This window comes from Propithecus coquereli, unplaced genomic scaffold (genome assembly GCF_000956105.1).
Source record: "Propithecus coquereli isolate 6110/MARCELLA unplaced genomic scaffold, Pcoq_1.0 Scaffold246, whole genome shotgun sequence".
Lineage (NCBI taxonomy): Eukaryota > Metazoa > Chordata > Mammalia > Primates > Indriidae > Propithecus > Propithecus coquereli.
The window spans coordinates 2514512-2571404 of NW_012148019.1; the positions used below are offsets into that span (position 1 = coordinate 2514512).

The 56893-nt window shown below is 39.6% G+C and overlaps 2 protein-coding genes across 3 annotated transcripts in view; one reads left to right on the forward strand and one right to left on the reverse strand.

The window, feature by feature from the left end:
• The window catches only part of LOC105812152 (torsin-1A-interacting protein 2-like), a 26470-nt gene extending 18638 nt beyond the window's left edge, over nt 1-7832 (reverse strand). The window contains exon 1 of the mRNA XM_012646536.1: nt 7770-7832. The gene's annotated coding sequence lies outside the window, so the exon portion shown is untranslated. The remainder of the gene's footprint in view (nt 1-7769) is intronic.
• A 4726-nt stretch (nt 7833-12558) lies between these two features.
• On the forward strand, nt 12559-39345 carry TOR1AIP1 (torsin A interacting protein 1). Of its 2 annotated transcripts, XM_012646539.1 has the most exons (12): nt 12559-13450; nt 15099-15176; nt 20232-20291; nt 21476-21520; nt 27212-27253; nt 28091-28177; nt 29776-29832; nt 31173-31214; nt 32090-32158; nt 34227-34271; nt 34642-34698; nt 38393-39345. In XM_012646539.1, exons 1-12 carry the CDS (start codon nt 12979-12981, stop codon nt 39181-39183), a joined length of 1845 nt encoding a protein of 614 aa, XP_012501993.1. In that variant the 5' UTR covers nt 12559-12978; the 3' UTR covers nt 39184-39345. The 2 variants fall into 2 exon arrangements, with proteins under 2 accessions (XP_012501993.1, XP_012501994.1); XM_012646540.1 differs by lacking the exon at nt 34227-34271.
• Nucleotides 39346-56893: the final 17548 nt, after the last annotated feature.

A 56893-nucleotide genomic window follows, 5' to 3' on the forward strand; every position in this document is an offset into this window, starting at 1 on the left:
CCCAGGCTGGAGTGCAGTGGCACAATCACAGCTCACTGCAGCCTCAAAATCTTGGGCTCAAGCAATCCTCCTGCCTCAGCCTCCTGAGTAGCTAGGACTACAGGAGCACACTACCACACCTGGATAATTTTTAAATTTTTTGTACAGATGGTGGTCTCACTATGTTGCCCAGGCTGGTCTTAAACTTTGGCCTCAAGAGGTCTTCCCAAAGTGCTGGGATAACAGGCGTGAGCCACCGTGCCTGGCCAATGCACACATTCTTAAACTTGCCACTTACATAATGTTTCAAAAGCATGTAAAATTAATATATTGTTTAGGGATAAATATGCAATAAAGCTAGAAAGAAAAGAAGGATAAGCCCAAAACTCAAGATAATTATTACCTATGATGGGAGAGGAAAGTGGATGGGATGGGGAGAGCAACCAAAGAACTTCAAAGATACTTGTAATTTTTTTTTCTTTAACTGAGTGGAGGTACGAGAATGCTCACTGTATCATAAATCCTAACAGCTTACAGCATCTCTCTTCAGTACTTTATAATTAAAAAAAAAAGTAGAGTGGAAACAGCAACGGGATAGAAGAGATTAATAAGCCAAATCAAACTTTCACACTGTGGACAAGAGTAGCAGCAGTTAATTTGCTCAGAGGCAAAGCAGGTGACTGATATATTGGGATAAAGAGAAGCCCTATAGAAGAACGTGGCTCTTTGTTTTTCTCATAAAATGGTAAGCAACCATCTCTTCATAGAAATAAGGCAAAACAGGCCTACCTAATGCAGGTATGAAAAGAGAGTTTATCTTGGCATTCTCCTTGAAGGCATGAATCTCTGTGTAGGGAAGTTGCTACTTCATGGCGCCTTTGTGCAGACTGGAAAAAGGCACCCTTGCTACAGGCAGCCCAGAGAACCTCACCTGGCCAGGTATTCAGCAACACACAGTAACCTTCTGTCTGTTAGACAACAATACTTAACGAGCTAACATTTAAGGAATGCGTTTTCTATTCTAAATACCTTATGTGTATTAACTCATTTATTCTTTATGAGAATCCAACAAGGGATCATTATCTCTATTTTATAGTTAACAAAACAGAGTGAAGCAATTTGCCCAATATCATATAGGCAGTTGTAGAGAAGCCAGATTTGAATTCAGGCAGATTGGTCCAGAGCCTGTACTCTTAACCACTATGAAGAGACCGCCTTTCTGAAGCAGTGACAGTTAAGCTTTAGAAAGCCCTTTCATAAGCTGTTTGCAAAGCCACAGGATATTCTTAAACTGTGTGTATATACTGGGGGTGGGGGTGGAGGAAATCACCCCTCAATTTTCTACTTCCGCACAAAAAAAATACAAGGTAAGTTTCAAAGAAGTCCTGAATCCCTGGAAACATATAAAAATCTTTAGGAACATATGTGCATTTTTCCCAGAAAGACAGTACACACTCCTAGACTCTCAAAGGAATGTGAAGTGATTCAGGACCATTAGGCATCAATGATTCCTAATCATTTTACTATCAAAGACAACTTTATTCCTAGCACCTCCTTGCATCTCATTTTGAAAGATGACTGACAATTGCACTCTTGTAATAATTTCATTTTTATTAATCAGACATGTAGATCAACCAGTCAGAACTTCTAATAAACCAAAAAACTAGTGTTACTAGCCTTGGTTTATAAACTTTCAATATTTTAAATTAGAGATACTGTTCTGCGTGCCTACAACACAAAGCTGGAAAGACGCACGTATTCTGAAATTTGCTTCCATCCTCAACTTCATTAGCTTAAGTCAAAAGCAGCTGATTTAAGGTAAATATATGACTATCATTAGGCTTTCGGAAATGCAAAACACCCTGAGAACTACCATTACTCTGATTATTAAACATAATTGTTTAAGTTATCTGAGGAAACTACCCAACGTCAAGTACTATGGATACAGAGAGAACAATCTTTCAGGACTTCTAGATGTCTAGGGAGTTGAGATTGAACCAGTGATTTAGGTGAAATCTAAGGGCTTTTAGATGGATATAAAAAAGATCACCTGTAGACATATTGGGCAAATGGTGAGATCCCATCGCTACAAAAAATTTAAAAATTATCCAGGTGTGGTGGTGCGCCTGTAGTCCTAGCTACTCAGGAGGCTGAGGTAGGATCGCCTGAGTCCAGGACTTCGAGACTGCAGGGAGCTATGACTGCGCCCCTGCACTCCAGCCCAGGCAAAACAACAACATCCTGTCTTAAAGGGGGGGAAAGAAAAGAGAAAAAAGATCACCTGTAAGAGAGATCACAGGAAATTTAGGAAGGCCCACAGAAGAAGCTGGAATGCCTATATATTTTTTTTAATTTAGTTTTTTTTTTTTTCCCCAGAGACAGGGTCCCAGACTAGACTTGAACTCCTGCCTTAGCCTCCTGAGTAGCTGGGATTATAGGTGCATGCCACCTGTATTTTCAAACAAACCTTTGGCCAAAAACAGTGGGCAAAAACCAAAGTTTTAAGAGTTTCACTACCACACAAATGCTATACAAAAGAAGACACAAATGCAACACAATCAGAACTTTTGTTTCTGAGAACTAAAGTAAATTTAAGATTCTTCTATTTTATTAGAAGAAAATCTAGAAAACAGCACTTTCACACCAAAACAGAAAATGCAGTTCTATTTAATTCACTGAAATTTATTACATCCACTAACCATGATGGCTTTATACATGTTAAATAATTACCTTCTCTAAACATTGTGATTCTATTTCATTCTTTCCTGAATGGATGTAAGTAAGTAAACTCAAATTTGCCTTTGATAAACAAAAATTCTCTTGTTCTTTTTAGTGGTAGCACAACAGTAAGTTTCAGACTATGTCAGAATTTGGGTGACTTTTCCAGGCAATATATCCTTTAGACTTCAGCCACAACCAACTCTTGATATCATACATAAAATAAAAGAGAAGCACATAGAAAAAAACATAACTGCTTTAAATCCTCTTGCATTCCCATTTTAAATATTTCATACACAATGTGAAATCTTAAGAGCTTCCTATTTCATAACTAGTTCTGAATTTAGATGATGGGACATTAGGGAGTATGAAAACAAAAGGAATTGCTCTTTTTGAATTCACTAATCTAAAATAATTTGTTGAAAATACATTATAAAAAATGCTCCTGGAAAGTCTTCAATTCATTTTGTAAAAACTACTTTTAATTTGGCAAAGTCTTGAGATCACTGAGAGAAGGCATACGGATGACAATATTCAGTACTATTTAGCACACACACAGTTCTCTTAAGAACAGATAAGCCAAGTGAAAAATGTGATCCTAGGTTAGAAAATAGCTGCAGAATGTTCCCTCTCACCCCAAGAACTAACAAACAAAACAGGTATGTAGATGCATTGCTAGCATACTTTGGTGGGGGGGGAATGGAGATTGTCCATAAAGGAGAACAAATGGTTTAGAAATTTGCCCGTACATTTCTGTGTTGTCCTAATGGACCCAAAGTCCATGGTTCAAATTCTACAGTTTAACTTTAAAATACCAGCAGCCAAACCTTTAAGGTTAATACGCAGTTTTTGACAGTCCGACCCTGTGCCAAGCTTAGGTATTTCTATTACGTGTATTAGCTACTTGTGTCTGTGTTTAAAACTAAATTTCTAAGTCTTGCCCACTCCTCTGCACCATATGCACTATCATAATATCCACCCAGCATTACGATTTTCACAATTTATACACTCATTTCCCAGTATTTTCACTAACTGGTAACTTACTCCAGATTTTTAAAAGGAAGTTTGAAAAAGTACTAAACTAGGAACAAAAAGCACTCCAATTACTTCCTTAGGGAACTGTTTTTTTACATAAGGACTGAATACCCAGCACGGTTCAGATACTACACATATCTTCTTGAGTAGATACGTATAGTACCCTTCTTCCTATTACCTTCCAATCCCTTTGACTTCTATCTCTGGTTTAGGCTGACCACGCACAGGCATTAAGCAATGCACAAAGGATCTAAGAGTTTGCTAAGATTTCCAATGCTGGGTGGCATAACCAACTCCCAGCTGTAGTTCAACTCCCCTGACCACTTTTAGTAGCTACTTCAAGTGAACACATTTTTATATGTTTTATTTTAAACTTTTACTTTGAACTAATTTCAGACTTACAGAAAAGTTGCAAAAATAGTGCAGAGTTCCTTTATATCCTTCTTCTAGCATCTTATATAATTAAAGTACAATTATCGAAATCAAGAAATTAACATTGGTACAAGTCAGCTAACTACAGGCCATGTTCAAATTTCACCAGTTTTCCCACCAATGTCCCTTTTCACTTCTGGGGTCCAATCCACATTGCATTGCATTTAGTTGCTATTTCTCCTCAGTCTTTGTCTTTTATGACGTTTCCTTGTCTTTGTGACCTTGACACTTTTGAATAATACTGGTTATTTTGTAGAATGTTTCCCCAGTGAGTTTTTATAATATTATATCATGATTAGAAAGAAAAAGAGATTATGCATTTGGGGCAAGAAGAATCAACGTCACATAAATGGTGTTGTAGCGTTCTCACTGCATCTTATCACTGGGTTCATGATGTCCTTGTTTTATTACTGGTCATGTTAACCTTGATCACTTGGTTAATATCATACTTCCAGCGTCAAGTTACTATTTTTCCTTTGTAGTCAATGATTATCCTGGGGGAGATACTTTGAGACCACGTAAATATCCTGATTTTCCTCAGTCTTTCGCCCACTATCATCATAAATGGATTTTGTCTTCAATACCTACTATGCTGCTGTTTGCCTAATGGTGGTTTTCTATTTCCTTCGTTCTTTCTATGTTTACTAATTGGAATTCTTCTGTAAGAGTTGTACCTTCTCCCCTATTTATCTATTTATTCAGCTATATCAATATGGACTCAAATACTTATTTTGAGCATTTCCTTCATTTCAAGCACAGGGCTCATCTTGTATTTTCCCTGCCCAGCCCTGAAATCAACCACTTCTCTAAAAAGTCGTGGTTCCTGTAACAAGTAAGATCTGAGTGCTACTGGGGTATAACTGTCAAGTCAACAATGTGGACAACTACCACTAATATTTGTTTCCTTATTATATTAAACTCATTAGCTGGGAATCATTAGCATCACCTGGAGCTTGCTAGAAATACAAATTCTTGGACCCCAAGCTAGATCCACTAGATCAGAATCTTTGAGGGTCTCTTGCAGGAATTCATGTTTTAAGAAATTTGCCAAATGACTTCGGTGTTCACTGTAAAGTTTAAGGAGCACTGCTTTAAACAAAAGTTAGTCTTCCTTCATTATAAACCCCATGTTCATCCCTTAAGAAACAAAAAGGGCAAGTTTAGACCTAATAATTTGCCTTGCGTATAAATCATATTTTTACTACCGCAACTAATAAAACTATAGGTGAAAGGCCTCACCCATTAAAGAAGTAAACACTTTCCTATTCTTCATTTTCCTATAAAAGTCGTTAAAAGTCTGGTGGTCTAAGTAGGTATAAAGAAAAAAAGTAGTTATAAAATATCTTTATACAGTAGTTTAAAAAATACTATAAATAATATTACTTTTATACCAAGAAGTTGTAAGTCAGCCTCCAGGATCAACTCCTGCCTACATATATGACCTAACATCCATACAGTGAATTTACAAATATAGAACCCAATACAGCACTGTCCTTTAAAGTCAGCCTGCCTAGGCCTGAATGACTGCTCCAGCCTCTGACTTGGTGAACTCTATGTGCCTTTGGTTTTTTTAGTCACAAAATGGAATACTACTACCTAGATGAAGAGGTAGTGGGAGAGTTAAATGAGATAATGTGCAACACTTACAACTATGGGGGCACAAGAGAAGTCCTCAAAAACCGTTAACTATTACCATATGAAAATTAAATAAAAGTACATACAACTGCAGGTTTTATTTTTTGGAATGGGGAAAGCAAGTGGAAACTGCACTAAAGGAAAGTTCTCCTGCTGTTTCACAAGTAGATCTGAAAAAAAGGCAGAACCAGACAGCTTATTTATATAATTAAAACAAAACCCTCAGAAGTTAACAAACCCATGTTTTAAATTTGACTTCTTGTAAAAATGTTATTACATTTACATTATGTATAACTATGGTCTAGGCCTGAGGGAAAATATATAAAAATCAAAACAATTTGGTTTGTTGAAGTAGTGTAATTACAGGTGAATTTTCTTCCTTTCTATTATGATTACCAAATCATGTGTACAGTTTGTATGTGAGTCACAAAAAAATCATTTGCCACCTCCTCTAATATCAGTAAAGAGGAAAGTAGCCCAAAAAGTAATAACAGTTCCTGTTTACCGAGTCCTTAAAACTATCCCATTTAATACTTTCCATAACACCCCTCGTTATTCCCAAATGCTTGATTTCTGTGCAAAATTTATGATTTAAAGTACAATTGCCACAATGAACTATCTCTTGTGGGACACAATTTAATAGGCAGTTCACAGGATGTAGAAATATTAATGAAACTTAATTAAAATTCTAAATGCAAAACAAAGACAGTCATTTCTTTATTCTTTAAAATTTTTTGGAGGTTGTTGAACCTTCAAGTTTATGTGCTTTCGCATTTGGCTTAGTGTACCACCTGAAAGTGAAAAAGCAGACAAGCCTGCTCCAAGAAAACTTTCTTCAGGAAATTCAAGTATCACTTCAAAGAAATGTGGACTTCCATGACTTCGTAAGCAAAAATAAGTTATATACAAGACATAATGCATTATTAAAAATAACCAGTAACCCTCAAATAAGTGGCTAAAGTCTGACATTAATTTCTGAATTATCAAAGCTCTCAGGCTAGTACTACTCCTACCTTAGGAAGGAAACTAGGTAAAATACCGCTTAAATGAGTCATTCAAGATTACACAATAAACCTGCAGCAAAACTGGTATCAAGTTGTGGACTCTGCACTGATCATAATATTCCGGGAGAAAAGCTCTCATTTAAAGTTTTCATAGCAAATTTTAGTTTTTCTAACTGTTCTAATCCAAACAAACGCTTCCAAGAACATCTGTAGTTACTCTACCATTAAGTTCCTTTTCTCATTAAATGAGTTTCCACCGACCATTTATATATTAATCATGTGATTAGAAAACAAAACTGATAAATACGGAGAGCTGCCACGGCACACAAGAAAAGGATCTCTTACATAGATCCGAAATAAAATGTTTTGAAGACCTAAAGACAGGTAAAAGAAACAAAACCAGTATGTTTAATCTGCGTAAGATAACTCGGGTCTGGATCTGTGTAACAGTATAAATCTTAACAATTAAGCACTACTGACAGAGCTATAAATTTTGGAAGAAGGAGGAAGGGTAAACGTTTCCATCGGGAATAAAACGCTGAGAGCAGGATACATACATAATGTGTAAGCAAAATGGTAGGGGGTCTTGCTAAAACCTCAAACTTTGCTCTTCTCAGCACCTTTAAAGAAAGTGCTATCTTTTAAAGGATTAAGACGACGAATGTTAGGCACGGAGTAATCGCCGCCTGGTGTAAGCAGAGCTACACTTTACATTTCGAAACTTAAATTCTGCTTCGCATGTTAAAGTCTAAACCAAAAATTCACTCACACCTTAATCCGTTCAATATTTATAAGACTTTCTCTCTTTTTAACTCCAAAACAAAAATATACCCCCAACCTACCTCGTTTACTGTTCGCGCGGTAGGGAGGTGGGGGTGGGGAGGGATCGTTTCTGAACCTTTTGAAAGAAAAAGACATCAGTTCGGATACTGAAACATGAAAAAGTTGTACATGTTGTTTACTTACAAATTCTAGCGGGGTTTTAAGTCGTAGGCCCGTCAAGACCACGGGAGCCTTTCGGGTCTGCCCTCCGCTCACAACGCCAGGTTGCACTCTCGCTGCCGCGCGGCCGAACGTCGTGCTCGTCCTCGCCCACGTGACGACAACCTCCGCCGGAAGGCGCCCGCGGAATGCTGGGATTTGTAGTCCTCGTGCCCCGCCTCCTCCCTTTTCCTCCTGCAACTCTACACCGTTCGTCCTCCACGGCCAGGACGTCTGCCCGAGGGGCGCGGCGAGGGACGCGTCACGGAAACGCGGAGGTCTCCGAGTTCTCATGGGGACATCTGACAGGCCTGCAGGCATCTCCGCAAGACGTCTGATCACCCTGACCCTTATAATGACCTGACATTCACAGACTGGAAAGAATCTATAGGACCAACACAGTGAGAGGCAGTACTGAATGATGACGGGAAACACCAGCACTCGGAACCCAGCCTCTCCCATTACCGGGAACATGTTCTCAAACGAGCTGCTTAATCTAAACCTCAGTTTGCTCATGTGTCAAATGGGGACAAGGTTACTTACTTCATAAGGCTGTAAGTGAATGAGATAACATACGTTGCGCGTGTCTGCTAATAACAGTAAATGAATAAAAATAGCTATTGTTTTGACCGATCAATTTTATAAATGTGAAAATCTAGAGATGGTAAGCAATTTACCCAAAAACATATAACTGGTTAGGGGCAAAGTCAAGTAAGTCTAAAATTCCTGTTCCTGACCCACCAATTAACATAGAAGAAATCTACCCATGTAAATCTCCCTTCCCCATTCCTCATTTTTTTCCATAACACTTTTGACCAACACCCTACTTTGCTTTTTGTCTGACTCCTCTCGCAGACTAGAAACTCCAAGAAGGCAGGATGGTTTTTTTGTCTTTTAGTCTATTTTGTTCACTGCTTTATCCCAAGCACAGAGAAACAGGGACTGCCTACAACATAATAGTAGCTCAAATATTTACTAAACTAACCATGCAACATGATTTTGGGTGCTTTTACCTCTCAATCATCCTCTTTTGGCAGAAGTCACAGGATTTGGGAACACTTAGATGCTGTTCAATAATTGACTGCAATTTCTGATTCAACAAAGAATAATGGAAGAATCCTATATTCTACTCACTTTAGTTTTCTTAATTTCAGAATAAGATTTCCAGCAAGACATTTTCATTTGTATTAATTCTTTAAAATATCTTTTCTATATCTTGTGAGAATAGAGAATAAATGGAGCCAACTATGTCTTTAACTTACGTAATATTTTAATCCTTTCCTTATCAAAATTAACAACGTTGCCCCTTTCTGTTAATACAACTAAACTACAACCCCAAAGATATTTACTTCCCTATCCAACCAGAAATGTGATTATGCACAATGAACTGATAGAGGCTTTCTCTTTAAATAACTGGATTTCTGCTTACCCTAAACAAAAAAACTCCTGTACAAAAATTTATTATTTTAAAATAAGTTTTATTTAAAATAGCTGATTTAGAAACCCACTCTCAAGAGCACAGGTTTCTTAGACCAAGCCCTAATAGCTAAGTATGTAAATTAAATATCAGTCATTTAATCTGAATTCTAACTTTTTGTGTATCCATCTTTCCTAACAAATGGAAAATTCTGTAAAGGTAAAGCTACCTTCATCTTTGTTGGCATATAATACATGTGATGCAGGGCAAGGAACCCTCCTTCGGGGGGCACCCCCAACATGGAAATAAAAGAAAATCTTGCAGGGAAGTTCCTGGCATCTGGCCAGTCTTGAAAAGTGAAGGGCAGCTGGCCAGAGTGCAGAGTGGTGTTTACAACTAATCACAACCAGTTACAAATTCTTTTGTTCCTCTTCACCCCCACCGCTTTCACTTGACTAACCTTAAAAAAAAAAAAAAAAAAAAAGTGAACAGGCAAACTGATGAGAACAATGGCCCACCAAAAGAGCCAAAATCATCAAAATCATGAGGTGTTTTGTTTCCCTATGGAAACCAAAATATGACAACTTTTTTTTTTTTTTGAGTCAGAGTCTCATTTTGTTACCCTGGCTAGAGCATGATCATAACTCACAGCAACCTCAATCCTGGGCTCACGCAACCCTGCCTCAGCCTCCCAAGTAGCAGGAACTACAGGTGCACACCACCATGCCCAGCTAATTTTTTCTATTTTTAGCAGAGACGGGTCTCCCTTTAGTTCTGGCTAGTCTCGAACTCCTGACCTCAAGCAATCCTCCTGGAGTGCTAGGATTACAGGGGTGAGCCGCCACCACACCCGCTGTAGGTTCCTGAGTTGTTTTCCAGAAACCCCTACCAGATGGAAAATGCAGATAAGGAGGAACTGAGGGACTGAACTCTGACTCCCATTCTTTGTTCTAAATTTCCTGGAGGCACTGTCACACCCATCTTAACATCTCACTAGTCCAGGAATCTCTGAATCCACCTATTCCCACCCCCGCCCCACCCCTGCTTCAGAATATCCCACCCTTTGGGGCCAGGCCAATGTATAATTTCCATGTATTGATTTACAACTCTGCCTGCCTGAAATGGACCCTTGCCTCTAAAAACCCTGGCTTATAAACCATGGGGGAGTCCTGGTCTTAAACATTAGCTACTACTCGGTCTCCTTGCATGGTGCCCTGCAACTCTTGTCTTCAGTGCCTGGCTTCACTGTGCCCAGTGAGCGAGGGACTCCAGTTTGGTTTGGTAAAAAGACGATTAACAAATACATGAATTAATGAGTGTTTTATTACTATAATTTCTTCTCTTACCTGTCTTCTCTTTTGATTCACTGAATTCCTCCATATTTCTCAAATTTCCAAAGTAACTGTCTAACATCCAGAACTCAGGCATTCTTTCCTCTTGGTATTAGTGACCCAGCAAATCCCTTATATTTGCTATGAGTCTCCCGTCACTGTAATGACACCTCTTTTGGGTCACCCTTGTAGTTTGGAAAACATCTACAGCAGAATATCTGGTTTGACAAGAGTTTACGTTTGCCTCACAGTCAGCAATGAATATTTGGTATTTGCAAGGTTGCTGGGTGTGGGAGGCAGTCCTGGTAGCGCTAGGATATGTAATGTTATGCCCTAGACAAGAAAAGGAAAATCCCGAGCAAATGTATGTGTTAGCGTTAAAGTTACCATGCCTCTGATTGAGTCTCATTATTCATTTCTATGAAAAGTCGTAACTACGGCTTTATAAGCATTTTAATAACAAAACAACACATATGCTGATTATTCAATACGTAGAACCTTTCACCTTTTTCTTTTTTAATATGTCCCTCAAACCTGTTTTATTAATACAAGCCTGTATCCAAGTTTTACAAGCCAGTATCCAAGTTTCTACATAATCACCTGTCCTGGTAAATGTGTTAAAGAGGTTCTTAATATGTGCATTAATGTTCATAATATGAACTTAGTCTATTAATAAACAAACAAAACCCAAAACCATAAAATTTATATTTAATAATTATACCTATTAAGAAACTTTTACTATTATGTTATTAATGAGTAATGTAATAGCCACCTTACAGGGAAAGCATTACTTAAAACATAAATAAATAAAAACCAGGTCTTACCAAGTACTTTCCAGCATTTTGTCAAAAAAGAGTAAGTTTCACAAATTTTTTTGCCCCCCGAACCCCCCACAAATTTTCCAAATATACCATCTGGCCAAGGCTGACAAGAGGGAGTATCCTTTTTCATCTCTTCTTGTAAAAGACTGAAAAAAAAAAAAAAATTAGCAGTAGCAGCATCTCTTGTTACTGCTCCTCCAGGTTTTGGGTTTTGTTTGTTTTGCTGTATCATAAACGAAGCTAAACTAAACTCTTAACAGGCCAAAATCTGACTCTAAAGCATGTAATTTCTTGTATTTGTGGCCAAATTTATGAACTATTAGTGAAAACATAGTACACCTTAAAACTTTTAAGACTTAAGAAATTCATCCCAGGTTTGAGCAACAAATGAGTTGCTCAAAAACATTCTGAAGTGATTATTTGGACTAATGAACAAACATTTTCAAATTTTTCAGAATCATTCATTGTAACTGGTATCCGAGTTACAATTCTTTAAATCTATTCACTGAACTCAATCGATGAAAGTCCTCCAAGAAGACAAGTTGTATATCTGAAGGTAACATTAAGCCTTCTTTCAATAATTGTTTAGACTTTACACTAACTTAATCGGCCTTCTCTGAGCTTGTCTAGATTTGGTTAGACATTTGCAGATTATCTGCAACTATACAGAGTTGAAAAAAAAAAAAGCTTTTATCATGGTTTCTGATTCCGTAAACTAGAGCAGGAACCTTAAATTAAAATGTAGTATATCAAGTCATACCCAGAATCAAAGTAAAAATAGTGGCTCACAAGTTAAAATTACAATGCTGCCTTTAATCAAGATATTTCTTCCTTTATCAGTGTCCATAACGCAGCATTAATACGGTGTTCTGGACCAGGAAACAGGAAAGACCGGGAATACGGTTCAGTTGGCTATGGGTACGTTTTGCAAATGGAAATTCATCCAACGAGCGCGACAGTAGATACAATTTTGTACACCTGCAACAAGTGATTCACAATTTAAAACTGGGTAATCGCCTTCCTAAGGCGCTTGAAACTAGAATTTTTGCACGAAAAGATAACGTGCAAAAGTTATCTCTCTAACCATCGCTCGGGCTAGGTTCCAGGAAAACTGCGCAACAGCCTGGGGCCGAGAATTGAAACTCGGTCTTCTCCACCCTCGTCTCCCTCGTTCTTCCCCGGAGACTCGATACCGGGGGCCAGGACGGGCGTCTGCCGCTGCGGGCAGCACTCGTCGCCAGCGGCTGGACTTAGGACAGGGAATTCGCCCTGCCAACCTTCCGTCGCCCCCGCCCTCCCGCCGTCCCTCAAGGCCGAGGGCAGACACGTCCTCCTCCCCCTTCTCCTCCTCTTTGGAGCCTCCAGCCAGGAGGCGGGAGTGACCCACAGCAGCTGACCCAGCGCAGGCACTGCCTCCCCACAGCCCTCCAGACACACCATGGGCCCAGAGGCGGGTTTGGTGCACAGCAGCGACGACGCAGGCGGCGGCCCCGGCGACTCTCAACTGCCTCCCTGACCACCGTGACCACCGCCCAACACCCCCGAGGAGCCATCGTCACCACCATCTGGACAGCACAGGGGCCACAAAGCCATCTTTACGGCCGACTCCAGCTACGTCAACAACAATGGCGGGCGAGGGGCGGCGGGCGGAGCCGGTGTGGCAAGGATGGGGTGTGTACGTCACGCCCAGGGCCCCCCTCCGAGAGGGAAGGCCCCGGCTCGCCCCTCAAAATGGCGGCGGCAGTGGCGCGCCTGCGTACGGAAGTGCGTCGCGCCAGGGCCGGCGGGAAGTGAGGTTCTCCGAAGAGCCGCCAGAAGTGTACGGCGATTTCGAGCCCCGGGTGACCCAAGAAAGGTCCCCGGGAGGAAAACGAACCTCGCTAGAAGTGTTCCGGCCCGATTCTGCGAAAGAGGAAGTGAGAGGAAGCGCCTACTACCTTCGGTCTAGGCAGCGGAGACAGCCGCGACCCCAGGAGGCCGAGGAGATGAAGACTCGAAGGGCTGCCCGACTGCAGCCGCAGGACTCACAGCAGCCTCCGCTGCAGACGTCTCCGGTTACGACCAGGAGAGGGCTGCGGGACTCTCCTTCCTCTGAAGGTAGGCAGGGCTAAGTCTCAGCCGCCAGACGGGGAACGCGTGCCGCCGGCGTGCGCCGCCGCGGAGCTCATGCCCTCCCGGGTGTGAGTCCTCCGCGGTCCCCGCTGGACGTGCGCCCCCGCGCGGGGCCCGCCCAGACCCGCAGGCGGGCAGGGGGCGCCCGGGGCAGAGTAGCAAGATGGTGGTGCGAAGCCACCCGGGCAGAGCCGGGGCGCTTGGCCCATTCTTGGGCGTCAGTTTAGGGGAGTCAGGGTTGCCTCCTCCTGCAGGCTTTCGCGAGGGGACGGCCGGTGCCTCCGGGTTCAGTTTCATTTCGGACCCCTCTGTCTTGCGGATGTTTCTTTCTACGGAAGCCGCTTCCATTTCCTCTAAAGCTCAGAGGCCAGAAGTCCCCAGCTGGAGATGATGGCTCTAACCTAACCTTCCAGTCTTTTTCCGTCCCCACCCAGGTGGGGAGAGGGGAAGGGGAGATTTTTTGTGAGTGGGCATGTCGAGGGATAGCGGAATTGGCGCGAGACCCCACCCAGATACCCGAGTCGGAATGGGGTAACTCAGGTATCCTGAGCCGAAGCGCCTCAGTGTCTGATGAACCTGAGCTGATCGCTCTTGCTCCAGTGTGTTGGTCCCTACCAAAAATTCGCCACTCTGGTGGCCCTCACTGCAGCCTGACAAAAAAGGACTCTTAACTAGTTAGCAAGTTTTCATCTAGATGGGCCAAAAGGATGCTGACAAAATGAGCATATAGTGGTAGGTGAGTCATAGGCGAATCAGTTTTCTTAACCTGTCCTCTCCTACCCTGACCCCGCCCTGGGACCTAACGCTAAGTCACAGATGAAGTTTCATGTTAGTCCCGTGGGAGGCACTTAGGAGGTAGAAGGGGATTTGGGTCACAGTGGGATGACGTAGTGGTAGACCATTGATGGGTATGAAGAGGAGTGGATTTTCATCTGAGCACAGCGATAGGCTGCAAGTTCACCTGCTGGTTCTGACACATTTGAAGACTTGATTTTGGAAACTTGTTGTTAATGAAAGCTACTTTTGGGTGTCATAACTCAAGACAGTTTAGCCCATGTGTATGTTAGTTTTATTTCTTTTAAGATTATAAACTTTTTGAAGACAAGGATCTTATCATACGTATTTGATAATAACTTACGTACTTGTGTTAATTCTGTATTTCTTTGAGTACCTGGGAGAATGCTTTGCACAGGGTAGGCGGTGAACAGGTTACATTGTATTGATTTTCACAGATCCTCGTGCAGTTATATAGGCTTTTTTTAAAAGAGGAAGGAATTTGCTTCTGTTTTAGTAAGTCTTTAAGGATATAAACATTTTTCACTCTTCTGCTTTTTACCACATCGTTTGTGAAACCCTACCCCATCTTTTTAATTTTCTAAAGTAATATATTTTTATTGCAAAGCAATAATGGTGAATAGTTTATTTTTACATCCTGACGAATTAGTTATGTTCTGTCTTAAGAGGATTTCTGACTAGTTTAATTCTTAAATTTTGGTAAACGCAACTACATGTTTCTGAAGAAATGAATTACTTGCATTTTTGCTTATATATTGCTGTAAATATGAATAATCTGTACCATTATCTCCTGGGTCATATATTCTGAATTTTAACTCTTTTCACATCTGTTCTTTAGAGGATGAACCATCTTCCCAAACTGTTTTAAGCCAAACAGTCTCAAAGAAAACTTTCAGGAGAACACAAGAGGCTCCAGGTAAGAATAGTTAATTTTGTTTTTCTCTTTACCTGCCAACTTCTTTTATGTTCGTTGAATTAGGCAATACAGGTAGGTGTCAAGAAAAGACAGGGCAAACACTTGAGTACGTGCTTACAGTACCAGTCACTTTGTATATGTTAATCCATGTAGCCTTGCAAGGTTAGATATTATACCCATTTCATAGATGAGAAAACTAGAGTTCAGGGAAGCCGAGACTCCTCTCTAAGATCAAACATGTGATGGAGCCAACATTCAGACCCAGATTTGTCTTCTCTAAAGCCCTTTTATTTTCCTCCAAGTGCCTCACTATCACTCTCCCATGTAATAACTACCTATGCAGTAAAGTTTGTTAAATGTCAAATGAATGACTATCTTACTGCCCTCTACTTAAAATGGATTAAGTTTTCTGCATAGCAAAATCTTGACACAATATGATTGATCTTGTGAGTTTAACAACATGTCTTCTCAAATCTAAGAGGCCATCAGTTGTAAGATACACATCATTGTTTTATGTACCATCTGGAAGGAAAGCTGCTAATTTTTTGGTGATTCGTGATAATATGCCACAGATTATATGCTGCATTCCCAATTTCAGAGATGTTAAAGTATAAAAAAAAAAATTGTCTTAGAATCAATGTAACATGAAAGTAGGCTACATTTAATAGTTTACTTAAGTTTTAAAAACTGTTTAAAATATTTTGAAAAGCCGGGGAGATTATTAAATTCAGTTAAGTTATTAATGCTTTGGCTTTTAGTTCCATTTACTTTCAACTTTCTTTTTTGATATTAGGAAAGTCACACAGTAATAAATCACCATAGCTATTGAAACTGATCACCCCTGGTTTTTATTACCTAGATCCTGACTTATTTATCTATTGCTTTTAATAAGATTATGCTTTATAATTTGTACTATGCTATTCTCAATTTAAAATTAAGCATTTCTGGTTCAAGTTCAGTTTCAAATAAACACACCTTTATGCTTAATTCTTTGAATAGCTGATGTTACTAGGTTAAGATTATAAACTATCTGAGAAAAACACTTTGAGTAATGATGCTATAATCAGATTTTTCAGGCCATTTGAAAAAAAAACTATAATCTTGAATTTATTTACAATAGATTTAATTGTATGTGTCTTATACCTGAAAAAGCAAAAATATGTCAATTTTAAAATTTAAACTCATAAAAGATTTACCTATGAAGTTAAGTAAATTGGTATAATAAAGGCTGTTGAGTACCAGCTTATAGACTTATTATAAAACTGTTATAGAATGAACAGTCTTTTTGGAATTTATATTAGGCTCATATTTAAGAACTGCTAACAGGTACATGGCTGCATAATGTTGTGGAAAGAACACTGGACTTTGGTGAAGTTACCCACCTACCTTGATCCTTAGGCCTTTATCTATATTATTTGCCCTACATAACTCACAGGGCCACTGGAGGAATGAGATAGTGTATATGAAATCACTTTATACCCTGTAGAACACACAGGTAATGTTCCCCGCCCTCCCTGCTGCCCCCAGGCCCAGGGAACTTTACAAGAGATATGAAGTACGTAAAATGTTGCTTAAGCATGTCCTTTTTCTCAAGAAGGTTATACTGTAACTGGATATTTTAAAGAAAACATTTCCCAGTATAGTTGACATATTGAATGGAACCCATACGTAGATTACTTGGAACGTATTGATAGCACACTGTATACTCAGCATAACTAGAAATAAGAGTATGTCCATCTTTGGGAGATTTGAGACACTCAGGGTCCTCTTCCTCTAAAAGGTGCTTTTAAAAAATCATATCACATCTGATAGTTGGCATATTCCCTTCCCACGCCTCTTAATGAAAGGAGAAGGAGTTTGGAATTATTAAATAAATGCTTGTAAAGTCTAAGGGGAATTATTTAAATAGAAGTCCCTCTGTGTTGGAGTACTGCTTTAAGTATAAGTTTAAGGGTAGGCCCTTCCTCCTCATAGACAGGCTTTTAGTTTAACTTTGGTATTCAAAATAGTGCTGTAATTTTTTTTTTTTTTGAGACAGGGTCTCACTCTGTTGCCCAGGCTAGAGTACAGTGGTGTCGTCATAGTTCACTGCAACCTCAAACTGCCAGGCTCAAGCACATCCTCCTGCCTCAGCCTGCTGAGTAGCTGGGACTACAGGCACATGCCACCATGCCCAGCTAATTTTTCTGTTTTTTTTTTTGTTGTTGTTGAGACGGAGTCTCATTATGTTGCTAAGGCTGGTCTTGAACTCCTGGACTCAAGCAGTCAATCCTCCTGCCTCAGCCTCACAAAGTGCTAGGGTTACAGGTGTGAGCCACCATACCTGGCTGGTGCTGTAATTGTATATAAGGCCACTGGTGTGGTTTGAGAGAAATTTATGCAAAGATGTACTTAAGAACAAAGACCTAAACCAAGCAACTGTCTTCTAGAACAACCTAGTAAAAACATCTACATGATTTGTCATCCTGTTTTTGGAAGACTTGAAAAATGTTAATTATATTAGTTTTAGAATAGGGATATGATTTGAAATCTTCTCGTCATTTGAAATTCTAGAATTGAATTGTCTTCACATTTAAATGGCCATTAGGTTGTTTAATCAATTCAGTTCATATATACCTACATAAATGTTATTCCTCTATGGCCAGATTCATTCCTTTCTGGAAATCATGAAACTAATTTTATAGTCTAGAAAATATACTATTACCCATTTCATTTAATGTCCTAAAGTTAAGTAGGTATTTTTATTCTACCAGTTGTGGTTTCTAGCTAAGTAATCAAGGATAAATATTTTTAAATGCCTGCCGTTTTGTCATGAATATTCGATTCTTTAGCTGCTGTAGTTACAGCATTCGTTCATTGTCCGCATATTTATTGGGCACCTCGTGCCAGTCTCTGTGCTTGATGCTGAGGTGCAGTGCTGCGCGAAAGCAGACAAGTGAGGGAGGTTCCGACTGAAGAAGGGTACTTGATGCTGGGCACAGTGGCTCGTGCTGTAATCGCGGCACTTTGGGAGGCTGAGGCAGGAGGATTGCTTGAAGCCAGGAGTTTGAGACCAGCCTGGGCAACACAATGAGGGACACTCCACCCACCCAGCCCCCTAGTCTCTACAAAAAATAAAAAAAAAATTAGCTGGGATGGTGGTGCACGCTTGTAGTCCTAGGTACTCAGGAGGCTGAGATTGAAGGATTGCTTGAGCCTGGGAATTCAAGGTTGCAGTGGGCTATCATCATGCCACTGCACACCAGCCTGGTCAGCAAAGCGAGAGCCTGTGTCTTTTAAGTACTTTACGTAGGTCTATGTATACAGTAGAGCTTACAGGAAATGCTTCTCTTTTTTTTTTTTGAGACAGAGTCTCACTCTGTTGTCAGGGCCGGAGTGCCATGGCATCAGCCTAGCTCACAGCAACCTCAAACGACAGGGCTCAAGCAATCCTCCTGCCTCAGCCTCCTGAGAAGCTGGGACTACAGGCATGTGCCCCCACATCTGGCTAATTTTTTCTATTTTTAGTAGAGACCGGGTCTTGCTCTTGCTCAGGCTGGTGTCAAACTCCTGAGCTTAAGCAATCCTCCTGCCTCAGCCTCCCAGAGTGCTAGGATTACAGGCACGAGCCACCATACCTGGCCAGGAAATGCTTCTTAAATGAAAAGATGGGGAACTAGTAATTCATGTCTGTAGATTAAGTTTTTAAAAATATAGCTCAATAAAAGCAAACAAACAAAAACCAGATTTTGAGTTTTAGGTTTTAAGTAAATCTGAGAAGAGTGGAAGTACAGAGGAGAAAAAGAGGAAGGTAGTTGTAATACTGGGAGTAACAGAAACTAAAATTTGCCTTTATTATCACGTGTACAAAATTTATTTTTAAAGCTATTTATGTAAGTTCTAAATACCTGACATGTGAAATACTATACTAACAACTGAGATAGATATTACATAGAATCTTAGAGATGGAAGAGTTAAGGAAATCATTAAAGTTTCAGAATGTGGTATTTGCAAGTCATACAGAGCCAAAACATAAAGGTTTTCTATAGAGATGAATGAAACAAAACATAATATCCAAATTTAGATACATATTGGGTTTTAGAATATATTGTGTGAGGCTCTTTGAAAAAACATACCTTTATAATTGGTTTTCTAAGCTAAAATTAACATTTTATTTAATAGAATTGTCTTCTCCACTAACCCTATGCCATTGAACCATAGACTGTCTGAAATGAACCCTGACTAATATTAACATTTTAGTTAAAATTAGGAGTTTGTGTTTCCTCAACATGCACAAGGTTAAATAGTTGGAATGAGCGTATTAACTCTCAGGAAGTTAACCGTAAAATATGCCATAAGTAGTCCACAATGAGGGTAAATCACAAATGGAACAGACAATTGAGTTGGTACTATAGTACAGATTTTTGTTTTTGTTTTTTTTTTTGAGACAGAGTCTGGCTCTGTTGCGCGGGCTAGACTGCTGTGGTATCAGCCCAGCTCACAGCAACCTCAAACTCCTGGGCTCAAGCGATCTTCCTGCCTCAGCCTCCCGGGTAGCTGGAGCTACAGGCATGCGCCACCATGCCCGGCTAATTTTTTCTATATATTTTTAGCTGTCCAATTAATTTCTTTCTATTTTTAGTAGAGACGTGGTCTCACTCTTGCTCAGGCTGGTCTCGAACTCCTGAGCTCAAATGATCCTCTCGCCTTGGCCTCGCGGAGTGTGAGGATTACAGGCGTGAGCCACCGCGCCCGGCCCAGATTTTGGTTCTTAATTGAGCTATTCTGAAGAGGTTTATTTAGTATTTCTTTCCTTGTGTACAAACACGGTCTGCTGAGAAAAATCGAGAATTTCTCCATCGAGACCATAAATTTTATGTGGCAGGAAACGTGCCTCTAGTGCACTATCGTCACTAGTTCACAGGTGGCCTCACTTAGAGAAACTTGTCTCCAGTTCTCCAGCATCGTGAAGAGCTCTGTGAACCTATGTTGAATAAATAAGGGGATCATTGCATAATAAAGCTAGTATGTTTCACATTTTATACTTTTTTTAAATGTTTTTTCTTCCTATATTAGTGGTGAGAGACGATCCTGTAATCAGCCTATGTAGACCCCCTCTGAGAAGCCCAGGATCTGGTAAGAGATTGTTTTGTCTGTTAGCTTACTTTTTTATAAATACAATTTTACTTTTAAAATTATTATTTTAAAAGTGAAGTACATTATTCATATGATTAAAAACTCAAAAGTTACTGTAGATACACACTGAAAAGTCTTCCCGCCCCTTTAACCACCCATTCTCCACCCATTCAGAAGCAACCAGTGTTGTCAGTTTCTGAAGTATTTTTCCAGAGATATTTTTTGGAAATTTAAGGAAAGTCATGTATAAATTATCTTTTCCTCCTTTTTTTTTTTCTTTTTGAGACAGAGTCTCATTCTGTTGCCCCAGGTAGAGTGCAGTGGTGTCATCGTAGCTCACTGCAACCTCAAACTCCTGGACTCAAGTGATCCTCCTGCCTCAGCCTCCCGAGTAGCTGGGACTATAGGTGAACACCGTGACACCGGTTAAGTTTTCCATTTTTAGTGGGAGACAGGGTCTCACTCTTGCTCAGGCTGGTCTCAAACTCCTGAGCTCAAGCGATCCTCCTGCCTTGGCCTCCCAGAGTGCTGGGATTACAGGCGTGAGCCACCGGGCCTGGCTCTTTTCCTTCCTTTTTTAACACAAATTTTGCCTTTTCTTATTTATTTTTACTTAACATATATTGAGAGATCTTTTCATTTCAGTACATAAAGGGCTTCCTAATTTTAAGAGATTGTTTCTTACATGTTGCTCTGGTCTTTTTGTTAGTGTGGTGACTTTAAACCAAGGTCAGGGACTTTTTATTCTCCCAGTGTACTGCTGATAAAAGTTCAAGACTGAGGCTTTGTGGCACAGGGCTGTAAAATTTCCCTGCCTTTCTTTTTGACTAAAACCTTAAAAAGTATTGCCCTTTAATTGATTTCATGACTAGGAAAGAAAACTAGTAAGGTCATTCCAAGCAGTTTGCTTCCACTTCATTTTCAATGTTTATTGGCCCTTAAGGGTGCTCTGTCATTGAAACTAAAAATGAAACTTACTTATTTTTATATTGCGTTTCTATTGCTCCGCAGTCATTCTCTTTAAGGAGGAATTACGTTAATTTATTTTGATAGGTAGTTGATAGTCCTTTTAAGTATTGTAGTGATAAAGACCTGTTAAGGCTCTGAAGATCAGCCTGCGGTACAGAACCGTACGATGCGTTTCCTTTTCAGCTCTCATCATTCTCTTGCTCTCTCTCTTGCAGATCCGGCGTACAAAACAAGTGGAAATACCGAAATGAGTGAATTAGGTTCGTTTATCCCCAATTCTTACAGGTTCCCTTTCAGGGTTCTGATTATCAATAGAATAAAAGAGTACATTTGGTTGCTGGCTTGAAAATATTACTTCGTTTATTATCTCAGCTTGTGGGACACTGTCCCTGTGACCGTGGCCTAGCTTGAATAGCCTTGGTTTTTATTCTGCCTGAAATTATGTCTTATATTATTGTTTCAATTAATATGAGAACATGTACTAACAAATCTACTAAGTTTTTGTTAGTCTTAGTTTGATTCATACTGTTGAGGAAAAAGGAGTTATCAACTTACCAATTAAGGTTTTTCCCTTGATTTAGAAAGTGGATTTGAGATGTTTTTCATAAGTTCAGTATCCCTTGCCAGTTTGTTGAATTGATTTTAATTCAAGTGTTTGCCTTGTTGTAGGACATGAATACTAGTATCTGTGGCTTTAAGTGAACCTACATTGAATGCTGTTGGACTTAGTTTTAATTCTTCTCTAAATTTAAAGATGAGCCAAAAAGAGAGAAGCTTCATTTCTCTTTATAAATAGTTGCAACTTCCTCTATTAAATTCATCTTTCCCTTAAGTTCAGCCTAATTCTTTGGAGACCTCAGGATTTATAGTGCTCGGGTACTAAAAATGATCTTTGTAGTATGCACCTTTTTGTGTATAATGCTTTTTACATGCCAGAATTTCTTTTAAAAAAATTTTTTTAAGCCATAGGCTCTTAATTGGAAGAGAACTTGGAGCTGAAATAATCTAAGACTATTACTTTGTATACTAGATTTAGAAATCATTTTTATAAGAACTTTATGAGAAAAACTAAATTTTTAAAAACCATTTGCCATTTTCAAGTAATTTTCTGTGGGTTTAATACAGAGAATAGCACTCTCTGATTCCCTTTGTAGTAACCTTAGTACACCTTGGAGCACACAAAATGGCCGTTCATGAAGCTGGATACTAGTGGTTGTCTCCAGGCTGCTCTTTGCTCTCTGCTTCCTGCTGCCCCGCTCTGACTCTGCTCTCAAAAGCGGGATTGTCATTGGACAGTCTTAAAGGTATCTCTACGAGGAATCAGTAAGCCACATCCTCTGGGTGAAAAATCTGACTCACAATCTGTCTTCATACAGCCTATGAACTAAGAAAGGGATTTTACATTTTGGGGGGAAAAATCCTGACAGAGACCTTATGTGGCTCACAAAGCCTAAAATATTTACTATTTGGTCTTTTATGGAGAAAGTGTTGCTGAGCCCTGATTTATACTGACGGCAGGAATAAAGACAGCAAATCACTGAAATTGTCACTGTATTGTTCTAAGAGTAAATTCAGGAGTCACATACTTGCCTGAACATCTGCTTATTGCAACGCTCCGTGCTAGGTTGTACTGACAGCCCAGGAAGAAAGGAGACAGTGACTCCTGTATTCTGACGAGTCTTCCTTCGGGAAAGCCCGCAGTCTCATTTGTGATATTTTCGTATCTTTGTCCCCAGACAAAACACAAAGTAAGCCAAGTGTGCATTTTCTCCGGTAGCCTTTGTTCATCACACCAAGCACATCCCATAAGTCTCTGTGAATAGCAAGGTCTGTAGTATAAATCTAGGTGCTTTGGCAGGTGGGCTTTCAAAATATCTGGGGAATTTTATGAGTCTTAACAGGCCGAGTTACACGCGGGACTTTGTATTTTCCTTAAAAATCGTAATTAAATGAAAGAAAGTGAGCAAAAAGTGGCATAATTAGTGGTTGGTCTCCATTAGAGGAGATGATCGTAAGTGATCTATTCTTTAAACATAAACACCTCGTTCTTCTGAAAGTAGCTTTTCTTAATCAGTTGAGATTGTTGGAAAAGTAATACCTTCTTAACAGCATGATTTAATTAATTACTATTTGTCTATATATTTGTTAAAGCCACAGCCTTTATAATTTCTTAAAATAACTTTTTAAAAATAAGGATATTTTTGCTCAAAATAGGATTTGAATTGTCAAAGATTGTGCATGAGCATAGGGAAGAGTAATACTTTCATTTTAAAAATATTTCTTTTAGTGCTTTAACCTTCTACATGTAGCAGCCAAGTTTAAAACCAAGGAAGCTGAATAATAAGAAGAGGGAAATGAAATTAAAGCTTATGTAGTTGTAGGTGCTACTAATCCATCATCAGATTGTGTTTAAATATTCATCTGTACATTCTTTGCAGCTTGGTTAAAAAGATGAAAACAAGTGGAATGTTTAAAACCTTGCATGAAATCTAATTATCAAGCACTAATTTCAGACTATTTTTCTTAAGTTACTAAGTAATGTTATTTATCATAATATGAGAAATACTAGCAAAAGTCTTGATCATAAAATCTATTCATTCGTGGAACAAACTTTTTTTTTTTTTTTTGAAGCACAGAGTTTCAGGAAAACAAGTATTTATTTTTAACTACTTTCTATATGTTAGCAACTAACTCAAATGTTAGTTAGAGCCATGCAATTTTTTTTCTCTACCTCTTAAGAAGTACGTTATATAATGGGAAAGAACAACGAGTTTAAAAATCACTGTAATTTTATAAGTGCTAAAATAATGATATATGTATATGGGAGCCCAGAGGAGAGGTGTCCTACTCGGCAGGAGAGGTCGAGGTGGTTTATGAATTGGAGGTGACATTTGAATTGAATTTCGAAGGATGACCAGCAGACAAAGTGAGGAAGGAGACAGGCAAATACTACAGTTTGTCTTGTAGTAGACATTGTTGTTTTACCTTTAGAGACTGTGAAGTATGAGAAATTAAAGTCCATTATATTAGAAATAACACTCTCGCATTAACTGTGACTCTTCATCTGAGACATCTTATGCTAAATAATTTTTAGAATGTCATTCTACATCTTAGTAGGCTTGGATTTCTTGCACTTTGTTTGCTAGAATGAAAACTGTGTATAGCCAAGACGGTGGATCGCATGATTCCGTGATGATTGTTTGTCAAATCTATCGGATTTATTATTATTTGAGATATCTAATTCATGATATTGGGTTATGAAACACAAAATAATACTGTTTTTTTTTGCAGTGGGATCAAGATGGTATTGCATAACAAGTCATTCATGTTTTGAATACTGTTGATATCATTTATTGTTAGGAAGAGAGAATTCTAAAGAGTCTTTAGTCAGAAGATCGAAAGTGTTAAAAGTGTTCAAAAATAGATAAAATCCTCAGTGCTTCCTCCTGGTTGGTACAGAAAGAAAAAAAATAGATAAAATCCATGATTTATTAGATACTTCTAATATGATAACATATTAGAAGTATTAAAAATAAATGGAGCCAGGTGCGGTGGCCTGTGCCTGTGTTCCCAGCTGCTCAGGGGACTGAGGCCAGAGAATTGCTTAAGCCCAGTAGTTCAAGACCAGCCTGGGCAATACAGCAAGACCCCAGCTCTAAAATAAAATAAAATAATAAATGGGGAGCTCCCTCATGTAAACTGGCTAAAAAATAATTCTTAAACACCCTTCCCCCATGCAAGTTAGACAACACATGGATAAGTAGAAAAAAGGAGATGGAATTGATTTTTAGGCAACCTGGTATATGGAGAATTGATTATTGAGTGAATTGCCTCTAGACAAATTGACCTGGAGCTTCAAATGTATATGGAAATGAAATATATCAGAATGAGAAAAGGAGGGATTATTGTACTGTTCATTTTTTCTGGCAGCTCAGTGAAGGAATGTAAATTTTCAATATACCTTTGTTTTCATTATTACAGATACTAAAGTCTATTCAGCCTTAAAGAAGTTTTGACATACCAAATAATTTTTAAAGAGTAACTATGTAAAACATAATGTCCTAATATAAATGTAACTTTAGTAAACCCTACTGTATGACACAACTTACACCTAGGAGTTGTTGGAACCTCTCACATTAGGAAAGATTCAGCTCTCGCCTTTTCTTCATTTATTCATTTATTCGAAACATTACTGAGCGCTTACTGCATGCTGTTGTGAACACGACTGACGTGGTGGCAGCGGGCAGTCGACTAGAAGTCGGAAGTGCCTGTGTTCAAATCCATTTTACTAATGTTAGTTTTACACCCTTGGACAAGTCACTTAATATCTATGAACCTTACTTACGAAAGTATTCCCTTACAATATGGTAATCAGCTAACAGTCATGAAGGTTTTTTGGAGAACTAAATAGCATCATGCAAATATTAAGGGCTTATATTATTAAGATAATAACTAAGATATATGATCATTGATTCTTAAGAAAGCATCTTTTGGTTACATGCTATGTGAATAGTTACATAAATGAATAGTATAAAACTGCTTTACAGGTAACAAAGTGCTATAATAGTTATGCACTTAGAAAATAAAACTTCCGAAAGGGAACAATACCTTTTTGTAGGAATGGAAATATTAATAGAATATTTTTAAGGGAACAGTACTAAGACAAGTTTGAGTTTTCATTTTTCTCTTTCAAAAAGGAGAAAATGAAAGGACAGTCTAGTCTCCCTAAGGAACTTAGATTAAAATAGCACATAATATACCAGATTCTAGCTTTTTAACAGTAACATGGTGTTATCAGCAGTTTTCTCAGGGTTACGATTTTTTTCTGGCAAGAATATTGGCAAATATATTCCAGATATTGATTTTCACTTGCCACTGTCGAGGAGGAGTATTTTCAGTGGAACTCAAAATTTGACTAGTATTATCCTAATCTAATTAAATGGATTTGAAAAAAAAGAAAAAAATTTCCAAATTCACCATATAATGTTTGCTTTCCACAATCCTGTTTTCCATTTTAAAAAGCAAATAGAGGCCGGGCGCAGTGGCTCACACCTGTAACCTTGCATTCTGGGAGGCCGAGGCGGGCGGATTGTTTGAGCTCAGGAGTTCGAAACCAGCCTGAGCAAGAGTGAGACCCCGTCTCTACTAAAAATAGAAAGAAATTAATTGGACAACTAAAAAAATATATAAAGAAATTAGTCGGGCATGGTGGCACATGCCTGTAGTCCCAGCTACTCAGGAGGCTGATGCAGAAGGATCGCTTGAGCCCAGGCGTTTGAGGTTGCTGTGAGCTAGGCTGACGCCACGGCACTCACTCTAGCCCGGGCAACACAGTGAGACTCTGTCGCAAAAAAAAAAAAAAAAAAGTTTCAGAATAGCTCATGTAAAAATACTACATGTAAAAACACTGCATTTAAAGTTTGTTTGATGTGTTTTGCTTACTTCTCTTTGTTCAAATTCTCTGTTGCTCTGAGAAACAGTGATGGGTTAATACACAGATCTGCTTAACCAGGAAGAGGGTTTCTTTACCCTTCACGCTTCCTCTTGGAGGCCCCAGTGCACTGAAAGAACTGTGGGTGTGGTAGGTTTTCACAGGAGTGTAGAGAATCCGGCAAACAGGAAAATGAGAATATATAATAGTAAACCTATAGGGACTGAAATATTTGTCAATGTAGAATTTAATGTACTCTGTACCTGCAGGTTACGTTTTAAAGTAAAAATAGACCATGACTAAAGGAAAAATAAACACTTTATTTCTGATTCTAGTTTGTATCAGACTTATTTCTGAACTAGCCTAGAAGGAAATGATAGATTCCTAGTGATTTAATAGAAAAAAGATTACTTAGTGTATCTTTCTGTTCATTTTCCTAAATTAGATGCTCTTATTTATTCTTAAGCTTTAACTTTTGATATTATATATTTAGTTTTTGATGTATGCTTTTTCCTTCCAGAAGCCACCAGCGTCCAACAGAAGGTCAACTTCTCTGAAGGAGGTATTCTCTTCGTAATGCAATATATTCTAAATCTTTTTCTTTACGTCAGGAGCCATTTCGATAGGTACAAAAGAGATAAGAGCAGAAAATTGTGTTTCTTCAGGAAAAAAAATTATTGTTTATCTGAACCGTTAAGTGGGCAGGTAAAATAGGGTGAAATGAGTGATCAACGAGCCTTTATGTATATTTTAAGCATCTTTTGTCTATTTGAGTTCATTTTAAGCACAGCTAATATGTTCCGTTTCTGGCATGTGCTGGCCTTTGATTACGGTATTAAAATAATCACTTTTCGAAATTCTCAGAACCAGTCTATGTTTGAAAAGTACAGGAGTAAAATTTAGTTCATCTTTAAGCCTAGCATAATCCGAGATTAGCCGCCTGCGTAATGAGATGTTTGCGTGTGGGTGTGTGTGCACGACCCTTCCACCACGGACACACGGCCAGACCACGCTAACACATACGCTAATCTTGTCTGAGTTTAACTGCACACTAGCTCTATATAGTTTTTCACCACATACACTAAAATTTTTCCATTATTTAATACTTATCTCTTCATTTTTGACTCTACATTAAAGCCTCAGAGTGTAGTCTTTTAGATATGACTCTGAATATTTGTTTAGGAAAGAATTACGTGGCTCAGAGAACACAAAATAAATGAGCTCAATTTTGGCTCACTTAGAACTTTGGGATTCAAAATAGTAAGCATAATAAATAAATAGCAATTCTATATCTTTTAATTTAAAAGCCTTCATTTCATGTTAAATTATATTTTTTTAATTCAGATCTTTTGAGCATTAGAACAAAGGCTATACTTGTATATTGTTTACTTCTCTTCAGGAGAAACTGAGGAAGATGATCAAGACAGCTCTGACAGTGATGTCGCTACTCTTAAGGTCAGATCCAGGGATTCCGATGAGTCTGGAGGTAAGATTGCTTATGTACATAGGACGCTTCTCACAGGAGCTATCTTTTTAGTTAAAATATAAAAGTATTCTGTGAATTTGCTTTTTAAAAAGTACTTTAAAATTTTTTTATTGAAAACAAATAACTCGGCCAGGCCCGGTGGCTCACGCCTGTAACCCTAGCACTCTGGGAGGCCGAGGCGGGAGGATCGCTGGAGGTCAGGAGTTTGAGACCAGCCTGAGCAAGAGCAACACCCCGTCTCTACTAAAAAATAGAAAGAAATGATCTGGACAACTAAAAAAATATATATATATATAAATTAGCCAGGCATGATGGCACATGCCTGTAGTCCCAGCTACTTGGGAGCCCGAGGTTGCTGTGAGCTGGGCTGATGCCACGGCACTCTAGCCCAGGCAACAGAGCAAGACTGTGTCTCAAAAAAAAAAAAAGCTCTAAAAATTAGAGACTAATTAAGTCATTCATATAGCCAATAGTTTGCTGCCATTGCTACCAGCATATAGCTGTTTGGAACTACATAAACTCTAGGTCCTGTGATCCCTTCAGAATTCTTAAAAGTTCTTTGTGTGATCTTATTGAAGCATACCCACATGCAGAAGAAAACTCTAGCTAAAGAACAAAATATTGAGACATATTAAGAGTACTGGTCTTCCTAGGTTATCTTCTGGGCCAGTCATCACCTAAGAGGTACAAAAAGATCCACTGGAGTGCAGGAAGAAAATAATAGAATTTTATATACATTTATTTTTTATCTCTATCTGTAGAGACAGAATCTCACTCTGTCACCCAGGCTGGAGTGCAGTGGCACGATCATAGCTCACTGTGGCCTCAAGATCCTGGGCCCAAGTGATCCTCCCAACTCAGCCTCCCAAGTAGCTAGGACTACAAGTGCATGCCACCATGCTTGTCTAATTTTTTTTTTTTATAGAGACAGGGTCTTGCTATGTTGCCTAGCTTGGTCTTAATAAATGTATTATTTCAGTAGTGCATGTATATAATGTAAGAAAGAAAAAATGTTTCAGGGATTGATGCTCAAAATTTTTTTAGTGATAGAAGTATACTATTAAAAATATTTAGCTACTATACCTTTATGCATCAAATGCTTCTGTTTCCAAAATAGCAAGTTGATCACTTGTAAACAAATCTATTTATAAATTCTACTTTTTAGGGAGAAAAAATTTTTAAGAAAAGCAAACTAAAATACATAATGTATTGCCCACTTGCAGGAAAAATTTAAGGCAAAACGGGTATTAATGATTTCAAGAAGATCCATCGCTGTAAGCTTTTCAAAATTTTCCCCAAACTCAAAAGATTTCATTATTTCCTTACCTCATGCCATGTTCCATATCTTACAATTTTTTTCTTTAAAAAGTGGCTAGGGAAAAGACATAATTAATTAGTTAATTTTTTAGAGATGATAGGACTCTTTAGAAACTATGTGTTTTAAATAAATTGTGCACCCAAGTGTTGAATTCTCTGCAGTTTATCTGAATATTTTTGCTCTTTCAAGTAAATACTTATTGTTCTCTTATACAATGTAAATTTAAAAGTTAAATGTGATTTATAATATAGTTTTTTGGTTTTTTTTTTTTATTTTTTAGATCAAACCACCAGATCATCTGGCCGATATCAAGAATCGTTTTGGCAGTCATCACAAAGTAAGTAAAGCCATGTTTACAGGTATACCTGTGGGCCTGGTCAAATACTATTCTTTATTTTTGAAGATCTTCTTTTCCAGTTTAATATAAATATTGAAAAAGAGTTGTAATGAATACTAAAAAAACTTACCAATATCTTTCTATGTCTTGAATTCACTTCTTGAGTTATTCTTCTCTATACCCAAACCTGAATTTGAATTTAAAACACACAAAAAAAACCACTACTGCTTTCTGTGACTTGTTGAATGACCTTGCTTACAATATAAATGGGTTAATTGTTTTTAGTTTAATTGACCGATACAGTAGTTTGAGCCTACTTATGTGGACATATTCTAATAAGGACATAAAATTTTATATATAGTATGGTTTCGACTCTGTTGCAAAAGTTTGGAAGGATGAATAAATAAGTGATAAAGCACATATAGTAAAAAGTTAATGGTAATCCAGGTGGTGGGTATATGAGTATTCATTATAAAAGTCTTACAACTTTGAAAATTTTCACGATCAAATGTGAAAATAGAACAAAAGATTGGAAAGTAATACACTAAATGCTGAGAATGATTTGCACAGGATGATAGAATCATTGGCGACATTTTTCTTTTACTTTATTATTTTCCGTATTACTATTTTTTCTTTTTCCATTTTTAAATCAAGTCGCTCAGAATTTGAGTTAATTATTAATCAACTGAAAATATCTTATATATAAAATATTCAAGAAAATTTTTTTTCTTCCATATCATTTTTTTTCTTGAGACAGAGTCTCACTCTGTTGGCTGGGCTAGAGTGCTGTGGTGTCAGCCTAGCTCACAGCAACCTGAAACTCGTGGGCTCAAGGCGTCCTCCTGCCTCAGCCTCCCGAGTAGCTGGAACTACAGGCTCATGCCACCACACCCAGCTAATTTTTTCTATTTTTCTTAGAGATGGGATCTCATTCTTGCTTAGGCCTCACTACTTTTAGATATGTAATTTCAGGAAAATTATTAATTTCAATTTTCCCTTATTTTTAAAATAGGGATAATAGGATTTTCCACATAAATTATGAGAATTAAGTAAATTATACTTGATAGCTGGTAACCATTGGATACTTTTTTAGCCATTATTTTGATGGTAATGATCGTAAAGCTGACTCCTTTTCTAATTCCTGAACATTTTTAAGTTTAAAATGAAAAAAAAATATATATATATATATGTGGAGAGAGAGAGAATGTTTTGAACTGACAAGAGGTTTGTGTTTTTTGGTTGTTCTGAACCAGATCGACAATGAACAAGCAAAATGTCTATACATCTTTTTTGTTTTATTTTCAAGTAGTCTATAACCTTATCCCTGTTTTCTGTTTCAGGTCAAGACTTCAGAGCTCATAATAAGCAACCTTCAGTGCTGAGTGAGTGGTTGGTTGTCTGCTCGTTATTCGATTAATCAAATCTAATCTTACTTTATTCTCCCAACTTAAAGTTCTGATAGGATTTTAAGTCATTTTACTCTTTGCCTTTTTAGTCCACCACGCATCAGTACTACGTGTGGTAACTACTCTGTGATGGGGAAATGTGTTCAGGGCTATTTTACCACAAGTAATTTACTTGCAAGAGTAAATAGTTAGGTCGGGCACAGTGGCTTGTGCCTATATTCCCAGCTACTCAGGAGGCTAAGGTGGGAGTATCACTTAAGGCCAGGAGTTTGAGACCAGCATGGGCAACACAGTGAGATCTCCTCTGTAAGCCATTTTAAAAGTTAGCTGAGTGTGGTGGCGCTCACCTGTAGCCCCAGCTACTCAGGAGGCTGAGGCAGGAGGATCGCTTGAGCCCAGGAGTTTAGGGCTGCAGGGAGCTATGATCAGGTCACTATACTCCAGCCTGGGCGACAGAGGGAAACCCCATCTCTAAATAAACAAACAGATAAATATACATATACAGAGAGAAAGACAGTAAATGGCTAACTTTTCTTCTTAAATAACATTAAAATCTAATGAAGTGTTTTTGAACTCAGTCATTCTCATACACCAGAGCAGAGGACTTGGGTGTAGTCTGTCTGTTAGGTGACATTATACTTGTTGGCCACCTGCTTTGCTGCGGGAAATGGTTCATCCTCACTGATAACGATCCTTTGAAATTATGTTTTACTTCTGTAACTATTGCTTTTATTATTTTCCTCCCCTACTTTATTTTGCCTTTCTGGTAGAGTTATTGTATAACACTGGAATGTGGTATATACACTTTCAAAGTATGGGAAATGATATTTCGATGTATGTGTTTGCTTCAGCCTCAGGATATCAAAAGCCCTCTCAAGTATGGGCCCAACAGACTGCAAGAATAAGGAGTAGGATGCAGAGTAAGTAGACAAATCTCTGTTACCAAGATAATTTTATTTGCTGTGTTTTTCTTGATAAAAATATTTAGGGCCAGGTGCAGTGGCTCACGCCTGTAATCCGAGCACTCTGGGAGGCCGAGGCGGGCGGATTGTTTGAGCTCAGGAGTTCGAGACCAGCCTGAGCAAGAGTGAGACCCCGTCTCTACTAAAATTAGAAAGAAATTAATTGGACAACTAAAAATATATAGAAAAAATTAGCCGGGCATGGTGGCGCATGCCTGTAGTCCCAGCTACTCGGGAGGCTGAGGCAGGAGGATCGCTTGAGCCCAGGAGTTTGAGGTTGCTGTGAGCTAGGCTGACGCCACGGCAGTCACTCTAGCCCGGGCAACAGAGTGAGACTCTGTCTCAAAAAAAAAAAAAAAAAATTTAGTTCTTCAGATAAGCATTTAGGTTGTCTGTGATTTCACCAAAAAGAACAGCTTTTTCCCTAGGCAGGCAGGTTCCGGTTCAGGTTTCTGTGACTGCATCCTAAGCTTTTGGGAAAGATGGAAGCACTGTCTTTACTTTTTCCCATGTGCCAGGTGATAAAACAGCGAGACTAGGGAAGAATATGTATGTACGAAGAGGTCAGACCATTAATATACACGCTTTGGAATCGGTCTCGGAAGTTGGTGTAGAGAAAAGAAGACGAGTTTGGTGTTAGAGCGCCTGGGTTCCAGTCCTATCTCTGGTAGTTACAAATCGAGTGATCTTGGCAAAGTCATTTAACCTTTGTGAACCTCAGTTTTCTCGCCTTTAGAGATTACAGCGCCTATACCTGTGTAATTGTAATCAGCTTCTATGTGTAAATATAATTTTTTAAAGTCTAAATATCATAGAATTATTAATGCTTATTTATTGTTAATAGACTGTGTAATAGGGATTCATGCCCTCCACTCTTGACTTTTATAGAGTGATTGTTACCATAGTCTTCAAACTGAAAAAGCTCGAGCTTTATCTTTTAACAAGATTTTTTTCAGAGTTTTTGTTACCGTCTGTAATAATTTTAATAAGAGGGATAGAAATTACCTTTTAGACAGTGTCCTGCTTCAGCTGTGCATACCCTGCTGAGTGTGTGTTTGTGTTCTATGCATTATATAAATATTACATACGTTACATAATTAGTATTTAGCTATCCTTCATTATTAACATCATAGAATAGCACTTCACAGCATTTTCATATATATTATCTCACTTGGTCTTTGCAACCATAGAGGGAGATGTTCAGGATAAACATTATCTGATGGGTTTGGGGTTTTTTATTCGGTTGAGTTTTTTTGTTTTGTTTTGTTTTGTTCGTTGTAACTTTGATGACCTAACTTAGAAACTTTTAAATAACTAAATTTTCTAAGCTAAACTAGCAATTGAAAAACAATAGCTTCTTAGAGTTACAGTTGATGTCATTTTGTCTTATTTGGGGTTTTTTGTCATGTGACCAAAAAGGCTATTTCTGTATTAGCAGTGCTGATTTTATTCCTCTAGTTTAGTCCAGTGTTTCTCAAACGACAGCTGTTGACAAAATGCCAGGAAGATCCCCCAGGAAGATCGTTTGTATATATTAACATGAAAGTTACAGAGCTCTAGGCAAGTGGTAGGTGGCGATGCTGGTCCATACAGGGCCTGTGACCGAGACACCTCAGCCGCCTGCCTTCAGAACCTCGTCCCGCCGCTCCCTCTCTCAGATGTGAAATCTGCTAAAAACAGATGGAGGAGAAAAGGGAAGCATTAGGATACTTTTTAATTTATTTTGTAAAATAATGATGGAAGTGGAGATTTGATGGAGTTCTGATAAAATTATTTTTGAGCTCCATTTAACCACAGATCTGAAACAGAATTACTTAATTGTCTATTAACAGAAGTGATGAAAAGTTTTTTAATGTGATTTTAAAAATATTACTAATATTTGAAATGGTCAGAAGCCCCAGAGGAAATATTTGAATCAGTCGGAGGTAGAAAATAGCTAGGATTAAGATTGAATTTTATATCGAAACACCTTATCCTGATAGCTCAGTAATCCATAATCCACATTTTGTCCTTTCCCTCGTTACAGCACCTTCACCAGGCAAGAGTTCAGTGTGTGGCAGTTTTTCAGATGGTATAACGTATTTCCTTTTGTTACGGTGTACTGTTTTCTCTGTCCTCTTAACTGTGTTACAGAAGTTTCACCAATCCTATTACCTAATTCTGGGTCAGATACTTCAGGGCTCTCTGGGATAACAGCATAGTAAGTGTTTGCTTTGTCCTGACCACTTCATGCTGCGGTAACTACGAAAGACACAGGTCTTGTGTCTTCAGGAGCTTTCGGTCTGATGGGCCCTCAGATAGTCTGCTTTTTCTTCTGCTTCTGCCTGATCTCTGCCTTCTTTTTTTCTTGGTGGAATTTATATCTTCTTTCTCTATTAGAAATAAAAACTCAAAGTATAAAATATAAGACAACAGTCTTCTTTTATTACTCCTATCCTTAGATGACAGCATTCAGAAATCAGAGCCTGGAAACCAGTCTCCATCAACCTCCAGCCAACGTAAGTTTGTCTATTTGGTTTTTGTTACATGTGTCTCTAAAATTGGTGGTCCATAATTGTTTAAAAATGTTTTTTGACAGCAGTATGACTGATGCTATTTGAAGAATCATAGTTGAAGCATTTCATAGGAAATACTATATATTTTATTAGCAGTGAAATTCTCTATGGACAAACTATGTGATGTAACATCTGATTTTCTCCTTCGCTTTATTGTCCATAGACCAAAATAAGAGTCAATAAATAAAGCTACTGATACTGTTAACTGAGTGAACCATGCTGAACTAGAAGAAAGACAGCACATAGAATGACATAATGGGATTATTATGGGTGTGGAGTTCACAGACCTGTATTTAAACTAGATTGGACCACTTAGCTCCTATATAGCCTTGGAGCAAGTTTCTTAAATTCTCTATGCCTGTTTATTGGCCTGAATGAGTACTAAGAAAACAGACTACCAGTGAGTCTCAAACATGTTGGTCTCAGTAACCCTTTACACTAGTAAAGTTATTAAAAACCTCAAAGAGCGTTTAAAAAAACAAAAAATACGGGGCCGGGCACGGTGGCTGATGCTTATCATCCTAGCACTTTGGGAGGCCACGGCAGGAGGGTCATTTGAGCCCAGGAGTTTGAGACTGTCCTGGGTAACATGGCAAGACCCCATCTCTACAAAAAATTTTAAAAATTAGCCAGGCATGGTGGCGTGCACCTGTAGTCCCAGCTACTCGGGAGGTTGAGACAGGAGGACTGCTTGAGCCCAAGAGTTTGAGGCTGCAGCCAGCTGTGATCACACTCCAGCCTGGGTGACAGAGTGAGAACTCTGTCTCTTAAGGAAAAAGGGGGGGAGGTTTAATATCTCTTTATACTTACCTAGAAAGTAAAGTTGAGAAATTTTTTAAATATTAATTTATTTTTAAGTAATTAGTAAGAAGAGTGACAGTTTTGCATTTTTTTTCTAATTTCTTTAATGCCTGGCTTAAAACGGAATTGGTTTTTCACATCTGCTTCTGCGTTCAGTCATTACAATATATTGTTTGTTTGTTTGAGACAGGGTCTCAGCCTATTGCTCTATTGCCAGTGGTGGAAGACAGTGGCGTCATCATAGCTCACAGCAACCTCAAACGCCTGGGCTCAAGTGATCCTCCTGCCTCAGCCTCCCAAGTTGTTGGGACCATGGGTGTGTGCCACCACGCCCAGCTAATGTTTCACTGTGTTGCTAAGACTGGTGTCAAACTCCTGGCCTCAAGCAATCATTCTGCCTCAGCCTCCCAAAGTGCTAGAATTACAGGTGTGAGCCACAGCATCTGGCCTATATTGTTTGCTTTGGTTGAAGTATCTGTAGAAAATCCAGTTTCATAAAGATATGAAGAATTTTAATAGCCTTTTCAGATAATTATGTGAGGTCGGATATTCTTTTTTGGTATTCTCCAAAACTCAACAAATGGTAGTTTCTTAAATGTTATTCGAAATACTAAATAGAAACCATATTAATGAACTTTTTGTACCCTCTTAAAAATCAATTGGTTTTTCTTACACTTCGAATGGAGTATCATGGACTGGTCATTTTGAAAATACTGGTTCAGTAAGATATGCAGATCTTCCAAGTGCTGACACACTTGTAATAGGAAAGATCAAAGTTGTTAATATCACTATCAATCTCCAAGACTATTTTTTTTGAGACAGAGTCTTGCTCAGCCGGCCCGGGCTAAGTTGCAGTGCCGTCATCATAGCTCTCTACAGCCTCAAACTCCTGCCTCAGCCTCAGCTGGGACTACAGGCTCGCGCCACTGTGCCCAGCTAATTTTTCTATTTTTAGTCAAGAGGGGGTCTCACTCTTGCTCAGGCTGGTCTTGGAACTCCCGAGCTCAAGTGATCCTCCCGCCTCGGCCTCCCAGAGTGCTGGGATTACAGGCATCAGCCCCCACGCCCGGCCTTAAGATTTTTAAAAAGTCTTTAAGTACAGTATTGGGAGCTGTCAAGCTTTGGTGGCAGATAGAATTTTACTAAAATCCTAATTTTCACTTGAAAGCTTAAATTTTATAATTGATGAATACCATCAGTTGTTTTCCTAGAACAGGCTCGCTTTGTTCATTTTCAAGAAAATGTCTCAGATACACAAGTCTGACTAGCCATAGTTTGTTACTTGTTCTTTCACGTAAAAAATGATACTCCATTAAAAAGTACTAATCGGCTTATACCTAGGTGCACAAAATTCTTTTCCTTGGGACAACCATTGTTCTGTGCTATGCAGTAGAAGGGCTTTATGTATACTCCCCATTTCTTCACACGGAATATGGAGAAGATACATACTCAAATATTGAGACTTAATAAGATATGTAACTTGAACTGCTTCATGAACAACATTCTTAAGTGAAACCGGCCCCTGTTTTTTTAACCTTGCACACATGGCCGTGAAAAATGCAACGGCTACACTGGCGCTGTTTGCGGCCCCTGCCCTGTGAGTCACGCGAAATCATCATTAAGTTTCCCACCATTGCCTCTGCACCGTCAGTGCACACGTCAGCACGATGGGAAAAGTCAAATTATGAGAATAGCTTTAACCTCATGGGCCCCCCTAAAATAGGATCTTAAGGTACCCCCCCAGACCACACTTTGAGAACTGCTGCTCTAAAAATGTCCCTAGTACAATTATTAGCCTAAAGCAGTCAATAAATAAATAAAAGCCATAAAAGTATATTGTTACTATCATATTAACTGATTAAGTGAAGTAGAATATGAGAAAGTGCTTTAGAAACTGAAAAGCACTAAATCAATGTAAATTGATGTTATTATTGCCAATAATAATTAGGGATACAAAGTAAATTTTACCAGTGTTACCTTCCATACCAGAAAAAGATGGGCCTCGGTGCAGGTGATTTAAAGGGACAACTTGCTGTTACAGCATCTGGAAGATTGTGCACTTACTTTGCATCCTTTCCTTTAACCCTTTATATACTTCAGAAATATTTCACCTTGGCCCGGCATGGTGGCTCATGCCTGTAATCGCAGCACTTTGTGAGGTCAGGCATTCGAGACCAACTTTGGCAACATAGCAATACCCCATCTCTACAAATATCAGAAAAATTTGCCGGGCATGGTGGCGCACACCTGTAGTCCCAGCTACTCAGGAGGCTGAGGCAGGAGGATCTCCTGAGCCCAGGAGTACAGTGAGCTGTGATGGCAGCACAGCGCTCCGGCCTGGGCAGCAGAGCAAGACCCTGCCTTAAAAAAAGAAAAAGAAAAAGGAAATATTCCACCTTGGGTAATTAGCCATGTGAAATATGAACTGCTGAATTTCTAAATTTAAAAATATTTTATAAAGTGTCTTTTAATTCTATTTTTGTCCCAACTATTAGCAGTATTATTAATAATAGTTTTGCTTTATAAACTATTATCTCCGACCTGTTTATGCCATTTCGTATGTTTAAGTGCTACTTTTTCCTTGAAGACTTATATTTACATTGGAGAGATATATGCATATGTATACATGTAACTCAAAGCCTGTGGGTATTGAGATTTCCTTGAGAACATGATAAATTATTTTAATTCTTTAAGAAGGAAAATTACCAGTTCCCTTCTTTAAAGACTTTCCTCTTTTAATTAATGTTTATAAAAATTAATACAGATTTTAAAAGTCATTCATTCTTGAATCTAAGAAAATGGTATTTATATCTGTCATTTCTTTTTTTCTGAGCAGAATTGACTAGACAACCCAAAAATGTATCTTTTGTCAAGATCAAGTGGTGGTGGCTGCTTTTCCTAATAGCTCCTCTTGCCTTTGGGAGTCTTTGGTTCTTTCGTACTCCTGACGTAGAAGCCTCCGCTGCTGTTCAAGAGTTCCAGAACCAGATGAACCAACTTAGGAATAAGTACCAAGGCCAAGATGAGAAGCTGTGGAAAAGGAGCCTCACGTTCCTGGAAAAACATCTTAATAGCTCCCACCCCCGGCCTCAGCCTGCCATCTTGCTGCTCACTGCTGCCCGAGACGCTGAGGAAGCACTTAAATGTCTGAGTGAACAAATCGCTGACGCTTATTCTTCCTTCCGTAGCGTCCGTGCCATCCGGATTGACGGGGCGAGCAAAGCTGCTCAGGACAGTGACACTGTCAAACTCGAGGTGGATCAGGAACTGAGCAGCGGATTCACAAATGGCCAGAACGCAGCCGTGGTGCACCGCTTTGAGTCGCTGCCCGCAGGCTCTGCTCTGATCTTCTATAAATACTGCGACCACGAAAATGCAGCCTTCAAAGATGTAGCTCTAGTACTGACTGTCTTGTTGGAGGAGGAGACACTCGGAACCAGTCTAGGCCTAAAGGAAATTGAAGAAAAAGTGAGAGATTTCCTCAAAGCCAAGTTCACCAGCTCTAACACACCCGACTCCTACGATCACATGGACCCAGACAAACTGAACGGGCTCTGGAGCCGCATTTCTCACCTGGTCCTGCCCGTGCAACCCGAAAATGCCCTGAGAAGGGGCATCTGCCTATAAGGGGTGAGAAAAGAGAAAATCGTGTCTCAAGTTCTGAGAATGTTTCAGACTTCCTAACCAGAGACAGGATTCAGAGCTCTTTTTGAGAGAACTGGTTTCCTTTTAAAGGAAGTTAAGTTCTTTCTGTAAACGTGGAACATCTAAGTCGTTTATCCAACCTAATTATCTATGATATGAGAGAATCATTTCTGTTTCCACTGAGAGCTGTCGAGGAGGGTATCCTAGGGGCGTAAATTATATGCAGTTCCATAGAGAATCTGTTTTGATCCTGGGCTGAATTATCGTTGCTGTGTTGTAACCAGTGAGAGGGATTCAGCTCCTTTCTTGTGAATCTTCCCAATTTTTTAACTTCGATTTTTCACAAAGTTTTTGGAGTTATTAGTAAGATAGCTTCCCTAAAAGTAACCGCGGATTTTCCCATTATGTTCCCTTTTACGCCATTTAGTTGTGAGTTCCTTAGTCAGCTTCTGCTTGTGGGAACAAAGGTAATGAAAGGTCATCTGGGTGTGTGTTTGGATTCATCTTCTTTTGTTTTTGGAGGGTGGCAAGAAGCAGGCAAGGGAAAAGAGAGAAATTGTGTAATAGGGAAGGTAAGGGGAGGAACAAAGTCTGCAAGATGAAATGTTACAATGAGGCACTGAGACGTAGGTTACTCAAACATAGGTATTTGGGATTTGTTTTTTACATTTCCTTTTTTTTTTTTTCCTTGAAGAAATTCTTGGTCCTCCCAAGGATTTTTAAAGCATGTGTATCACAAGGTTTAATATATTTGTTTACTTGACTCTTGAGGGTAGGTAAATTCAGAGCAGTTTATTTTGGACATATCCTGAAGCTTTTGTTTTAAATTAAGAAACACAGTTTCAGGAGTTGGTAAACCATTTTTTAACCAGCTATCCTGGGCTTTTGAAGAAAGATTTAATTTTCTGCGCATCCACTTGTTGCCGTCTTTAGAACACTCCATGTAAAAATTTACTATGCACGCGATAAATTTTATTGAGTGCCTGAAGCCAAGATAGTGAACTTTATCACACATGAAGAATGTTAGATGCATTTCTGTGCTACCGTAGTATTTCAGCTGTAACCTCGCATCTATAGCTGAGCTTTCTCATCTGTCAACTGCTTTGGTTTTCTTAAAATCTTATGATTCTGGATCAACCTTGTTTTTTTTATTTTCCATAAACCTTTAAATGAAAATGTTGTTTTTAGAATCAGTCATTGGCTTCATCATTTACCCTTTGAAGGTGTCACTACTGATAATAGAGAGGGATATGATTTTTCCCCTAGGTGTCATAAACTTATACCCCTTATTGTAATTTGTTCCTGACTCTGAAAAGTCAGATCATCTGATTTATAGAGGATTATAAAACAGCAGTTTTTAAAAGGCTTATTTTATACATACATGTTATATGGAGAAACAAATATTTTTATTAAATATTTCACTGACCGAATAATTTAAAAGTTATATGTTACTTGTATCTTTCAGGAAAAAATAATTGAAGCAGCTGATCTGTAAATGACTTTAAAAACTATTTTAGTAGTCTAAATAAATTTACTTTCTTGGTTTGTACTCTGTGTTATAAACTTGATGACTTATAAACTTTTTTTTTTAAGTTAATCAAAGTGTTTTCTTTACACTTGAACAATTATAGTGACTTTGGAGAAACGAGGCCAAAGAATTGGAGCCATTCACAAGTATGTTGGTTTAGAAATGGAATAGCCATGATTTTGTTTTATCCAGAGATTTTGAATTATTAAAATGTAGTTAATTTAGCTATTGCTCACTTGGCAAAAGAATCTCACACAGATTTTCCTAAACTTCTCTTTAACCTCCCTAAAGAGCCTTTTTAGATGTTTTTTTCTAAACATCCCTTCCCCATGAAATTTTCATACCACACATACGTTTATGGACTGTATATATTTTTGTGCTTCATACAAAATATATTTTTTGTCGCCAATAAACCAGTTTTCACCCCCAGTGGGAATGCATGCTCAAGAGAATCCATATTTTTATTTTGATTTACTTATTTAGAGACAGGGTCTCGCTCTGCCACCCAGGCTAGAGTGCCGCAGCGCAATCAGCTCACTGCAGCCGCAAACTCCTGCGCTCCGGCGATCCTCCACCGCAGACTCCCAAGTAGCTGGGAGTAGAGGTGTTTTATTAACACAAAACCCAGCAGTATGAGGTGGGAATTTCCTAGGAGGGTGACTTAGAGGCTGGAAAAATTCATCACAAGCGTCACAAGACAACCAATAATGCCCCTGACGAAGGGAAACCTCTATAAACCGCTAGCTGAAGCCAGCCTGTGTCCTCTTGTTCAAAGCCGGTCATGTCCACACCCAAACCAGCGGGGGAAGAGGGAACAGTCATTCCAGAGGGCTCAAATGACTCGTGAATCTTCCGGATAATGGGAGAGAGCACAGCCTCGCCTGAGCATTTTGAAGTGACTAAGGGGATGCCCACTGGCCAGGTGCCTCCTCGTACGGTCTCATCCATCCCGTATCTCCCGTCACGGCATCGGCACGCTTCCCTTGCCGCGTGCCCCTGGAGAAGCATACGTGTTGTCAGGGCGTGCACAGTGGTAGTCACAACGAGTGTTCAGGTATTTGTTGAATAAGAAGAGCAAGCCCTACCTATTAGGTAGGCTGCACCTTGCTCAGTGTTTTATTTGCTTTTTTTTCTGTTACGCCTGAGCCCTTTCTAAAAGCTCTATGTAACTATTTCACCTGGATTCAGCAGTGCTAGGAATAAAGAAAAACGAGGACCAATCCAAGTGCCAGAAACTGGCACTTCTCCGGCAGAGACAGTGATCATTAGTGAGCGGTCCCCAAGGGGAAAGTGAACATCAAGGGAAAAGATGGGGAAAGCTTGAGGTCTTTTCAGTGATATTCGGCATTTGTATTTTCTTAAAACAATTAGCAAGTTTCCTTACATCTTTTTATATTTTATAATCCAGATAAGAGATGGCTGTGAGTGTGGAGAGAAGACGGATAAGAAAAATATTTGAGAAGTACAATTGAGAAGATTTGTTGACTTTATAAGTTGACATTTTGCAGTTTGAAGTAGAAATAGTCACATGTATTTAGTGAGGAATTGATTAAATAAAAACCCTGTCCAACCAGGAAATGAGAAAAGGAGGGCTGAGGTGAGGATTAGAAGAACATACATCTCAGACTCCACGACAAAGGAATATGCGAACTGAGAAGCCTGGTTTTGGGTGGAGACCTCAGCAGCCATTCCCTCTGCCTCGACCCGTCGGTCACTTCCCCTCTGTGACTTCAGTAGCAAGAAGGTGAATTTGATGGCTCAATCCAGGATGCCTGAGAAGGGTATATGATCAAACATGGCTGTCTGGTTCACCCCTTTAACAGGGACCATGGGGCAGGGATGGGATAGGGTAGTTTCCTGAGATCCGGCCAGGGAGTGGGCAGGTACGGTTCAGGAATGACTAAATACTTCTTCAAATATACAATATCTTTTTATATAGAACGTGATGTATGATTAATTCATTTTGGCTTTTTTGGAAAAGAAATTAAAAGTAATGGAAACATTTTTTATCTCAAATGCTGAAATCAATATGGTATTTGGAAACATTTTAAGTTTTAAAATCTGGGTCTTGGTCATGGGTCTACTACAAATGTGATTTCTTCCCATTATTTCTGTTTCCTCTATGCCGAAAAAGAGGGAGACAGTTATCAAGACATCAGGTACTATTTTAATATACATCAGCTATTATTATCAATTTGTTTTAAGTCCCTCAATAGAACATGGAGCTTTCTTTGGTTTTCATGCTGTTTCTTGGGCACGTGAGGTGGTAGGTGACTGTGTACCTGATTCAAACTTGATTTTTAGGGCTTGTTTTCCCACTTTGAGAGAATACTATTCTTGGACTAAACTCAATAGCAGAATCTACTCCATTCTACACAGCACTGCATAGAGGACATTCACCATAGTAGTTATTTGCATTTCTGAATGGACAAATCTTTTATCTACTCTCAATTTCTCATAGTTTAAATTGACTTCCTCTTATTTTGCCTACAACAAAGATGGAAAAGATCTGTATGAAGGTCTTTTTATATGTATTAAGTTGTCCCTCAACCTTTTATATTTTTTGCCAGCTATTGTTTATTAATGCTCCAAACACTGTTCTAAGTGATTCACATGTATTAGCTCATTTAATTCTCACAGCAACCCTGTGAGGCGGTGCTATTGTATTTTCCCAATTTAATAGATGGGAAACCGAAGCAGACAGGTCAAGTGACACTCAGAATGGTGGAGCAGAGATTTGAACCCAGGCAGTCTGGCTGGGGAACATCTGTTCTCACCACGGAGATGTTCTCTAGAACCCCATTCTAAATACAGAAACAAACAAACTCGGTGTCTCCTACTGTACACTCACAACCCCCTCCTCACAGCAGATCTGCGGACGTGTTTCCCCACACAGCAGGCAAGCAGTTCTGCAGGAGACGCCAGCTGGGTGTCCTCCGATTCATTCTGACACTGCAGATGGCATCAGCTCCCGCAGGTTGAGAGTTCAGCCCCACGAGTCTGCCCCCACCGCGCACACTCCTGATGCCGATTGCAAGCCCCAGGTGGTTTCACCTGCACTTCTGACCAACTGGTTATAAATCGGGGTTCCCGTGGCCCCTTCCTCGGATCTGATTAATTTGCTCAAGCAGCTCACCGAACTCGGGCAAACACTACACGGTCATTCCCTGCTTGATGACGCTTCATTGTTGGACCGCATCTGTAACTGTGGTCCCGAAAGATTATAATATATTTTTACTGTACCTTTTCTAAGTTTAGATATGTTTAGATACACAAATACAGTTGACCTTGAACAACACAAGTGTGAACTGTGTGGGTCTCCTTATACTCGGATTTTTTTCCGTAAGTATATTGGAAAATTTTCTGGAGATTTGCAACAATCTAAAAACAACTTGGGCGGGGGGACCAAGGGCAACATACGTAACCTAAACATCTGTACCCCCACAATATGCTCAAATAAAAGTAAAAGAAAAAAAAATCTGAAAAACAGATTAAATTCATAGACTAGAAATATCGAAAAAAAATTAAGAAAAAGGTATGTCATGAATGCATAAAATATATGTAGATACTAGTCTATTTTGTCATTCACTATCATAAAATATACACAAACCTTTTATAAAGGGTTAAAATGTATCAAAACTTACACAAACACAGGCTGCCATTTGCAGTCAAGAGAAATGTAAACAAATGTAAAGACACAGTGTTAAGTCGTAACTGCATAAACCTGTAGTATTAATACAGACTGCACTGCCGTGATAGTTTCGTGGCCCTTCCTGTGGCTATCGGGGCGAGTTCAAGTGTTGCATCTGCTTAAAACGCCACGTGATGTCAATCATCTCCACGTGAGCACTTTGTCTCCCTGGTACATCTTGTATCGCAGTACGAAGTGATCTCTCTCAGTTCTTATGTATTTTTCATCATGTTTAATTCAATACCATAAATCGTGAATAACACCAGAGGACCCACACAAAATGCTGGAAGTGCTCCCAAGAGACAAACTCACGACATTACAAGAAAAGGTTGCATTGCTTGGTGTGCGCCGAGGTCTGCAGCTGCAGTTGCCGCCATTCCGGACAGAATACTCACCTCAGAAACAAAGTAAAGTTACAGTGTCAATAAATACAGTACACTACTGTAAATATATTTTCTCTTCCTTATGATTTTAATAGCATTTTCTTTTCTGTAGCTTATTTTATTATAAGAATATAGCATGTACTACACATATGAAATACATGTTAATCAACTGTTTCTGTTATCAGTAAGGTTTCTGGTAACAAACGTTAGGCTATTAGCAGTTAAGTTTTTGGGAGAGTCGAAAGTTATATGCAGATTTTCTACTGCACTAGGGGTTGTACCCCTAACCCCTGAGTTGTTCAGGGGTCAACTGTACTTACCATGATGTTACAATTGTCTGCAGTATTTGGTACGATAACACATTGTACAGGTTTGTAGCCTGGGAGCAATGGGCTGTACCCTATGGCCTAGGCGTGCATGCTCTATGATGTTTGCACAACGACAAAATCGCCCAGTGATGCATGTCTCAGAGCATATCCCTGCCATTGAGCAACACATGACTCTACTTATGCTTACAGGTTTATTATAAAGGACATTCCAAAGGATACCAGTGGACACCGGATGAAGAGACGCATAGGGCCGGGCATGTGGGAAGGGCATGGAGTTTCCATCTATTCCGTCCCAATCTATTCCGGTTCTGTACAGGTTATCTTCAATCTATACATTATCCGTGGCTTTCCTTTAAACACTTTTCTTTCTTCCTTGCTCAGCATCTGGAATCCAATATTGCACACACCAGGGATCTAGAGAACTAATGAGCAGAATGAGAATCATCGCACAGTCCTATTCGTTCACACATATCTGCCCACACAACCGTGCCTCTGCAACGCAGTTACCGCATTGCTGCAGTGTTAACTCACGGTTCATCTTTTTCAAAACCCTTACGTGTAACCCAGGGGTGGTTACATGTCCCTGCTTACCACACACCCTGTTTTTGACCTCTCTCGACCTTGATGCAAAACTCAACACCTCTTTGAATTACTAAGAATCCATTCGCATGAAGAGCATTGACAATTTCACGCGGAGGGAAAACTGACCACAGGACACAAATGACACACCCCACAGAACACGGAGTCGTCCTCATCCCCGTTGTGACGAGAGACGGTGTGACTAAGAGCAAGATGAGGAGTCTGACTGCCGAGGACCACGTCCCCGCCTCACACCTCTGTCACCACGTGACATTGGCAAATGACCATTTCTCTGCTTCAGTTTTCTCATCTCTAAAATGAGGAAAATAATGTAACCACATTATAATGCTGTTGTGGGGATTAAGTGAGCTCACACGTGCAGAGCACGTACAAGGTGCTGAGCATATCAAAGGGTACAGCATTAGCCATCTCGTTCACCGAAATTCTTACCACCAGCAATTCTCTCCCTTTTCCTGGGTGGCGCAAGCTGTGACGGGCTCTTACTTCCACCTTTTTGGGTGACCCTTTTTGTACACAGTACTTGGGCTTTCTCCCAGCTGGCACCTCCATTACAAACCCCAACCCGTCACAGAGTTTATTAAATCAAAGGCCCTTCTGGTTACCAGAATCCTGCTTCCCCCCAAATCAGAAGTACCATAAAGAATAGGAAAGCTTTTCCACCACACACACACGGCTCTTTCTCTCATTTATCCATGGCTTCATCTTCTCACTCACCGTCATTGTCCTACTATCATCCTTAATGAACTTCACTTTCTTTCACTCGAGCAACTGTAATTTGTTGACATTTTCCAAGTGCTGCACAGACTACCCCGTGCTGAACACAGAGGTGTCCCACCCAGATCCCCTTTCACGGAACGATTTCTATCACCAGCTGCTGGGAGTGCGTGCAGTGGGCAGCCTGCACTGCCGACCACTCCATGCATCGCCTCAGCTGCAGAGAACCTCCTTGCCCAAGACCGTATCTGGGGTGGGGGAGAGTGGTACATCCCAAAGACTGATCGAGGGGATATAAAGGCTTGGCTTTCTCAGCTCCACTCAGTGCAACTCTGATGGGCCGTTTGCACCCCAGAATTTCCTCCATGAGGTTAGCTGATGCTACGGCTCCTGTATTACGGCATGACTTCTCCCTCTCCCCCATTCTGCTTTGTTTCCCTCCTTTCCACAGGTGTTGATACCAAGGTACTCTCTAATAAACATCCTGCACACTAGATTTTGTTTCAGTCACTAACGTTTATCGAGCATTTAATATGTGCAAGGCACCACGCTAGTCACCATACATATAGTATCTCATTTAATCTTTATACTCTTTGCAGTAGGTATTATTACTATCTTTCTGTTACAGGAGAGGAAATGAAGTCCCAGAGCTCTACGGTTTAGTAACTGGTGCCACTAGGACTGAACTCAGTCTGACTCCTGCATCTGCATTCTTAACGATAACATCTTCCCACGTTGCATCCCGTCATATCCATTTCTTCTTTTCTTTTTTCTTTTTAGACAGAGTCTGGCTCTGTTGTCCGGGCTAGAGTGCCGTGGTGTCATCATAGCTCACTGCAACCTCCAACTCCCGGGCTCAAGTGATCCTCCTGCCTCAGCCTCCCAAGTAGCTGGGATTACAGGTGTGCGCCACTGTGCCTGGCTAATTTTTCTATTTTTAGTAGAGATGGGGTCTCCCTCTTGCTCAGGCTGGTCTCAAACTCCTGACCTCAAACAATCCTCCCACCTCGGCCTCCCAGAGTGCTAGGATTACAGCCATGAGCCACTGTGCCTGGCCTCATATCCATTTCTTAAGGAGCAAAAATGATATTAAATCATATCTTATAAACCATAAACATATAATGGATATAAATTGAGGAAACATAGTGCCTGATGCATAGGATCACTGGATTACCTAATAAAATTTACACTTCTCTATAAAGCCTGGCAATAATGTTTGGAGCTCTATTAGGAAAAATACCTTTCTAATAACAAAGGCCTACTATGGTTCTGATTTCCTAATCTGAATATAAGTTGAACTAGATGATATTTAAAGTCTTCGCCAATGCCGATTCTATAGAATTGGCAAAGGTTATAATAGCCGAAAATAATGTAAAGCCCAGAATACTTCGCTTGATGTCTCCTCTGAAAGAGTCTTTGTTGCTCGTAGTCCATGATCTGTCCAAGGTCAACAGGCGTCTCAAGCTGTGTTGGAGCAGAGTAATACTTGCTGCTTGAAATATAACCTCTTAGTGAGCAGATTCCAATGAAATCTTTTTCTTTCGAGACGGTTACAAAGAACTGGGTTTTCTCTTGTGAACTGGAAGATTCCAAAGACCAAAGGTTTGCTCCTCTGAAATATTCGTATCAGCTTTTGATAAGCAGGTTAGCAGACAGAGGGTACGAAGGGCTTTTGCTTTCGCAAGATGCAGCCAACTTCCTATCTCTGACTTCACCTCTAAGTTCTGTTACTGAATCAACAGCTCTGTTTTTTAATCATCTAGTCATTCCCAAGGTGGCCCTTTGACCCTTGCAGTCCGCCTGAGCAGATCAACCTGTATTAGCTGGCTGAACTATAGGTTAAGCTCTGATTTAGTTCTAAGCAACTAATCTTTTGCCCTTATATCATCTGTTACCTCATTCCTCTACAAAAGGGACACAAACATCAAAATTTACAGCATTCTCAACATCTGTCTTAAGTCTTTCACAAAGTGTACAAGGAGTGATGTAAATATATATGCGTGTATATATATATATATATATGCATGCTAAAATTATCTTTTAATAGGAAATTAAGTAAACAAGGGGAACGAGTGGGTAAGCTAATATAATTCTCATAGTTATAGCCATATCCCATAATTAGAAAGTTGTTTGTTTCAGTGCTTATTTTTATTTGTTTCAAATCTTAAACATAAGAGTTTAAAACAATACCGAAAAAAATTAAAGCCTCGTTTCATGGTTTCTTTGAAGCATCAATTATCCTTAAAACAACACAAACAGCACAATAAAGTTAAAATACATAAAGAATATACTGTAAATAGAAACGAATAAAATAAAAAAGCAAGGTGAACAGGAAAAGTTCAGCAGTAACGTGCCAGGATAATCGGCAAGCCTGGTGAGGCCCATTTCTCAGCATGAGGTCATGCTTCAGATAGCAAAATGCTCTGGCGCCTTTCGTCTGAGGTTCTCCAAGTGCTTTGCTGACGTTATCTAACAGCAAATATTATCACCCCCATTTTATAGGTGCAGAAACTAAGATACTAAGAGATTAAATAACTTGCTTAAGCGTGCACAGTGAGTCAGTGATAGAATCAAAACTTGATTTAGGGAATCTAATCTACTTTTCTGTTTGAATCACTAGGTCAACTTTCCACATACCAAATGACATTTATTGGTGTAAATCTGTATTAAATGTATTATCTTGTAAAACTTACTATCTTCTGTAAATAATGAAAAATTTTTGTTGTAAGTCATGGTTGCTTTTTGTGCGTGAAACTTAGAGGTGATTTAAAAATAAATTCTCCCAGATTCAAAAAGCATTCACGACAGGTTTTGGTTATTTAGTAAAACCCATTTCAGGTATCTGTTAGAGAACCATAGTGGAATCACATCAGTTAGTGTCCAGCGTCCACATGGCTATTGCGTGTGTTTCATAGGTTGCTTTTGCCAGGGTAGGAGCATGAACAGGAGAGATCTGGGGATTATTCTATCCTTTCTATTCCCATCTAACTCAGAACTGACCTTGAAAATGCTGCAATCTCTATAGACACATATTATGGAAGAAGGAAAAGGTTCTTGGTTATCGTCCTTTCAAGAATGTTATTCTCTCTTTCACTTTTTTCCTAATCTTCCAGCTCCTATAAATCTTTTACAGACTGCTTTACAAACACAAACTTTTCAGTACGCAGTCACTGTTACCACTTTTGACAAAGATCACAAATAAATATAAACTGTTCATATTCTAGTAATATCAAATACTTGTGCTAAAAGTAAACTATAATCACAGGACAAAAATAAAGTTTTATAATAACTGCATGTAAATTCTAACTATATTTCAAAATGGAAATTGATTAAATTTCTCCTTCACTTTTGGGCTGAGCTCAGGATTAAAGTTAATGACAGGAGATCAAGTTAATTTAGGGCAGACAATTGCATACAAACATCCACCGGTACACACACCTTTTCCTTACTACCTCTGTGGGATATTTAAAGAGTGGCAAGACAATTCAAAGAGCGAGCGGGGTCGCTGACTCAGCAAACAGAACTATTTCTCACTCAGTCGCTCGGATCTTTCTTGTGTAGCCTGTCAAGTAAGAAGAGGCAAAAGATCAAGCTGCGAAAGTAAGACGAAGCATTTATTGAGGTCTTAGGAGTTGAAATCGGAAGACACAGACTTAGCTAGAACCCAAAATGTGTCCTGAAGAGAGGGAGGGGAGTCAGGGTTTTAAGAGGAATAAAAAGGACTCTGAGGGTGATTACAGAAGCCAGTTTCAAAGAATTGCCATCAGTGGAGGAAGCTGGCTGGTACATGATGAGTCCACAGTTCGTTGGTCATTGTTCAGGAGACGCAGTGCTGGTGAAATTTAGCTGGTTTCCAGAATGTTGTGGTCATTGCAGTTTAGCCTAGTTCGAAGGTTCAAGGCAAGTTCCTGTTTTTTTGAGTTGTGGTTTTCTTTTTTTTTTTTTTGCAAGTTTGCGGGAAATGCAGGGAATCCTTTTCAGAATGGCTTCTCAACTCCATTTTAGAGCTCTGAACCTGGGGGATGCCACTTTTCACATCACGTTTCATATTTCCCCCTTTTAATCACGATCTGATGTGAGGAAGCATCATTAGTTAATTATCAGTGGGTCAGCCCACAGGTGTGTTATCTGCGTCTCTCAGTGTTAGAAACACCTGTTTCTAGAGGGTCACGTCCCATGGTGTGTGTGTGGGGGGGAGGTTGTTGAAAGCCAGTGTGCATCCCAGGCTTCAGAGATTGGCCAAATTTGAGTAACAAGGGAATGATTTTAATAAGGAAGCCTGCATTAATCTATGGCAATTAGCTGTACATCAGAAGAGGCATACATTTGATTAACTGTGTGACATACTGATCTTAACATCTTGGGTAGTTTGACAGCGATGAGAAATACAAACCACGTACGTCTTAAAAAGAATGAGAATAAGAATTGGCAGAGAGAAAGTAATTAGCAATAATTGTATTCTAGTCCTGAGGATGTTCCCAACACCGTTATGAAGTTAACTAAAAAGATCAGAAAATTTTGGGTTAAGCCATGAGGACAGTCCCTCTGAAAGTATTCTTTTTAAATATTTGGCTAATTTGAGTATTTCAGCAGTTTCTAATTCAACCTGATGGGAAGTGTTTATCCACGTGTGACAAGAGGAATTTGGAAGCGCACAGACTTTTCTCCTTGAGCAGCTAGTAAATAGTCTGAAGCAACGTGTCTGTTGAGAACCACGGAGGCAAGAGGATCTAGGGGTTTTCATTGGGCCCTAACAGCTCTAGCAGTGTACCGTGCAATTTGGCTCACAGTGTGGGAGAGGTTTAAGATCATGTATTCTTCTGTGGCAGTTTCTATACCTTAAAAGGATCTAAAAATTCTGCCTAGGCATGCGCCTTCATTGGGTTCAATGCTACCAGGAAGTTCACTCACAGTCTTGCGAGAGCCCACAGCTGTCATCGTCATATTCAGAGGGATCTTCATCAGCGTAACGATTAATTATTGAGAGGGCCCTTTTCGTTCTGTGGGAGTTTGGAGTGGATTCAGTGGTTACTGATTTTAGAACTACAAGAGGGGAGGTAAGATAGCCCAGAAGGCAAGTACCACCTAACGGCCAACTATCAAGACGCGTATAGGCCCAGGATGAATCCCCTTGTCCACAGAGAAATGCGTGTCCTTGAGGGGCACAACGGAGACCTGAGACATTTGCAAACTTGCAAGATCGATTCTGAGGTAGGCTTGGGAGAATGTGATTAAACCATGGATCAGAATTAAGTAGGGGCCGGGTGTGGTGGCTCACGCCTGTAACCCTAGCACTCTGGGAGGCCGAGGTGGCTGGATCGCTCAAGGTCAGGAGTTCGAGATCAGCCTGAGCAAGAGCGAGACCCCGTCTCTACTATAAATAGAAAAAATTAGCCGGCCATGGTGGCGCATGCCTGTAGTCCCAGCTACTCAGGAGGCTGAGGCAGAAGGATCACTTAAGCCCAGGAGTTTGAAGTTGCTGTGAGCTAGGCTGATGCCACAGCATCTAGCCCGTGCAAGAGAGTGAGACTCTGTCTTAAAAAAAAAAAAAAAAGAAAGAAAAAGAAGTAGGGACCAAAGATTGGAGATTTTGTTGAGTTGGCAGATTTGTAACTCAGTGGGGCTGGCAGGAATGGGACTTAACCCTTCCAAAGAGGAGGGGGTTTCAAGTATGATCTGCATGAAGGTTGACGTTCTGATGTGGCCCAGTTGGTTGATAGAAAGTCCCAAGATACAGGATTAAACTAGTTTTCAGATTTTTGTTCACAATATAATGCAGACTCTTGGAAAGTATATCCTGGGATCCTGATTACTTTTCTGCTATAGTTCCCCCGAGTTAGTACAGTGTAAGGTTGCTGTGGGTAGGTAGAGATCTCCATTAGGTACAGGTGAAGTTAGGAAGAAGCAGGGATGGGGGTTACTTTCTTGCCAACAGATGAAGACATGAGAAGCAACATCGGGTGGTGTTTTAGTGTAGGTGACCGTGCAGTTGGGGAGTGACAAGTTAGAAACAGATAATACAGTGGGATCATGATTTTTAGAATATGTGTCAGCGGGGAAAATGTGGCCTATCCAACATTCAGAGAGATTTCCATAGGCGGCTAAAGACTGTGAATGTTGGACTATGGCATCATTTTTCCAGGGTGTGATATTGCAAAGAATGAGGGAAAAACAGAGCAGAAGGTAATTAGATCTCATTATAGGCAAGTGTTGGGAAGATGCTATATGTCTTCAGAGATAGCTTCAAAAGATTGTCCTGGTTGATGCAGAAATTCCAAAAGGCCAGGGCATTGAATAATGATTTCCGTAGTAATGAGAACTAGCAATAGAGCCAAAAAGGGAGGCACAATGTTTGAAAGTAATTAAGAATAGGACCTAAATCAATTTTACTTGGTGTAAAAGGACTAATAACATTGAAGAGGTAGTAATCAAAAAGTAGGCCAAATACCTTGACAATAGGGTACATTCTAATATATATTCCAAAATCTGGGTCCTAAATATGTCTTTAGAAAGTCAATTATTTTTGGCAAGGGTACAAGGATTGAGGTGGCAAACGGTGTTGCAGTCCTTGTAGACTTTCAGTGACAAAGTAGTTCAATGATTAGGGCAAAGATTAATGTAAGGGTAATAAAGAGCTGTGTTCCGGAGTCATGTTCATGCCTCGGTCCAGGGTCTGGGGACAGCTGTCGACTTCCGATGTTGCCTCTTCTAACTCCAAGATTGAGCAGAGTGGTTCCTGGTCAGTTTAAATTTCAGGTCACAATCAGGTTGAGATGTCCATATGGGAGATTCAGCCTTTTTAAAATGAAGACCATGTATCTCTCAGCCCATGTCCTTAAGCTTTGCCTGCAAGGACTGGTTACAGGACCCGAGAAGGTGCTTCCAACCTTAGCTGTAAGGCACCTTACGTAGGTGCTGTTTCCAATACACAGTCTTCAGTTTGCAGATCACGTTGCTGTTGTTTGTCGTCTCCCATAAGAGCATGATGGGAAGATTGCTCTATCAATTTTCTTAAATAATACCTGGATCAGTCCTTACAACAGGCGAGCATGTTGTCTTTGATTAGGTCTGATTCACAAAGTCCTTGTTTTAAGTGCATCGATCTTCCACTAATTATCCCAGATGGGGATAGCCGATGTTTTCCAAAAGGAACGATTAAACAGCGTTAAGGGCGGAGCTTTTGGCCGAGGCAGACGGAGAGATTTGACTAATTTTGCCAATTGTGTCTCAATGGTTCCATTAGTACGTTCCACTAACCCAGAGGACTGTGGGTGGTAGGCACAGTGGAAATGTTGTAGAATAAGCCAAATTTTACATATTCACTATATAATCTGTTTGGTAAAATGAGTGCCTTCGTAACTATGCAGTTCTAAGGGTATGACTCATGTGGGGATTATTTTTTCTAAGAAGACTTTACTTATTGCTGAGGCCATTGGTCTGCAACAGGAAAAGTCTTCAACCCAGTGGGAAAATACACAAATCGTAACCAACACAAATTTATGTCCTCGAGATGGTGGTAGCCAGATAAAGCCCACCTGTCGTATCGTAAAAGGCCTGGAGGTAAAGAAAAATGTTCCATAGAACTATGAATAGGTTTTCCAGGGTTGTGTTTGGGACGGCATCTTCGATAAACTAGAGAAGCAACCTTTGGGGAGAGTTTCTAATAATATTGTTTCCCCCAAAGATTCATTTTATCAGTTCCCCAACGGGTTAAGTGATGAATATAATCTAAAATTTGATCTTGGAGGACATCTGGCAAGACTGGTCTCTTATTGGGCCCAGACCGTAGGTTGGTTTTAGGTCATGAAAACATCCTCGAGTTTTCCGTTTGTTTTTTTCGTTTTTGGGAGCCATCCGTTGTACGTCAGGGATGTAGTTTTTGATGGTATCAGATTGGCCATTAGAGGGTTTAAGGAGGCATTGAGCTATGGGCAGCTGGTTCATAGAAGCTGCAGCTTTTGCAGCTGTGTCGGCCAAGTAATTTTTCTTTGCCTTCTTTAGTAACGGTTTTTGGGTGTCCTGAGATTTTAATTATTGCTAAAGACAGGTTTTTGGATAGCTTCAAGTAATTTTAGGACATAGTCACTGTTTTTTATCTTTTGGCCAGTAGAGGTCAGAAAACCTTTTGGTTTCCAGAGCATAACAAAATCGTGTGCCATCCCCAAAGCATAGGGGCTATCAGTATAGATATTTGCAGTCTTATTAATTGCCAGCACACGTGCTTGGGAGAGAGAAAAGGGTTCTGCCTACTGGGCAGAAGTGGCCTTGGGTAGGCAACCATTTTCAGTGGTTTCAGACAGCGAAACAGTAGCATAGCCAGCTTGACACTTCCCTGAGTTATTCTGAAGGTGGGATCTGTCGGTAAATCAGACAAGTTCAGCATTTGGAATGGGGGTTTCCAGTAGGTCCTTTCTTGGGGTTAGTACGGTATCTGTAAGGGTTATACAGTCATGTGGTGTCTTGTCAGAAGGAAGAGGAAGTAAGGTGGTAGGATTCAAAGAGTTGCAGCAACCAATAGTTACATTAGAGGGTGATAAAAGGATCTTGTAAGAAGTGAGTCTGCTAGCAGAGAAATGTTGGATATGATGAAAGTTGAATAAGGTGTCAACAGAGTGAGGAACATACACAATGGAGAGCCCATAATCAACTCTTCCATTGCCTTTAATAAATTTGCAGGGACTACAATCGCTTGCATACAGGGTGGGAGTTCTGTTGCCACCGGGTCTAATTGTTGATTGTAATATCTGAGGAGTTTCTGATGGTCTCCATGCCTTCGGGTAAGAACCCCCAAGAAATTTTCATTTATTTATGAACAAAAAAGGAGAAGGCAAGGTTGTCATTAGGATTTCCTAACTCAGGGGCTCAAGAAAATTCTCCTTAATAGTCTCAAAAGGCTTCTTCTGGCCCTTGTAGGTGTTTGAGGTAGTCACTCTCCAGGAGGGAATATAGAGGCTGAGCCATGATAGAGAAATGTAGGATTCATCGTCTATAGTATACTGCTAATTCCAAGAACTCATGGGGTTGTCTTTGGTCGTGGGGGCAGGAAAAGCCAAGATTGCTTTTATTCTTTGGGGATCAAGTGAAAGACCCTGTCCTGGAATTACATGTCCTAAATATTTTACTTGTAGGAGAGAAAGTTGTAGCTTCTCTTTTGAAATTTTATGGCCCTTGGTGGCTAATTTCTTTAATAGGTAGAGGCTGTCCATTACGAAGGCCTCTAGAGTGGGGGAACAAAAAATTCAAGTCTGCTATGTCTGCTTTTAAGACTTGGGAGAAGTATGTGAGACTTTCAGTATACCCCAGAGGCATTCCTGTCCAGATAGATTGTTGTCCTTCCCATGTGAAGGCTAAAAGATATTGGCTGTCTGAATCAACCAGGATGCTAAAGAAAGCACTGCAGAGGCCAATTGCAGTAAAAACCTTACTATCTGGTGACATGGCTGATAGTAATGTATGTGGGCTTTGCACAACAAGATCATGGGAAATTACAATGCCATTGATGGCTCTTAAGTCTTGGACAAATCTCTATCCCCGGTTATTAAGTTTTTATACCTGTAGAATGGGGTATTACATGGGCTAGTGCATGAATGATTAGCCTCTGTTTGAGGTAATCTTCAATAACTGGTTTAGTTCCTTGAATGGCTTCCTGACATATTGTTTAACATTTGGGAGTTTTTTTGTTTCATCTATTTGTGTTTTAATTGGTGGTGCTGAATGAATGCAGCCAATGTCAGTGGTGCATTTGGACCATAAGTTTTTACTTGGATATTTTCTTCTTGTTTTCAAGAACTAAAAATATAGGGGTGCAGAGTTCTGTGAGTTCCTCAAGGGTTCCCTCTTTAGTATTAATACTTTCTCCAATGGTAATTGCATCTCTCCCTTTTAGGAGAAAGAAATGTGAGCTTTGTGGGCTTCCAGAAAATCTAAGCCAATTAAGTGAATGGGAGCTGAAGGAACTAATAGAAACCAATGATAACCCTGGAGTTCCCCAAGTTGAAAGACTATGGGGAGACAGCCCCTCTCGCTGAGATTGGGAACCCACGCTGCTGGTGCAGAGATCTGCTGAGATGCATGCCCGTCTGGGCCACTGGGACAGCTGTCTGGTCTTTGTTCCCTGGGCAGGGCTCCCACACAGCCCCAATGCTCTCCTTGGGTCTTCCTTAGGTCCCTCTGATCTAGAAGGCCACATGAACTTCCCAAGCTCTTGCAAGACTTATGGCAAGCCTGGGCACAGAATTTCCTCTGGTGCTGGGACAACTGTAGTGATCACAGCCTTAGGGAACACATCAGTCAGTCTGCTTAGAATCCCTGAGAAGACCCCCTGAGGAAGGACAGGCACAGACAAAAGCAGACTGTGAAGACTAAAATAAATACCTAATCCCTCAATGTGCAGATATTATCACATGTCCACAAGCATCAAGAACATTCAGGGAAATATGACCTCACT

What these genes read in the sequence shown, in the direction of transcription:
- TOR1AIP1 (XM_012646539.1), top strand. Translation starts at nt 12,979, where the DNA reads ATGGCGGGCGAGGGGCGGCGGGCGGAGCCGGTGTGGCAAGGATGGGGT. An exon ending in TACCGAAATGAGTGAATTAG is followed by an intron (nt 21,521 to 27,211) that starts GTTCGTTTATCC and finishes TTTTCCTTCCAG; the next exon opens with AAGCCACCAGCGTCCAACAG. An exon ending in GTGTGGCAGTTTTTCAGATG is followed by an intron (nt 34,272 to 34,641) that starts GTATAACGTATT and finishes TCCTATCCTTAG; the next exon opens with ATGACAGCATTCAGAAATCA.